Raw genomic sequence first — 55,169 nt, forward strand, 5'->3', positions numbered from 1 at the left:
TAAGATCTAAATGTATAAGTATAAAGGCAGCAGAATGAAATTAAACTAGACTGAAGACATAACTAAAGGTATGAGAAAGTCGTGTTCAATGAACAGATAGAATAATTTATACTCAGTATATAATTGACATTATGCAGAAAAGCCCTGTGCATTGTCTATAAAGTGGGATTATAAACAGAAGTTTGTTTACAAAGGTAAATCTGATATAAAATATAAATATGCTTTAGAATAAACTGTCAAATCCACTATTCAGCTGCTGTTATATTATTATATTATGTAGTTTTTTCAACCTTGGTTACTGAAGATGTTTTGCACTTTTCATAGATGCTCTTTTATATGTACATGTTATTGTTACATGTTTATTTTTTAAAGAAGTAGAATAAAATATTCCACAATATATAGCTGTGAGATTTCTAATGTACAACAAGTCTGGATTACTAATCAGGCCCAGCAGGCTTTTGTCACGGGCAGCTTCACTCTATGTAAATTGGTTTTTGGTAATTTAATTAATGGCAATTTTTTTAGGAAACTGGCACCAATAAAGTACAATATCAGTTAAGGAAGGTCCTGCATTAAGAAGTGCTGTGTCAACATCTATTGTTTTAGGAAATTTATTATTTTAGTTATATTGTATTATGTTCACATTATGCATATTCCTAATAAAGTAGTGTTTAATCAAATTGCCACCAACTAACACACGCTCATTATTATTATTCAAGCATAGGAGTAGCCTACTGGTTGGATTTGACAAGGTACACACGCAATAAACAGAGGTCAGGAGGAGTCACCTCACACATGAATCAAGCAATGATGAAGCTACCATTAAAAAATAAATTAGAGGTTTTACAGGTCAATTAGTTTTTATGAGGTTAGCGATGCAGATATATCTCATTAGATGTGGATTTACTCAAGCGCTGCTTAAGTACAAATTAGTATTTCCATTTTATACTTTATACTTCACTCCACTGCATTTATTTAACAGATATATTTACTGCTTACTTTTCAGATTAAGATTTTTCCTTAAAAGAGAAAGTAGTGTTTAGCAGTGTAGCAGTTCGACCAAAGAGAGACCTCCCCTCTAAACTACTAAGACAGTTTCATTTTAACCTTTCCTCTTCCATTAATCATTTCACGACCCCTCAGATTTATCTTGTGATTCTTGGGAGGTGCCCGACCCCTAGGTCTTCTTCTTCTTTGTTGATTTTTAGAGGCGGTTTACACCCAAAATGTTGCATTACAGCTTTCTGCTGATTTGAAAATGACACTCAATTCTCCCCTCATCCCATTCTCTAATATAACATGTAAATCTGGGCTCTGAGAGGGACTGAACGCCTCTCTCAACAGCCCCTGCACTTCCTCTCCAGTAATTTCCATGATATAAAAAAAACTTTCATGCTGCATCAACAACTATCTCTATTCTCTCGGATTTCCTTCCTGCCTAAGCGGCACAGTTAATCACCATGGCTAGAAATGCTAAGAACTTAATCTTATCCTTATAAAAAACAAATATTCATCATGCTTCCTACCTGATTCGTTCTCCTTTACTTCTTGAATCTTTCCATTTCTAGCTGCTTCCTCATGGCTTTGCCTTCTCTTGGACCTGATCCTCATGACTTCCATCTCTTTCTTTCTCTTTGGACAGTCTGCTTTCCATGCAGCCATTAGACTAAACTAGCTAACTGTTGAAAATCCTCCTTCCTGCCCAGTCTTAGATGGGCGGGACGTAGCCTCAACCAAACAGGTCACACCTGAACTGATAAAAGGCCTGAATCAGGCCATGTTCAGCCCCTTCCTTTGTCTGCTGAAGCATAATCTCTGTACGTGGAAGCAGATATTTTCTCCTGTTGACTGTACACTGGATGTATCGTTTGTGTGTTTGAGTTATGGATATTTGTTTTATTAATTGCTTTTCTTTGTAGAATTAACATAATGGCAAACTAGTGCTATTTGATATTTGATATTGTTTACCAATTATTGTTTTAGTTTGCCTTTTAGCTATAAAATCATCTGTACCAGTCAACACCTTAAGTGGAAATCCTGTGAAAATATAATAAACAGTTGAATGGATCTCCTCTCTGGTCGTCATGCTTTAACTGGTGTGCCAATGCAGAGCCTCTATAAATAAACCCAGTTACCACCAAGTCACTATTTCTACATTAACTGTACATAAAGTAATTGAAACTAGCTCCACCTCCAGCAGCTACAACAGTAACATGCTGCTCTAACACTGAAGCTTCAGTTTTATCAGTCTTATCAATCTAATAATGTCGTATATGATAATATAATATTATATAATATATAATATATTTTTCTTTGATATTTTAAGGTTCAAGGTTCATGTTAATTGTCATTATACAATGCAGGATTGTACAATGAAATTCAGTTGTACACCCTTCCCCTCCAAGGTATTTACAAATGTTAAAATATTGTCAAATTATATTAAAATAAAACAATCAATTTGGCAGAGATTGAACAAAGTGTAAAAAAGTATCAGTAAAGAAGAAATTAAAAAAGGAAAAACAAAAAATGTGCAAAAGTTTTAGGCACTTGTGAAAAATGCTGTAAATGAGGATACTTTCAAAAATAACACCATGAATAGTTTTTATTTATCAGTTGACTTAATACAAAGTTCAGTAAACAGCAGAAACCTGAATGAAATCACTATTTGCTGTGAGCAGCTTCGCCTTTAACCTTTTAACATCCACCGGGTCACCGGTGACCCACTTAAGCCAGTTGTAAGCGGTCGCATCACACAGTAATGAGTAAAAGCAATTGGCACAATTTGGCCAATTTGAGATGATTGGAGAGGTTCGGGGACACCAGTGACACCACAAACTAAAAACTCCCTAGCTCCCATAAGGTTAGGCCTAGAGGTCTGGGATTTTATACAGGTTGACAAGATGTAGAAGGTATGTGGTGATTTGCATAGTTCTGGCATAAAGCATGTCCTAATTATTGTTATTCAAATATGACTCATTATAGACGAGGACCAAAAACACTTTTTTGAGCCTTATTTGAACTGATGTAGTTTTGTTTGTCTTTTAGCCACATGCTAAACAAGCACATTTCCAGAAACTAGAAGATGTCACTTGTCAAATGAAGCCTAATACCTGCATCATGGCCTTACAGTTCTTCTGTTATAAGCTTTTCCATTTGGGTATGCCAAATAGGCGAAAATTCTATAAAAAGGGTGGACGTTAAGGGGTTAAAAGAGCAGCAGTTCTCCTTGATACACCTTCACATAGTTTTTGAGGTACTTGGCAGGTCGTTTGTTTCTGCATCTTGGAGAAGTTGCCACAGCTCTTCTGTGGATTTCGGCGTCTCAGTTGCTTCTGTCTCTTCATGTAATCCCAGACTGAGTCCATGATGCTGAGATCAGGGCTCTGTGGGGGCCAGACCATCTGTTACAGGACTCCTTGTTCCTCTTGTCACTGAAAATAGTTCTTTATGACTCTGGCTGGATGTTTGGGCTCATTGTCATGCTGCAGAATAAATTTGGGACCAATCAGACGCCTCCCTGATTGTTTTGCATTATGGATAAGAATCTAAACATCTAAAGTGCCTAAAACCTTTGCACAGTACTGTATATGCAAGGAATGTACAGTTATATTGCATGTATTATAATCATTTTATAATACTTGCTAAAAGTACACACAGACAGTACTTTTACTTAAGTAGAATCTTAAATGCAGGTTGATCTTCCACCACTGTTCATTAATCTGCCAAAAAGTTTATAACAGTTCAGAGAGGGAAGTGAAATGTTTTAGTTGCAGTTACCAACATTCTCCAGCAGATGGAGTGAAGTGAGTGGAGTGCGGTACACTGCTGAATATCTCCATTTTATGCTCGCAGGACTTTTACTTACAACTAAATATTGTACTTTTTACTCAACTACATTTATCAGACATTTAGATAATAAAATATGCATAAAACATGCATTTTTAAAGATAAGACATTTATACAAAGTTGTCAGAATAAGCCCCACCTCAACTAGCTTCAACATTAAAATACTGCTTACATGTTAATGCATCAATAATAGTTATAATCCAGTAATATATGTACATATAACACACTGAAAGGGGTCATTTTGGATTTAGTTTTAACATTTTAAGTACATTTTAGTTTAATTTATCACATTTATTTGTCAGGGACTATGTACTGTACAACATCTCACACAGGAAGAAGAATTGTACCCGATATAGCTAGTACAGTAGCTTATTTCCATCTGCAGTTCCTGCAGGTAGACACAAACAAAATACTGCTCATAATACTTTTGTAATTTTACTTAATTAAGGAGTTTCAGTGCTTCTTCCACTTCTGGGCCTCTGGGTCCAGGGTCTTTAAATCCAGGTGTTGACACCACAAAGTAGTTAATAGTTAATTATCTTTCAGCTGAAAAGACAAAATAATATTACCATATAAAACCTGAAACAAGAGGAAAAGCCATTTGCTGTGAACCTTGTGTGACATTTACTCAACCAAAAATCATGATTTTCAATCAGTTGATTGTTTAAAGGCGTTTTTTGACATTGAAATAATGAATCCCGTGTTTGCAAAATATCTTAATCACATTTCCACAGGTCTTGTGTTAATAATAAAACAATGACCAACAGGATTTGTTCACATAATAACTGAAGGAGGCTTCAATCACCAAAGCAGGGTTATGAATACACATATGTTGACATTCTTCTCATCATTTTAGTCTATTCTCTCGCTGACACTGAAACAAACAATAGTGTGTGTTGATCAGCATCATCAGCAATGAAAGCAATGTTTGGATGTGTTGGTTACGTGCGGTGGAGGTGCAAAAGGTGATTCAGGGTGGATGTCAGCTGTAGGAAGGGACAAACTCTGACTGAACTGTACCAAGGAAATCTTTGAGTACTATCTAATTATGAAAATCCAGTTTCAAAGTGACAGCCACATTTAAAATGCACATTAATTAATTTATAAGTTTTGTCATAAATCATGATATAAAGGACAGTATAGAATGAAATGAATTTTGTTCTCCACCTCACATAGATCACAATATTCACAGGTTCTTTCATCCTCAATCACACCTCTGTATCTTCCAGTTTCAATATCTAGTGGTAAAATACCACATAGTATCTGTGCACAGAGTGATCTCATATTTTATATTCATATTTGTAATCTTTCTTAAATAAACAATAAGTTCTCAAATTTGGCTTTTGCCAGATTTCTTCTGCCCGTGTTTGTATTGTGGCATGCGAAAGACACTGTTGGAGCAACACAACACGGATACAGTAGTAAGGTGCAAACACATTCCCCAGAGGGGTGCTTTATTGGAGACAAAGCTTAGGGGAAAGAGTGGTGATGGTTGCCTGGGCCAAATCTCAAGGGAGAAGGGAAGCCGGTGCAGGCAGCAGGGAAGAGAAATTGTTGTCTCGGCAGCTGTCAGGCTCGGTGAGGCAGGCGGTCAGTCTTCTGCATCTAGGAACAAAGAGTATAGGTGTGAGCTGTGGTTTGAGATGAGGTCTAAATTGACCCCCCTCTGGCTGTGAGAAGCCTCTCCTTATGTAGGTGCTGATTAGGCTTGATGAGCTCCTTGTACGGGGAATTGGGTACCAACTGTGGGTGATAATTGCCGTCCTGCCTGCTCCTCCCTGACTTGTGTTGTGCAAACATGGCTGTAGGTGCGATGCTGACCAGGTGAATCTCTGCCCTTGATACCGGAGGGCTGACAGTGCTTGTATCCCCTCATCACCATATGCATTTAGCCCAGACTTAGTATTTAAACTCCTCCACTTCCACATTAGCTTTTTGGAAATAATTTTCTTCAAGTCCACACTCTTCTAATAAATCAAATTTTTCAGATGCCCATTTACCTCCAATAGAATTTTTTTTTTACCTGTAATACCTCCCAATACCATACTCAGAATATGCTTGAACTGATGTACCGTGTAAAAATTACATACTTTAATCTATAAAGAAACCAAGGTACTTATATTTATCTGTAAACTCAAGTTGTTTCTCACCAATGCAAAACATTAATTGCTCCACAAGTTATCAGCAACTTACTTTTGTGACACCGTTTGAGATTAAACCCTCAAAACCTGACTGAGGATGCAAAAGGTGTCTTGGGTTTGTTTGATTGTTCCTATGCCTAGCAGTTACCATCAGTTTAAAGACAAAACTTCCATCTGCTTTAAAGGGAACCCATCATGAACATTTCCAGGTCTATATTGATATTCTGGGGTGCTGCTTGAATATCTTTGCTTGATTTACAGTTCAAAAGGTTTATCTTATACTGGCTCTTTATGCAGCCCCTCAGTTCAGCCTCTGTGTGAAACAGGCCGTTTTAGCTCCTGTCCCTTTAAGACCCGCCTCCTCATGAGTCCACTCTGTTCTGATTGGTCAGCTTCAGGAAACTGCCCCTCGGCCGACTTCTGGCAGCTCAGGAGGTTACGTAAAACAACAATAGTAGGAATATATTTCTTTTTCTCATTCTTTACTCAAATTGTCAAGTTCTCAAACACATCCGTACATGTGTCATGCAAAATCCAGTGGACAAGGGAAACAACCTATGGAACCACCTTAGCAACAACCATACCCTGAGTTTCTTGAGTTATAGATTAGTTTTGATTGTAACTTACCATATACCCACCATGTTCTCAGGAGACAAAGGGGGACCACTTCCTGCTTTTAAGCTCTTGCTGATATCACAAGTGATGTCATGGGTTAGTCCAAGTATGGGGGGATTTATTTTATTTTGTTTGGTTTGGTAATGTTTGGTTTTGTATTTATGTTATTTCTAATTATTTTGGTTTATGGTGAGGACTATGTTGCTATTGATGTGTCTATAAACAATGTTAACCGATACAAGTGACATTGTCATATAACAGCTGTTGGTATAAGGGAAAGGACAGCCCTGCTAGAAATATGGTTCTGCCTGGATAGATTGGAGGGCCCGTTTAAAGGACCAGTGTGTAAGATTTAGGGGGATCTATTGGCAGAAATGGAATATAATATTCATAAGGATGTTTCATTTAGTGTATACTAGCCTGAAAATAAGAATTGTTGTTTTTGGTACCTTAGAACGAGCCCTTTATATTTACATAGGGAGCGTGTCCTTTTCCATGGAGCCCACCATGTTGCACCGACATGTCTCTACAGTAGCCCAGAACAGACAAGGCTACTGTAAGTTCTCCTATAAGCTTGGAAGGGGGGTATTCAGTTGGTTGTAATCTGCAACTTCACTGCTAGATGTCACTAAACTGGTGCTTTAAGGGGAGAGTTGTTAGTTTGAGAAAGAGCAGAAATGAAAGAGGATGTCAGCATTTTTGTCTGCATGTGAGTATGCCTAAGGTTGAGTTTGCTTGAGTTAAGCCAGTTAAGGCAAGTTTGATTTGCTTGATTTCACTTTTTTGATTTTCATTTTTTTGGAGAAACTTGTTTTTTCGTTTCACTGGTCTGTAGTAATGATGGTGGAAACGAAGCTTTCTGGAGCACTGAATCATGCATTTGTTCCACTATCACTCAGACTGTGTGTGTGTGAGAGAGAGAGAGAAAAAGAGAGCGAGAGAGAGAGAGAGAGAGAGAGAGAGAGAGAGAGAGAGAGAGAGAGAGAGAGAGAGAATGTGTGTGTGCAACAATTTGTTGCAATAGTCTGCATTTTTGTGACCAATGTTTAGCATTTCATCCAATTCTACCCACAGTCGGCAATACAGCAACAATATAACATATTTCTACAATTGTCTTGTCTTTAATAAAAAAGAAACTTGGTACACAAGTTCTCCATAAGAATATGGAGGACATATTGAAACATGGCACCAATAGTCCCACCTTTTGGCCATTAATAGAATAGCAACATATCACTTATTAACTGCTATATCTCTTAAATTTAATATTCCATGATAACCAAATTCAGCAAAGTTGTACAGATGGGGATGCCAAACAAGTCTGTAGCATTTGATACAATTTCACCTGTAGATGGTTTTTGAAAAAACATTGCTGCTTGGGCTTCAGCTGGCAGCAGCTCTATACCACAGCAGAGAGCTGGCACACATCTGCCTGGACAGTAGAGGATGATTTTTCACTCATCTTCATCCAGCAGATCAGTAGCTGAGTTCCTTTTTGCTTTGCTTGAGGCAAAATACATAACATTTCCAATCAGTCTGGATTGTGCTGTAAACCCTAACTTCTGTCATGTTAATGATTTGGTACCATGCCATCTGATCGCAGCATCAAACAAAATAAGCTGTTTTACTAGAATATCCTTCTTTTGTTAGGCCTGAGATCTATTCTTTGAGATTCTTTTTGACTTATTAACCAATCTTGATTGATCTTGAATTTTATTCCCATTTAACGTGAAAAGCACTGGATTGAGAGAATTAAGTGAATTGAATTGAGGTTTGAAATCAGAGTCATGGCAACTGGCTTCATCTGTACTGTTGCTAAAATAATCTCTCGTTACAGCGGCAAGTCAACATTTCTGTGAGTGGAGCTGGACTTGTGATTCTGATACTCCAAATTACAAGGTGAGTTTCATTTTCCTTCATTTTATATGCCGGCGTCTCCAAACGACTTAATTTTATTTAGATAATGTCCCATTGCTTTCTGTCTAGAAATTGTTTTCTTACATGCCTAAGTACTTGTGGATTTAGTACTATAGTGGCCTATATGAAACACATCAGCAATCTACAGCAACATCCCTAACTTAGTCCTTTAGAATGGATGTGCTACATAAATTAAGTATCTTTATTATCATTATTATTATTATCTTAATAAATAAGTAAAAAATTCACACTCTCTCTGAACACACTTTTTTTGTTTTTCAGGTGGTTCATAGGGAAAAACTCTGAAAGGCACCCTGGCAGGACGGGACAAAGTCCGGTCACCAAAGGCAGAAAGTCACCCAGAAAAAGACAACATTAGTCAACCTCTGTGTGTTGAGTCTACTAAAGAAACGGATAGACTCACCCACCTGCAAGATCAGTCTCTTAGTCACACTTTTCAATTACTCACTGAGTTATTCTTGGTCAGCAAATGCATTCCCATTATTCAATTAGGGGGAGCAAAGTTATGGTTTTGCAACCCTACTTTTTTGTCTTTTTAGAAATAACCTTATCATCATACAGTCCCTGCAATCAGGTGATTCTTTTTAAGCAGCCTATATGAATGATCATTTTTCTATTTTTAGCAACAAAAACAAGTAATAAAAAAATCTGATGTTCTCGGACCACCCTTTGAGTTGGTTCAGTCCAACCCGTCATGAGAGACAGACAGAGCGGAGCGTTTTCTCACAGCGTTAAAGTGTCTGAAATAACAAACGGTCAAATGTTCAGTGGTGGAAAGTAACTTGTTTAGACTTCTACAAAATATTCTGCTTTAGTTTCAGTTTTAGTCAGACTTTGAACGGAATTATTTTTAAATATGATGACACATCAGTCCGTGCTCTGTGCTGTGCTTTCATTATTGTGATTATTCTCTCATTTTCTCATACAAGTTCACTCTAAGGAGAAGTAAGGTCTATTCCTCAACTAAAATGGCCCTTTTAAGTCTTGAGGAGCAAAAATGCCCTTCTGAGTTGTGCATTAAAATAGTCCTTGATTTGAGATAATGTAGGTTAAAATAATCTGCTTTTGAAGTTCTGATTATTTATTCCTGTATGACATTACAACTACATCATCTAGTGGTGCCAATAGCTACCACTAGAACCTGTGTGTGGGATTAGAATTAGATAGTTGTTGTGAGACCATTTCATTCATCCAAATTGTTTTTACTATGTTGTAGTTGTTAGACTTTGAAGATGCCTTTTGAGTATTAGGGATGTGCAGAGGGCCCAGTATTTCTATTTATATCTGTATTTGACAGACAGTAGAAATCTGACACCTTGTGTTACTCTAATAGCTTATCCACTAACACAGTACCTGTCTGTAATACATAACTGAGTGCAAACTATAAACTTTATTGATAAAGTGCACATTTTTTATTTCATTTCATTTCAGTAAAAAACTCTATCTTCATGGAATCTACCCAAGCAATGATAAATAATGACTTTACTGAAAATGAGTAAAATTATCATGTAGTCCTGCACTATAGAACTTCTGCTGACTACATGATACAGAAATAATTTCAATATGTAGTGTGAAACTTTGTGCAGTCACTAGTAAAAACTGCAGCCTTTCTGATATAAAGTGGTGAAATGTAATGTGCTTACCATTTCCAACTAACTTTTTCAGGTTTAAGTAAAGATAGGGGAGGATAAATTGATATTTGAATATAATTGTTGATCAGGGTTGAAGAGAAATGAAATTATAGCTATTTTCTAATTAATGAATTTAAATATTTAATGCCCTCATGTTAGAAATGGTGCCACACACATAGGCTACTAAACTAGGGTTAAACTTCAGTTTTCATTTATCAAAAGGTATTGTCAGAGGAGTCACAAAAATAAAGACAGAGAAGTACATATTAGCTTGTCATTGTAATCTAAGATGTGACTTGGTGTGAGCATTTACTCTCTTTCTATTTTCAGTTTTAATAAAAATATCCAACAAGTCAACCAATGTAATTTTTAGGGTCCATTTCCTGTAAACTCGCAAATGCAGAAACACATATCTAATATTCAGAAGCCAAGGCTTAAAACAGGACGTCTTTTCTGAACTGCTGAACTGTTACTCTGTTTCACACACTCACCGAGGGAAGGAATTACACTAACAATGAATAACACAACTTGTCAAAGTATCAACTTTGACTTTACAAGCAGATTCCTGCCTCCTGTTTTCATCTTAGTATTCATCGTTGGTCTGGTGGCTAATGGATGGGGACTGAAGTCTTTGCTGCACAACTGGAAGAAACTTAAGATCATCAATGTTTTTGTTCTGAACCTTGGTCTTGCAGATATTTTGTATCTGCTCACACTCCCATTTCTGATGTTTTACTATTTTATGAGGAGTAAATGGATCTTTGGAGATACATTCTGCAAGATAACAAGATTCTGCTTCAACTTAAATTTATATGGCAGCATTGGATTCCTTACTTGTATAAGTGTGTACAGGTACCTGGCCATTGTCCATCCAGTGAGAATGATGGGAAGATTTACTGTCACCCACTCTGTGGCTATTTCAGTCATGGTTTGGCTGTTGGTGAGTGTTCAAAGTCTTCCGGACATGTTCTACACCAAGACATCTGGAAACAAACCTGGGAAATGCTACGATACCACCAATGATACATACGTCGAGGATTACCTGAAATACAGCCTCGGAAGGACACTCACTGGGTTTTGTCTCCCATTCCTCATCACACTGGGCTGCTATGGACATGTGATTGTCATTCTCTGCTGCAAAAATACCATTGACAAGGTACAGAAACAGAGAAGTTTGAAGTTGTTGCTCATCTTGATTGTTCTCTTCTCTGTTTGTTACATCCCCTATCATGTATTCAAGAACCTCATCGTCTGGTCAAGAGTTTTATCAAAACAGCAGGTATGCTATGAGTGGTTTAATGAAGTCTACATTGCTAGTCAGATAAGTCGTGGACTTGTATGTCTGAACAGTGCTCTAAACCCTCTGATTTATCTTCATGGAAATGAAGATATTCGTTCTCAGCTCAGACAGCTGCTCCAGCGAGCTCGTCAGATGTTCAGACATCCACCTCCAGCAGACTCTGGTAGTGTGCCCATGAATCAAATCACAGATGAAGTTTAATACATGAAAAATAAGTTTTTCCAGTAACATATTAGACATTAGTATATATTTGTAAATGTTTCTCAAAAATAATAATGTTTTTAATTTCATATTTGTCCCTTTAATTTTCATTGTCTCAGCAGTAGTAGTGTACTTTGAATTTCTTTGTTGCTGAAATGTGCTACATAAATAAACTTGCCTTGCCTAGTAGTTCTGTGTTTGCAATACGCAGCTTATGTAACCACCAAACCTTTGAATTTGCAACAGATTGCAAGAAAGATTTCATTCATGCTAATATTTAAATTTGTGTGATTATACTGAATGTTTAGCATAAAAGACAGTTAACAATGACTAAAATAACAAAAGGTTAATCAAATTAGAATACTGTTTAAGTTTATATATGACCATGCTGTTGTTGTCATCTGAGCATAATTCAGACTTGTATATGTGGAAAATTGTGTTTATATATGCAGAAAAAAAAATTAAAACTCACTTAAACAAAAAATTCTCTAAATCTTCAAGTCTCAATAAGTTATTATGATTGTTCAAAAAGGCTTGCAGTGTTTTATCTGAAGTAGGAACCACCAGAGGGAGACTCTTACTTTCTCATTTGTGTGGGTGAAAAACTGGATCACCCAAACTGTTTGCACACTTATGAATAACATCTTACATGATATGCATAACATCATACAACTGTACTTTAAGTGCTAAGACCGCACTCCAAAAACTCTATTTCCAAAAAAGTGAGATAATCTTCTATTTTGATTTAAAATCTTGTCTGACTTGTTTTGAGTTCAAATTATATTATACTGACTATGCAGGGATGCACATCTTGTCCTCGTGTCATCCTTGTCTTTGAACACAGATTTCTGCCTCTTGTTTTTATCTCAGTATTCATCGTTGCTCTGGTAGCTAATGGATGGGGATTGAAGTCTTTGTTGCAGAAATGGAAAAAACTGGGACATGTCAATGTTTTTGTTCTGAACCTTAGTCTTGCAGATATTTTGTATGGTTTTAAAGAAACACCTTAAAGTTGTATGATGTGTCTTAACATTTGAAGTCACAAATTAAATGGCTGATTATTCACTGTTATAATTACTGTGAATGAAGTTTTCTCCATCTGCAGAGAGCAGAGTCGTAGCAGCACGCTGCACTGGGCCCTCTGGAAGGATGGCAGGTTAGTCTGATGGACTGACTGACTGACTGACTGACTGACTGACTTCAGTGCTACCAGATTTTCCTCTGTTGAAATGTGGCTGGAACAGATTGCCGCCCTGATGCTGCTGGAGAAGTTGACTTTGTCTGGGTCATTTGTCTTTTGCTATTGTGTGATTGGTGAGAGCAGACCCCATTCAAACTTTAAAACATTCACAAAACTTTAATTTTCAAAGTTGTATTCTGTGTTGTGAAATACCACTGACAAGGTCAAGCACATGCACAGAGGGACCTCAAAGGGGGCTTGAGCACCTGCCTGTTTGGTCTCTTAGAGACAAAGTGTCCCTTTACTGGGGTGATTTTTTTAAATAAATAAATATATTCCTGTTGATCCTGCTACATCCAGCATGACACAACAATATACTCAGTACCTCATGTTGTTTCTGAATGTAGCTGACAGAGAATTCATATTGGTATATGTCAGTGTTAATAGTTTACTGTGAGGTAAAGTGATTGTAGGTGACAGAACTCAGTAGCACTAAGGTTCAAGGGGACTATTATTGTCATTGCACATCCCATGCAAAGCAGGTATGGATCAAGTGTGTGCATGTTAAATAAAAAATAACAATGTATGACATCCATACATTCTTGTCACATTATGCCACGTTGTGATTAGAATTAAAGGTTCTGTCAGAAATTCCTTCTCATTAGTGACATCTGTGGCCATTAAATGAGCTGCAGTCAACACCCTGGTGCTCGCAGTACGAGACTGTTGCAGGTGATGTCTTTTTCCTCACTTACACTTCTTATACTTACATAAAAGATCTCTAATATTGTGTTTTGCACCATGTTTGAGCAAAGCATCTCTCATTCCCAATCAGTCAACCCCACCGCCATCCCCTGCTGTATGTACGTGCGCTTGCTCACATACAAACACATACAGAGGTTCCTGCTGCATTGTGGCTGCTAGCCAGTGAGAGCTATGCTGCTAGTGTGGTTAGAAATCTACAGAGAAACAATCTCAACTCTCAAGATCTTAGACCATTATTTTTAAAAGATGTATTCTGTAACTCTCTTTATTCATGCTAAAGACATTATTTATAATTGCTATAGATTTGAAGTAGGCCATTTCCAATTAGTACAATATTTGGTTTGTCAATTTTTGAACAACGTTTTTGGTTGGAGTGTATCCAAAATAAACACTGTTATTATTAAAAGGCTTATTACTGATTTACAAAGCTAAATGATTTGATCACCAGAAAAAAAAGGTATTAACGACAACATTTGAGATAATCAGAGGTACACTTCCATACAAATCAAACATTTCTTGTTATATTACTGTATATTGAAAACATATCAGAATAATACAATCAACTCACAGCTTAAATAGAAACATGCTTTACCAAAGGAAGCGGTAAACCATACAAAACCCAACCAGACAGTAGAAACCTGACACCTCGTGTTACTCTAATAGCTTATCAACTAACACAGTACCTGTCTTAGTTATGTTAAATAATGACTTTGCTGAAAGTGAGTAAAACTATCATGTAGTCCTGCACTATAGAACTTCTGCTGACTACATGATACAGAAATAATTTCCAATATGTAGTGTGAAACTTTGTGTGGTCACCAGTAAGAACTGCAGCCTTTCTGATATAAAGTGGTGAAATGTAATGTACTAAACATTTCCAAATAACTTTCTCAGGTTTAAGTAAAGATAGGGGAGGATAAATTGATATTTGCCTGGAATCGTTGAATGTTCTAATTGATTAATTTAAATATTTAATGCCATCATGTTAGAAATGGTGCCACACACACAGGCTACTAAACTAGAGTTAAACTTCAGTTTTCATTTATCAAAAGGTATTGTCAGAGGAGTCACAAAAATAAAGACAGACAAGTACATATTAGCCTCTCATTGCAGTCTAAGCTGTGACTTGGTTTGAGCATTGATTCACTTTCTATTTTCAGTTTTAATAAAAAATAACCAACAAGTCAACCAATGAAATTTTAAGTGTCCATTTCCTGTAAACTCGCAGGTGCAGAAACACATACCTAGTATTCAGAGGCCAAGGCTTAAAACAGGACGTCTTTTCTGAACAGCTGAACTGTTATTCTGTTTCACACATCCACAGAGGGAAGGAATTACACCAACAATGAATAACACAACTTGTCAACGTGTCAGCCTTGAATTTACACACAGGTTCCTGCCTCCTGTTTTCATCTTAGTATTCATCGTTGGTCTGGTGGCTAATGGATGGGGACTGAAGTATTTGCTGCACAACTGGAAGAAACTGGGGATCATCAATGTTTTTCTTCTGAACCTTGGTCTTGCAGATATTTTGTATCTGCTCACACTCCCATTTCTGATGGTGTACTATTTTAAGGACAGTACTTGGATCTTTGGAGATACATTCTGCAAGATAACAAGATTCTGCTTCAACCTGAATTTATATGGCAGCATTGGATTCCTTACTTGCATAAGTGTGTACAGGTACCTGGCCATTGTCCATCCAATGAGAGCGAGGGGAAGATTAACTGTCACCCATTCTGTGGCTATTTCAGTCATGGTTTGGCTGTTGGTGAGTGTTCAAAGTCTTCCAGACATGTTCTACACCAAGACATTTGAAAACAAGACTGCATGCTATGATACCACCCATAAGACATACGTTGAGGATTACCTGAAATACAGCCTCGGATGGACACTCACTGGGTTTTGTCTCCCATTCCTCATCACATTGGGCTGCTATGGACAAGTGATTGTCATTCTCTGCCGCAGAAATACCATTGACAAGGTACAAAGACAGAGAAGTTTGAAATTATTACTAATCTTGATTGTTCTCTTCTCTGTTTGTTACATCCCCTATCATGTATTCAAGAACCTCAGCCTCTGGTCAAGAGTTTTGTCAAAACATCAGGTATGCTATGATTGGTCTAATGGAGTCTACATTGCTCGTCAGATAAGTCGTGGACTCGTGTGTCTGAACAGTGGTTGAACCCTCTGGTTTATCTTCATGGAAATGAAGATATTCGTTCTCAGCTCAGACAGCTGCTCCAGCGAGCTCGTCAGATGTTCAGACGTCCACCTCCAACAGACTCTGGTAGTGTGCCCATGAATCAAATCACAGATTAGGTATAATACATGAAAAATATGTTTTTCCAGTAACATGTTAAATATTAGTATATATTTGTAAATGTTTCTCAAAAATAATGATTCTGTTTCTAATTTCATTTTCATTGTCTCAGCAGTAGTAGTGTACTTTGAATTGCTTTGTTGCTGAAATGTGCTACATAAATAAACTTGCCTTGCCTAGTAGTTCTGTGTTTGCAATATGCAGCTTCTGTAACCACCAAACCTTTGACTTTGCAACAGATTGCAAGTAAGATTTCATTCATGCTAATATTTAAATTTGTGTGATTATACTGAATGTTTAGCATGAAAGACAGTTAACAATGAATAAAATAACAAAAGGTTAATCAAATTAGAATACTGTTTAAGTTTATATATGACCATGCTGTTGTTGTCATCTGAGCATAATTCAGACTTGTATATGTGGAAAATTGTGTTTATATATGCAGAAAAAAAACTTTAAAAATCACTGAAGTAATAAATTCTCTGAATCTTCAAGTCTCAATATGTTATTATGATTTTTCAGAGAGGCTTGCAGTGTTTCCTTTGAAGTAGGAACCACCAGAGGGAGACTCTTACTTTGTCATTTGTGTGGGTGAAAAACTGGATCACCCAAACTGTTTGCACACTTATGAATAACATCTTACATGATATGCATAACATCATACAACTGTACTTTAAGTGCTAAAACTGCACTCCAAAAACTCTATTTCCAAGAAAGTGAGATAATCTTCTATTTTGATTTAAAATCTTGTCTGACTTGTTTTGAGTTCAAATTATATTATACTGACTATGCAGGGATGCACATCTTGTCCTCGTGTCAGCTTTGATGACAAGATTTGAGATAATCGGAGGTACACTGTCATACAAATCAAACATTTCTTGTTATATTACTGTATATTGATAACATGTAGGAACAATACAATCAACTCACAGCTAAAATAGGAACATTCTTTACTGCAGGAAGCGGTAAACCATACAAAACCCAACCAGACAGTGGAAACCTGACACCTCGTTTAACTCTAATAGCTTAGTGCAAACTATGAAGTTTATTCATCAAGTGCTTTTTTCTTTTTTCTTTTATTTCATTTCCGTAAAAATCTCTATCTTGGTGGAATCTACCCAAGTAATGGTAAATAATGACTTTACAGAAAGTGAGTAAAATTATCATGTAGCCCTGCACTATAGAACTTCTGCTGACTACATGATACAGAAATAATTTCCAATATGTAGTGTGAAACTTTGTGTGGTCACCAGTAAGAACTGCAGCCTTTCTGATATAAAGTGGTGAAATGTAATGTACTAAACATTTCCAAATAACTTTCTCAGGTTTAAGTAAAGATAGGGGACGATAAATTGATATTTGCCTGGAATCGTTGAATGTTCTAATTGATAAATTTAAATATTTAATGCCATCATGTTAGAAATGGTGCCACACACACAGGCTACTAAACTAGAGTTAAACTTCAGTTTCCATTTATCAAAAGGTATTGTCAGAGGAGTCACAAAAATAAAGACAGACAAGTACATATTAGCCTGTTATTGTAGTCTAAGCTGTGACTTGGTTTGAGCATGGACTCACTATAAAAATAACCAACGAGTCAACCAATGAAATTTTACGAGTCCATTTCCTGTAAACTCGCAAGTGCAGAAACACATATCTAGTATTCAGAGGCCAAGGCTTAGAACAGGACGTCTTTTCTGAACTGCTGAACTGTTATTCTGTTTCATACATTCACCGAGGGAAGGAATTTCACTAATAAAGAATAACACAACTTGTCAACGTGTCGACTTTGACTTTTCAAGCAGATTCCTGCCTCCTGTTTTCATCTTAGTATTCATCGTTGGTCTGGTAGCTAATGGATGGGGACTGAAGTCTTTGCTGCACAACTAGAAGAAACTTAAGATCATCAATGTTTTTGTTCTGAACCTTGGTCTTGCAGATATTTTGTATCTGCTCACACTCCCATTTCTGATGGTGTACTATTTTAAGGACAGTACTTGGATCTTTGGAGACGCATTCTGCAAGATAACAAGATTCTGCTTCAACTTAAATTTATATGGCAGCATTGGATTCCTTACTTGTATAAGTGTGTACAGGTACCTGGCCATTGTCCATCCAATGAGAGCGAGGGGAAGATTAACTGTCACCCACTCTGTGGCTATTTCAATCATGGTTTGGCTATTGGTGAGTGTTCAAAGTCTTCCAGACATGTTCTACACCAAGACATCTGGAAACAAACCTGGGAAATGCTATGATACCACCAATGATACATACGTTGAGGATTACCTGAAATATAGCCTCAGATGGACACTCACTGGGTTTTGTCTCCCATTCCTCATCACACTGGGCTGCTATGGACATGTGATTGTCATTCTCTGCCGCAAAAATACCATTGACAAGGTACAGAAACAGAGAAGTTTGAAATTATTGCTCATCTTGATTGTTCTCTTCTCTGTTTGTTACATCCCCTATCATGTATTCAAGAACCTCATCCTCTGGTCAAGAGTTTTATCAAAACAGCAGATATGCCGTGATTGGTCTAATAGAGTCTACATTGCTCATCAGATAAGTCGTGGACTTGTGTGTCTGAACAGTGCTCTAAACCCTCTGGTTTATCTTCATGGAAATGAAGATATTCATTCTCAACTCAGACAGCTGCTCCAGCAAGCTCGTCAGATGTTCAGACATCCACCTCCAACAGACTCTGGTAGTGTGCCCATAACAGAACTCACAGACGATGTTTAATACATGAAAAATATGTTTTTCCAGTAACATGTTAAATATTAGTATATATTTGTAAATGTTTCTCAGAAATAATGATTCTGTGTCTAATTTCATTTTCATTGTCTCAGCAGTAGTAGTGTACTTTGAATTGCTTTGTTGCTGAAATGTGCTACATAAATAAACTTGCCTTGCCTAGTAGTTCTGTGTTTGCAATATGCAGCTTATGTAACCACCAAACCTTTGAGTTTACAACAGATTGGAAGTAAGATTTCATTCATGCTAATATTTAAATTTGCACCATGTTTCAGCAAAACATCTCTCACTCCCAGTCAGTCAACCCCACCGCCATCCTCCGCTGTATGTACGTGCACTTGCTCACATACAAACACACACAGAGGTTCCTGCTGCATTGTGGCTGCTGGCCAGTGAGAGCTATGCTGCTAGTGTGGTTAGAAATCTACAAAGAAACAGTCTCAACTCTCAAGATCTTAGACCATTATTTTTAAAAGATGTATTCTGTAACTCTCTTTATTCATGCTAAAGACATAATTTATAATTGCTATAGATTGGAAATAAGCCATTTCCAATTAGTACAATATTTGGGTTGTCAAATTTTTGAACATTTTTGATTGGAGTGTATCCAAACCAAATACTGTTATTATTAAAAGGCTTATTACTGATTTACAAAGCTAAATGATTTTATCACCAGAAAATAAAGCTATTAATAACAACATTTGAGATAATCAGAGGTACACTGCCATACAAATCAAACATTTCTTGTTATATTACTGTATATTGATAACATATCAGAATAATACAATCAACTCACAGCTGAAATAGAAACATGTTTTACTGCAGGAAGCGGTAAACCATACAAAACCCAACCAGACAGTAGAAACCTGACACATCGTGTTACTCTAATAGTTTATCGACTAACACAGTACTTGTCTTAGTTATGTTAAATTATGACTTTACTGAAAGTGAGTAAAATTATCATGTAGTCCTGCACTATAGAACTTCTGCTGACTACATGATACAGAAATAATTTCCAATATGTAGTGTGAAACTTTGTGTGGTCACTAGTAAAAACTGCAGCCTTTCTGATATAAAGTGGTGAAATGTAATGTGCTAAACATTTCCAACTAACTTTCTCAGGTTTAAGTAAAGATAGGGGAGGATAAATTGATATTTGCATATAATCATTGATCAAGTTTGAATAGAAATGAAATTATAGCTATGTTCCAATTAATGAATTTAAATATTTAATGCCCTCATGTTAGAAATGGTGCCACACACATAGGCTGCTAAACTAGAGTTAAACTTCAGTTTCCATTTATCCAAAGGTATTGTCAGAGGAGTCACAAAAATAAAGACAGACAAGTACATATTAGCCTGTTATTGCAGTCTAAGCTGTGACTTGGTTTGAACGTTGATTCACTTTCTATTTTCAATTTTCAAAAAAGGCAAACGAGTCAACCAATGAAATTTTACGAGTCCATTTCCTGTAAACTTGTAGGTGCAGAAACACATACCTAGTATTCAGAAGCCAAGGCTTAAAACAGGAAGTCTTCTCTGAACTGAACTGTTATTCTGTTTCACACATTCACTGAGGGAAGGAATTACACTAACAATGAATAACACATCTTGTCAACGTGTCAGCTTTGACTTTTCAAGCAGATTCCTGCCTCCTGTTTTCATCTTAGTATTCATCGTTGGTCTGGTGGCTAATGGATGGGGACTGAAGTCTTTGCTGCATAACTGGAAGAAACTTAAGATCATCAATGTTTTTGTTCTGAACCTTGGTTTTGCAGATATTTTGTATCTGCTCACACTCCCATTTCTGATGGTGTACTATTTTATGAAGAGTACTTGGATCTTTGGAGACACATTCTGCAAGATAACAAGATTCTGCTTCAACCTGAATTTATATGGCAGCATTGGATTCCTTACTTGTATAAGTGTGTACAGGTACCTGGCCATTGTCCACCCAGTGAGAATGATGGGAAGATTAACTGTCACCCACTCTGTGGCTATTTCAGTCATGGTTTGGCTGTTGGTGAGTGTTCAAAGTCTTCCAGACATGTTCTACACCAAGACATCTGGAAACAAACCTGGGAAATGCTACAGTACGACCCATAAGACATATGTTGAGGATTACCTGAAATATAGCCTCGGATGGACACTTACTGGGTTTTGTCTCCCATTCCTCATCACACTGGGCTGCTATGGACATGTGATTGTCATTCTCTGCTGCAGAAATACCACTGACAAGGTACAAAAACAGAAAAGTTTGAAGTTGTTGTTGATCTTGATTGTTCTCTTCTCTGTTTGTTACATCCCCTATCATGTATTCAAGAACCTCAACCTCTGGTCAAGAGTTTTATTAAAACAGCATAAATGCCGTGAATGGTCTAATGGAGTCTACATTGCTTATCAGATAAGTCGTGGACTTGTGTGTCTGAACAGTGCTCTAAACCCTCTGGTTTATCTTCATGGAAATGAAGATATTCCTGCTCGGCTCAGACAGCTGCTCCAGCGAGCTCGTCAGATGTTCAGACATTTACCTCCAACAGACTCTGGTAGTGTGCCCATGAATCAAATAAAAGATGAAGTGTAATACATGATAAATATATTTTTCTAATACCATGTTAAATATTAGTATATATTTGTAAATGTTTCTCAAAAGTAACAATTATGATTTTAATTTCATATTTGTCCCTTTAATTTTCATTGTCTCAGCAGTAGTAGTGTACTTTAAATTGCTTTGTTGCTGAAATGTGCTACATAAATAAACTTGCCTTGCCTAGTAGTTCTGTGTTTGCAATATGCAGCTTATGTAACCACCAAACCTTTGACTTTGCAACAGATTGCAAGAAAGATTTCATTCATGCTAATAGTTAAATTTTCACCATGTTTGAGCAAAACATCTCTCACTCCCAGTCAGTCAGCCCCACCGCCATCCTCCGCTGTATGTACGTGCACTTGCTCACATACAAACACACAGAGGTTCCTGCTGCATTGTGGCTGCTGGCCAGTGAGAGCTATGCTGCTAGTGCGGCTAGAAATCTACAGAGAAACATGATCAACTCTCAAGATATTAGACCATTATTTTTAAAAGATGTATTCTGTAACTCTCTTTATTCATGCTAAAGACATAATTTATAATTGCTATAGGCCATTTCCAATTAGTTCAATATTTGGGTTGTCAAATTTTTGAACAACATTTTTGGTTGGAGTGTATCTAAACCAAACAACACTGTTATTAAAAGGCTTATTACTGATTTACAAAGCTAAATGATTTGATCACCAGAAAATTTGAGATAATCAGAGGTACACTTCCATACAAATCAAACATTTCTTGTTATATTACTGTATACTGATAACATATAAGAACAATACAATCAACTCACAGCTAAAATACAAACATGCTTTACTGCAGGAAGCGGTAAACCATACAAAACCCAACCAGACAGTAGAAACCTGACACATCGTGTTACTCTAATAGCTTATCGACTAACACAGTGCCTGTCTTAGTTATGTTAAATAATGACTTTACTGAAAGTGAGTAAAATTATCATGTAGTCCTGCACTATAGAACTTCTGCTGATTACATGATACAGAAATAATTTCCAATATGTAGTGTGAAACTTTGTGTGGTCACTAGTAAGAACTGCAGCCTTTCTGATATAAAGTGGTGAAATGTAATGTACTAAACATTTCCAACTAACTTTCTCAGGTTTAAGTAAAGATAGAGGAGGATAAATTGATATATGCATATGATTGTTGATCAAGTTTGAATAGAAATGAAATTATAGCTATGTTCCAATTAATGAATTTAAATATTTAATGCCCTCATGTTAGAAATGGTGCCACACATATAGGCTACTAAACTAGAGTTAAACTTCAATCTCCATTTATCAAAAGGTATTGTCAGAGGAGTCACAAAAATAAAGACAGACAAGTACATATTAGCCTGTTATTGCAGTCTAAGCTGTGACTTGGATTGACCATGTACTCACTCTCTATTTTTAGTAAAAAAAATAAAAAAAAGACAAACAAGTTAACCAATGACATTTTTAGGGTCCATTTCCTGTAAACTTGCAGGTGCAGAAACACATATCTAATATTCAGAGGCCAAGGCTTAAAACAGGAAGTCTTTTCTGAACTGCTGAACTGTTACTCTGTTTCACACACTCACCGAGGGAAGGAATTACACCAACAATGAATAACACATCTTGTCAACGTATCAACTTTGACTTTCCAAGCAGATTCCTGCCAACTGTTTTCATCTTAGTATTCATCGTTGGGCTGGTGGCTAATGGATGGGGACTGAACTATTTGCTGCATAACTGGAAGAAACTTAAGATCATCAATGTTTTTGTTCTGAACCTTGGTCTTGCAGATATTTTGTATCTGCTCACACTCCCATTTCTGATGGTGTACTATTTTATGAAGAGTACTTGGATCTTTGGAGATGCATTCTGCAAGATAACAAGATTCTGCTTCAACCTGAATTTATATGGCAGCATTGGATTCCTTACTTGTATAAGTGTGTACAGGTACCTGGCCATTGTCCATCCAGTGAGAATGATGGGAAGATTAACTGTCATCCACTCTGTGGCTATTTCAGTCATGGTTTGGCTGTTGGTGAGTGTTCAAAGTCTTCCGGACATGTTTTACATCAAGACATTTGGAAACAGGCCTGGGAAATGCTATGATACCACCAACAGGACATATGTTGAGGATTACTTGAAATACAGCCTCGGATGGACACTCACTGGGTTTTGTCTCCCATTCCTCATCACACTGGGCTGCTATGGACATGTGATTGTTGTTCTCTGCCGCAGAAATACCATCGACAAGGTACAGAAACAGAGAAGTTTGAAATTCTTGCTAATCTTGATTGTTCTCTTCTCTGTTTGTTACATCCCCTATCATGTATTGAGGAATCTCAACCTCTGGTCAAGAGTTTTATTAGAACAGAAGAAATGCCGTGAATGGTCTAATAGAGTCTACATTGCTCGTCAGATAAGTCGTGGACTTGTATGTCTGAACAGTGCTCTCAACCCTCTGGTTTATCTTCATGGAAATGAAAATATTACTGTTCAGCTCAGACAGCTGCTCCAGCGAGCTCGTCAGATGTTCAGACATCCACCTCCAACAGACTCTGGTAGTGTGCCCATGAATCAAATCAAAGATGAAGTGTAATACATGATAAATATATTTTTCCAATAACATGTTAAATATTAATATATATTTGTAATTGTTTCTCAAAAGTAACAATTATGATTTTAATTCCATATTTGTCCCTTTAATTTTAATTGTCTCAGCAGTAGTAGTGTACTTTGAATTGCTTTGTTGCTGAAATGTACTACATAAATAAACTTGCCTTGCCTAGTAGTTCTGTGTTTGCAATATGCAGCTTATGTAACCACCAAACCTTTGAATTTGCAACAGATTGCAAGTAAGATTTCATTCATGCTAATATTTTAGTTTGTGTGATTATACTGACACAATGTTTAGCATGAAAGACAGTTAACAATGAATAAAATAACAAAAGGTTAATCAAATTAGAATACTGTTTAAGTTTTTATATGACCATGCTGTTGTTGTCATCTGAGTATAATTCAGACTTGTACATGTGGAAAATTGTATTTATATATGCAGAAAAAAAAATTAAAAATCACTTAAATAATAAATTCTCTAAATCTTCAAGTCTCAATATGTTATTATGATTATTCAAAAAGGCTTGCAGTGTTTTATCTGAAGTAGGAACCACCAGAGGGAGACTCTTACTTTCTCGTTTGTGTGGGTGAAAAACTGGATCACCCAAACTGTTTGCACACTTATGAATAACATCTTACATGATATGCATATCATCATGCAACTGTACTTTAAGTGCTAAAACTGCACTCCAAAAACTCTATTTCCAAGAAAGTGAGATAATCTTGTATTTTGATTTAAAATCTTGTCTGTCTTGTTTTGAGTTCAAATTATATTATACTGACTATGCAGGGGTGTTTGACTCAATTCAACTCAATACCACTCGCCTTGTCTTAATTTGCCATTTTTATCTTATTTGGGGTTATGTTTTCACTTAGATACAAGGGACATGTCTGTTTCACGACCTGCAGTATGCTTTGACACTTATTTTAAGCTCAGCAATTTAAACCTATAGTCAGAATAATCAGTTGATTATCAGATGATCAGATGAAAATACTATAAACCAGAATAGCACATATTGTACGCCTACAGCACATGTGGGGACAAACATTACTATGAAGTAATTAATCATTATTGGTCAAAAGTTTCATGAAAGGTGATATTTTCATAATGACCAATAAACAAGACTATAAGACTTAATTAGTACAAAACACAATGTATAGCAAAAACCGAAGTATTGAAATTTTGACCTGATGATGGTGCTAGGTGAAAAGTCAGCGGTTCACTTAAGTCAATGAGAGTCATCTTCTGGGGATCATGAATGTTTGTACCAAATTTTGTTCCAATCCGTACAGCAGATGTTGAGATACTTCAATGGATAAGTGCAAACTTTGTGGTGCTAGAGGAAAAGTCAGAGGGTTACCAAAGCAATTGAGATTCTTCCTCTTGAGACCATGAATATCTGTACCAGATTTCATGGCAATCCATTCTATAGCTGGTGAAATAATTTCACTCAAAACCAAAAAGGTCAACCACATTGTGGAGGAACAGCCAGGGCATCACCAAAGTCAATGGGAGACATCATAAGGGGAACGTGAATTTATGTACAAAATTTCATGGCAATCCAACAGTTGATAAGATATGTCAGTTTGGACCAAAGTTGTTGGTCCACTGCACCAGTAGTCAGTTGACATGTTGGCTCAGTGCTTAGTGTGCATGACTCTATACCGGTATTCCCTGTGTGATGTTTTGTTGTTTTACCTTTTTTAACACTTCTGGTAATTGGACATTCTGACTTATTTTAAGAAAACTATCAAGTGAAAATCACTGACTGCACTGGCAGCCAAATTTGCTTATTTCAAGCCAAAGAAAGCTCATATCCAGAATATTTTCATTTAAATTTGACAGGGCATTTTTGCTGCATGCTGTCAAATAAGGAGCTACATATGGAAATTCTGACTGTAATGTTCAACCTTAAAATGTTGTTATATCATGGCACTAACTATATAAAACCATGTTTTACACTTAAGCAGGTCATGTGAACGTCCACTGTCTGTTCACTCCGGTGTAAAGACTTTTTAAAAAATATGTCTACTTTTAGAAATCACCACAGTTTCCAAGAACCTAGAGACCACATCCACTGTGGTATGTCGTAAACATTTTTCTATTGTGCTTTTCAAATGATATGATAATGAGCAGTGGTTGTGAACAAGCAAATGGACAAAGCATGCACGCATGTCTTTTTTACCCACAGATTTATCTGTGATCTCAAATCTGCATGTGAAACAGCAATGCTTCAAACAGGAACATGGTTGGTCACGTTCCCTTCCACCTCTTACACTGAAAGGGTTTGAACTAATTTCTTTCCAGAAGACAGAATCAATAACACATCTTGTCCTCGTGTCAGTTTTGTCTTTGAACACAGATTCCTGCCTCCTGTTTTCATCTCAGTATTCATCGTTGGTCTGGTAGCGAATGGATGAGGATTGAAGTCTTTGCTGCAGGAAAAAAAACTGGGACATGTCAATATTTTTGTTCTGAACCTTAGTCTTACAGATATTTTGTATTGTTTTAAAGAAACACGTTGAAGTTGTATCGTGTAACTTAACATTTGAAGTCACAAATTAAAATGCTGATTTTTCACCGTTGGAAAGTACTTTGAATGAAGTTTTCTCCATCTGCAGAGAGCAGAGTCGTAGCAGCACGCTGTACTGGGCCCTGTGGAAGGATGGCAGGTTAGTTTGACTGACTGACTGACTGACTGACTGACTGACTGACTGACTGACTGACTTCAGTGCTGCCATCGGCCTGAAAATTGTTATATTTCCCTCTGTTGAAATGTGGCTGGAACAGATTGCCGCCCTGATGCTGCTGGAGAAGTTGACTTTGTCGCGATCTTTTGTCTTTTGCTATTGTGTGATTGGTGAAAGTAGACCCCATTCAAACTTTAAAACCTTCACAAAACTTTGATTTTTCAAAGTTGTCATTCTGTGTTGTGAAATACCACTGACAAGGTCAGGCACATGCACAGAGGGACCTCAAAGGGGGCTTGAGCACCTGCCCGTTTGGCTTATTTGAGACAAAGTGTCCCTTTACTGGGGTGATTTTTTAAAATAAATAAATATATTCCTGTTGATCCTGCTACATCCAGCATGACACAACAATATACTCAGTACCTCATGTTGTTTCTGAATGTAGCTGACAGAGAATTTATATTGGTATATGTCAGTGTTGATAGTTTACTGTGAGGTAAAGTGATTTTAGGTGACAGATCTCAGTAGCACTAAGGTTCAAGGGGACTATTATTGTCATCACACATCACATGCAAAGCAGGTATGGATCTGTTCGCATGTTAAATAAAAAATAACAATGTATGACATCCATACATCTTTGTCACATTATGCCATGTTGTGATTAGAATTAAAGGTTCTGTCAGAAATTCCCTCTCACTAGTGACATTTGTGGCCATTAAATGAGCTGCAGTCAACACACTGGTGCTCGGGGCACAAGATTACTACAGGTGATGTCTTTATCCTCACTTACACTTCTTATAACTACATAAAAGATCTCTAATATTGTGTTTTGCACCATGTTTGAGCAAAGCATCTCTCACTTCCAATCAATCAACCCCACCGCCATCCTCCGCTGTATGTACGTGCACTTGCTCACATACAAACACACACAGAGGTTCCTGCTGCATTGTGGCTGCTGGCCAGTGAGAGCTATGCTGCTAGTGTGGCTAGAAATCTACAGAGAAACAGTCTCAACTCTCAAGATCTTAGACCATTATTTTTAAAAGATGTATTCTGTAACTCTCTTTATTCATGCTAAAGACATAATTTATAATTGCTATAGATCTGAATAATTAGTACAATATTTGGGTTGTCAAATTTTTGAACATTTTTGGTTGGAGTGTATCCAAACCAAACACTGTTATTATTAAAAGGCTTATTACTGATTTACAAAGCTAAATGATTCGATCACCAGAAAATAAAGCTATTAATGACAACATTTGAGATAATCACATATCTTTTTATATTACCTTATATTGATAACATATCAAAATAATACAATCAACTCACAGCTTAAATAGAAACATGCTTTACCAAAGGAAGCGGTGAACCATACAAAACCCAACCAGACAGTAGAAACCTGACACATCGTGTTACTCTAATAGCTTATCGACTAACACAGTACCTGTCTTAGTTATGTTAAATAATGACTTTACTGAAAGTGAGTAAAACTATCATGTAGTCCTGCACTATAGAACTTCTGCTGACTACATGATACAGAAATAATTTCCAATATGTAGTGTGAAACTTTGTGTGGTCACTAGTAAGAACTGCAGCCTTTCTGATATAAAGTGGTGAAATGTAATGTACTAAACATTTCCAACTAACTTTCTCAGGTTTAAGTAAAGATAGGGGAGGATAAATTGATATTTGCATATAATTGTTGATCAGATTTGAAGAGAAATGAAACTATAGCTATGTTCTAATTAATTATTTTAAATATTTAATGCCCTCATGTTAGAAATGGTGCCACACACATAGGCTACTAAACTAGAGTTAAACTTCAGTTTTCATTTATCAAAAGGTATTGTCAGAAGAGTCACAAAAATAAAGACAGACAAGTACATATTAGCCTGTCATTGCAGTCTAAGCTGTGACTTGGTTTGAGCATGGACACACTTTCTATTTTCAGTTCTCAAAAAAGGCAAACGAGTCAACCAATGAAATTTTACGAGTCCATTTCCTGTAAACTCACAGCTGCAGAAACACATATCTAATATTCAGAGGCCAAGGCTTAAAACAGGACGTCTTTTCTGAACTGCTGAACTGTTATTCTGTTTCACACACTCACCGAGGGAAGGAATTACACTAACAATGAATAACATAAAATGTGTCAGCTTTGACTTTACACACAGATTCCTGCCTCCTGTTTACACCTTAGTATTCATCGTTGGTCTGGTGGCTAATGGATGGGGACTGAAGTATTTGCTGCTCAACTGGAAGAAACCGGGGGACATCAATGTTTTTCTTCTGAACCTTAGTCTTGCAGATATTTTGTATCTGCTCACTCTCCCATTTCTGATGGTGTACTATTTTAAGGACAGAAGATGGATCTTTGGAGATGCATTCTGCAAGATAACAAGATTCTGCTTCAACCTGAATTTACATGGCAGCATTGGATTCCTTACTTGTATAAGTGTGTATAGGTACCTTGCCATTGTCCATCCATTGAGAGTGAGGGGAAGATTAACTGTCACCCACTCTGTGGCTATTTCAGTCATGGTTTGGCTGTTGGTGAGTGTTCAAAGTCTTCCAGACATGTTCTACACCAAGACATCTGAAAACGTGACTGAATGCCACGAAACCACGAATGATACATATGTTGAGGATTACCTGAAATACAGCCTCGGATGTACACTTACTGGGTTTTGTATCCCATTCCTCATCACACTGGGCTGCTATGGACATGTGATTGTTGTTCTCTGCCGCAGAAATACCACTGACAAGGTACTGAAACAGAGAAGTTTGAAGTTGTTGTTCATCTTGATTGTTCTCTTCTCTGTTTGTTACATCCCCGATCATGTATTCAGGAACCTCAACCTCTGGTCAAGAGTTCTATACAAACAGCATATATGCCATGAATGGTCTAATGGAGTCTACATTGTTCATCAGATAAGTCGTGGACTTGTGTGTCTGAACAGTGCTCTCAACCCTCTGGTTTATCTTCATGGAAATGAACATATTACTGCTCAGCTCAGACAGCTGCTCCAGCGAGCTTGTCATATGTTCAGACGTCCACCTCCAACAGACTCTGGTAGTGTGCCCATGAATCGAATCAAAGATGAAGTGTAATACATGATAAATATATTTTTCCAATAACATGTTAAATATTAATATATATTTGTAAATGTTTCTCAAAAGTAACAATTATGATTTTAATTCCATATTTGACCCTTTAATTTTCATTGTCTCAGCAGTACTAATGTACTTTGAATTGCTTTGTTGCTGAAATGTGCTACATAAATAAACTTGCCTTGCCTAGTAGTTCTGTGTTTGCAATATGCAGCTTATGTAACCACCAAACCATTGACTTTGCAACAGATTGCAAGAAAGATTTCATTCTACTAATATTTAAATTTGCACCATGTTTGAGCAAAGCATCTCTCACTCCCAGTCAATCAACCCCACCGCCATACTCCGCTGAATGTACGTGCACTTGCTCACATACAAACACACAGAGGTTCCTGCTGCATTGTGGCTGCTGGCTAGTGAGAGCTATGCTGCTAGTGTGGCTAGAAATCTACAGAGAAACAGTCTCAACTCTCAAGATTTTAGACCATTATTTTTAAAAGATGTACTCTGTAACTGTCTTTATTCATGCTAAAGACATAATTTATAATTGCTATAGATTTGAAATAGGCCATTTCCAATTAGTACAATATTTGGGTTGTCAAATTTGAACAATGTTTTTGGTTGGAGTGTATCTAAACCAAACACTGTTATTATTAAAAGGCTTATTACTGATTTACAAAGCTAAAGATTTGATCACCAGAAAAATTGAGATAATCAGAGGTACAGCGCCATAAAATTCAAACATTTCTTATTATATTACTGTATACTGATAACATATAAGAACAATACAATCAACTCACAGCTAAAATACAAACATGCTTTACTGCAGGAAGCGGTAAACCTTACAAAACCCAACCAGACAGTAGAAACCTGACACATCGTGTTACTCTAACTCTACACTAACACAGTGCCTGTCTTAGTTATGTTAAATAATGACTTTACTGAAAGTGAGTAAAATTATCATGTAGTCCTGCACTATAGAACTTCTGCTGACTACATGATACAGAAATAATTTCCAATGTGTAGTGTGAAACTTTGTGTGGTCACTAGTAAGAACTGCAGCCTTTCTGATATAAAGTGGTGAAATGTAATGTGCTAAACATTTCCAACTAACTTTCTCAGGTTTAAGTAAAGATAGAGGAGGATAAATTGATATTTGAATATAATTGTTGATCAGGTTTGAAGAGAAATGAAATTATAGCTATGTTCCAATTAATGAATATAAATATTTAATGCCCTCATGTTAGAAATGGTGCCACACACATAGGCTACTAAACTAGAGTTAAACTTCAATTTCCATTTATCAAAAGATATTGTTAGAGGAGTCACAAAAATAAAGACAGACAAGTACATATTAGCCTGTTATTGCAGTCTAAGCTGTGACTTGGTTTGACCATGTACTCACTTTCTATTTTTAGTTTAAAAAAAAAAGACAAACAAGTCAACCAATGACATTTTTAGGGTCCACTTCCTGTAAACTTGCAGGTGCAGAGACACATATCTAGTATTCAGAAGCCAAGGCTTAAAACAGGAAGTCTTCTCTGAACTGCTGAACTGTTATTCTGTTTCACACACTCACCGAAGGAAGGAATCACACTAACAATAAATAACACATCTTGTCAACGTATCAACTTTGACTTTCCAAGCAGATTCCTGCCAACTGTTTTCATCTTAGTATTCATCGTTGGTCTGGTGGCTAATGGATGGGGATTTAACTATTTGCTGCATAACTGGAAGAAATTTAAGATCATCAATGTTTTTGTTCTGAACCTTGGTCTTGCAGATATTTTGTATCTGCTCACACTCCCATTTCTGATGGTGTACTATTTTATGAAGAGTAAATGGATCTTTGGAGATGCATTCTGCAAAATAACAAGATTCTGCTTCAACCTGAATTTATATGGCAGCATTGGATTCCTTACTTGTATAAGTGTGTACAGGTACCTGGCCATTGTCCATCCAGTGAGAATGATGGGAAGATTAACTGTCACCTACTCTGTGGCTATCTCAGTCATGGTTTGGCTGTTGGTGAGCGTTCAAAGTCTTCCGGACATGCTCTACACCAAAACATCTGGAAACAAACCTGGGAAATGCTATGATACCACCCATAAGACATATGTTGAGGATTACCTGAAATACAGCCTCGGATGGACACTCACTGGGTTTTGTCTCCCATTACTCATCACACTGGGCTGCTATGGACATGTGATTGTCATTCTCTGCCGCCAAAATACCACTGATAAGGTACTGAAAAAGAGATGCTTGAGATTATTGCTCATCTTGATTGTTCTCTTCTCTGTTTGTTACATCCCCTATCATGTATTCAGGAACCTCAACCTCTGGTCAAGAGTTTTATTAGAACAGAAGAAATGCCGTGAATGGTCTAATAGAGTCTACATTGCTCGTCAGATAAGTCGTGGACTTGTGTGTCTGAACAGTGCTCTCAACCCTCTGGTTTATCTTCATGGAAATGAAAATATTACTGCTCAGCTCAGACAGCTACTCCAGCGAGCTCGTCAGATGTTCAGACATCCACCTCCAACAGACTCTGGTAGTGTGCCCATGAATCAAATCACAGATTAGGTATAATACATGAAAAATATGTTTTTTGTTATATTACTGTATACTGATAACATATAAGAACAATACAATCAACTCACAGCTTTTCCAGGAACATGTTAAATATTAATATATATTTGTAATTGTTTCTCAAAAGTAACAATTATGATTTTAATTCCATATTTGTCCCTTTATTTTTCATTGTCTCAGCAGTAGTAGTGTACTTTGAATTGCTTTGTTGCTGAAATGTGCTACATAAATAAACTTACCTTGCCTAGTAGTTCTGTGTTTGCAATATGCACCTTCTGTAACCACCAAACCTTTGACGTTGCAACAGATTGCAAGTAAGATTTCATTCATGCTAATATTAAAATTTGTGTGATTATACTGACACAATGTTTAGCATAAAAGACAGTTAACAATGAATAAAATAACAAAAGGTTAATCAAATTAGAATACTGTTTAAGTTTATATAAATTACTTAAATAAAAACTTCTCTAAATCTTCAAGTCTCAATATGTTATTATGATTATTCAAAAAGGCTTGCAGTGTTTTCTCTGAAGTAGGAACCACCAGAGGGAGACTCTTACTTTCTCATTTCTGTGGGTGAAAAACTGGATCACCCAAACTGTTTGCACACTTATGAATAACATCATGATATGCATATCATCATGCAACTGTACTTTAAGTGCTAAAGCTGCACTCCAAAAACTCTATTTTCAAGAAAGTGAGATAATCTTGTATTTTGATTTAAAATCTTGTCTGTCTTTTTTTGAGTTCAAATTATATTGTACTGACTATGCAGGGGTGTTTGACTCAATTCAACTCAGTGCCACTTGCCTTGTCTTAATTTGCCATTTTTATCTTATTTGGGGTTATGTTTTCACTTAGATACAAGGGGCATGTCTGTTTCATGACCTGCAGTATGCTTTGACACTTATTTTAAGCTCAGCAATTTAAACCTATAGTCAGAATAATCAGTTGATTATCAGATGATCAGATGAAAATACTATAAACCAGAATAGTACATATTGTACACCTACAGCACATGTGGGGACAAACATTACTATGAAGTAATTAATCATTATTGGTCAAAAGTTTCATCAAAGGTGATATTTTCATAATGACCAATAAACAAGACTATAAGACTTAATTAGTACAAAACACAATGTATAGCAAAAGGTGATGGGAATGTTATTATTTTTGCAAGTATTTGCAGGTAAATCGAAGTATTGAAATTTTGACCTGATGATGGTGCTAGGTGAAAAGTCAGAGGATCACTAAAGTCAATGAGAGTCATCCTCTGGGGATCATGAATGTTTGTACCAAATTTTGTTCCAATCCGTACAGCAGATATTGAGATACTTCAATGGATAAGTGCATACTTTGTGGTGCTAGAGGAAAAGTCAGAGGGTTACCAAAGTAATTGAGATTCTTCCTCTTGAGACCATGAATATCTGTACCAGATTTCATGGCAATCCATTCTATAGCTGGCAAAATAATTTCACTCAAAACCAAAAAGGTCAACCACATTGTGGAGGAACAGCCAGGGCATCACCAAAGTCAATGGGAGACATCATAAGGGGAACGTGAATGTCTGTACAAAATTTCATGGCAATCCAACAGTTGATAAGATATGTCAGTTTGGACCAAAGTTGTTGGTCCACTGCACCAGTAGTCAGTTGACATGTTGGCTCAGTGCTTAGTGTGCATGACTCTATACCGGTATTCCCTGTGTGATGTTTTGTTGTTTTACCTTTTTTAACACTTCTGGTAATTGGACATTCTGACTTATTTTAAGAAAACTATCAAGTGAAAATCACTGACTGCACTGGCAGCCAAATTTGCTTATTTCAAGCCAAAGAAAGCTCATATCCAGAATATTTTCATTTAAATTTGACAGGGCATTTTTTGCTGCATGCTGTCAAATAAGGAGCTACATATGGAAATTCTGACTGTAATGTTCAACCTTAAAATGTTGTTATATCATGGCACTAACTATATAAAACCATGTTTTACACTTAAGCAGGTCATGTGAACGTCCACTGTCTGTTCACTCCGGTGTAAAGACTTTTTAAAAAATATGTCTACTTTTAGAAATCACCACAGTTTCCAAGAACCTAGAGACCACATCCACTGTGGTATGTCGTAAACATTTTTCTATTGTGCTTTTCAAATGATATGATAATGAGCAGTGATTGTGAACAAGCAAATGGACAAAGCATGCACGCATGTCTTTTTTACCCACAGATTTATCTGTGATCTCGAATCTGCATGTGAAACAGCAATGCTTCAAACAGGAACATGGTTGGTCACGTTCCCTTCCACCTCTTACACTGAAAGGGTTTGAACTAATTTCTTTCCAGAAGACAGAATCAATAACACATCTTGTCCTCGTGTCAGTTTTGTCTTTGAACACAGATTCCTGCCTCCTGTTTTCATCTCAGTATTCATCGTTGGTCTGGTAGCGAATGGATGAGGATTGAAGTCTTTGCTGCAGGAAAAAAAACTGGGACACTTCAATGTTTTTGTTCTGAACCTTAGTCTTACAGATATTTTGTATTGTTTTAAAGAAACACGTTGAAGTTGTATCGTGTAACTTCACATTTGAAGTCACAAATTAAATGGCTGATTATTCACTGTTGGAAAGTACTTTGAATGAAGTTTTCTCCATCTGCAGAGAGCAGAGTCGCAGCAGCACGCTGTACTGGGCCCTGTGGAAAGATGGCAGGTTAGTCTGACTGACTGACTGACTGACAGACTGACTGACTGATTGACTTCAGTGCTGCCATCGGCCTGAAAATTGTTAGATTTCCCTCTGTTGAAATGTGGCTGGAACAGATTGTCGCCCTGATTCTGCAGGAGAAGTTGACTTTGTCGCGATCTTTTGTCTTTTGCTATTGTGTGATTGGTGAAAGCAGACCCCATTCAAACTTTAAAACCTTCACAAAACTTTGATTTTTCAAAGTTGTCATTCTGTGTTGTGAAATACCACTGACAAGGTCAGGCACATGCACAGAGGGACCTCAAAGGGGGCTTGAGCACCTGCCCGTTTGGCCTATTTGAGACAAAGTGTCCCTTTACTGGGGTGATTTTTTAAAATAAATAAATATATTCCTGTTGATCCTGCTACATCCAGCATGACACAACAACATACTCAGTACCTCATGTTGTTTCTGAATGTAGCTGACAGAGAATTTATATTGGTATATGTCAGTGTTGATAGTTTACTGTGAGGTAAAGTGATTTTAGGTGACAGATCTCAGTAGCACTAAGGTTCAAGGGGACTATTATTTTCATCGCACATCACATGCAAAGCAGGTATGGATCTGTGTGCATGTTAAATAAAAAATAACAATGTATGACATCCATACATCTTTGTCACATTATGCCATGTTGTGATTAGAATTAAAGGTTCTGTCAGAAATTCCTTCTCACTAGTGACATCTGTGGCCATTAAATGAGCTGCAGTCAACACACTGGTGCTCGGGGCACGAGATTACTACAGGTGATGACTTTTTCCTCACTTACACTTCTTATACTTACATAAAAGATCTCTAATATTGTGTTTTGCACCATGTTTGAGCAAAGCATCTCTCACTCCCAATCAGTCAGCCCCACCGCCATCCCCTTCTGTATGTACGTGCACTTGCTCACATACAAACACACACAGAGGTTCCTGCTGCATTGTGGCTGCTGGCCAGTGAGAGCTATGCTGCTAGTGTGGCTAGAAATCTACAGAGAAACAGTCTCAACTCTCAAGATCTTAGACCATTATTTTTAAAAGATGTCTTCTGTAACTCTCTTTATTACTCTCTTAATTTATAATTGCTTATAATAGATTGGGAATAAGCCATTTCCAATTAGTACAATATTTGGGTTGTCAAATTTTTGAACATTTTTGGTTGGAGTGTATCCAAACCAAACACTGTTATTATTGAAAAGGCTTATTACTGATCTACAAAGCTAAATGATTTGATCACTAGAAAATAAAGCTCTTAATGACAACATTGAGATAATCACATATCTTTTTATATTACTGTATATTGATAACATATCAGAATAATACAATCAACTCACAGCTTAAATAGAAACATGCTTTACCAAAGGAAGCGGTAAACCATACAAAACCCAACCAGACAGTAGAAACCTGACACCTCGTGTTACTCTAATAGTTTATCAACTAACACAGTACCTGTCTTAGTTATGTTAAATAATGACTTTACTGAAAGTGAGTAAAATTATCATGTAGTCCTGCACTATAGAACTTCTGCTGACTACATGATACAGAAATAATTTCCAATATGTAGTGTGAAACTTTGTGTGGTCACTAGTAAGAACTGCAGCCTTTCTGATATAAAGTGGTGAAATGTAATGTGCTAAACATTTCCAACTAACTTTCTCAGGTTTAAGTAAAGATAGGGGAGGATAAATTGATATTTGCATATAATCATTGATCAGGTTTGAAGAGAAATGAAATTATAGCTATTTTCTAATTAATAAATTTAAATATTTAATGCCCTCATGTTAGAAATGGTGCCACACACATAGGCTACTAAACTAGAGTTAAACTTAGCCTGTCATTGCAGTCTAAGCTGTGACTTGGTTTGAGCATGGACTCACTTTCTATTTTTAGTTTTAATAAAAATAACCAACGAGTCAACCAATGAAATTTTACGGGTCCATTTCCTGTAAACTCGCAGGTGCAGAAACACATATCTAATATTCAAAAGCCAAGGCTTAAAACAGGAAGTCTTCTCAGTACTGTTGTACTATTATTCTGTTTCACACATTCACCGAGGGAAGGAATTACACTAACAATGAATAACACATCTTGTCAACATGTCAGCTTTGACTTTACAAGCAGATTCCTGCCTCCTGTTTTCATCTTAGTATTCATTGTTGGTCTGGTGGCTAATGGATGGGGACTGAAGTCTTTGCTGCACAACTGGAAGAAACTTAAGATCATCAATGTTTTTGTTCTGAACCTTGGTCTTGCAGATATTTTGTATCTGCTCACACTCCCATTTCTGATGGTGTACTATTTTATGAAGAGTACTTGGATCTTTGGAGATGCATTCTGCAAGATAACAAGATTCTGCTTCAACCTGAATTTATATGGCAGCATTGGATTCCTTACTTGTATAAGTGTGTACAGGTACCTGGCCATTGTCCATCCAGTGAGAATGATGGGAAGATTAACTATTACCCATTCTGTGGCTATTTCAATCATGGTTTGGCTATTGGTGAGCATTCAAAGTCTTCCAGACATGTTCTACACCAAAACATCTGGAAACAAACCTGGGAAATGCTATGATACCACCCATAGCAGATATGTTGAGGATTACCTGAAATACAGCCTCGGATGGACACTCACTGGGTTTTGTCTCCCATTCCTCATCACACTGGGCTGCTATGGACATGTGATTGTCATTCTCTGCCGCAAAAATACCATTGACAAGGTACAAAAACAGAGAAGTTTGAAGTTGTTGTTGATCTTGATTGTTCTCTTCTCTGTTTGTTACATCCCCTATCATGTATTGAAGAACCTCATCCTCTGGTCAAGAGTTTTATCAAAACATCATAAATGCCGTGAATGGTCTAATGGAGTCTACATTGCTCATCAGATAAGTCGTGGACTTGTGTGTCTGAACAGTGCTCTAAACCCTCTGGTTTATCTTCATGGAAATGAAGATATTCGTTCTCAGCTCAGACAGCTGCTCCAGCGAGCTCGTCAGATGTTCAGACATCCACCTCCAACAGACTCTGGTAGTGTGCCCATGACAGAACTCACAGATGAAGTTTAATACATGAAAAATGTATTTTTCCAATAGCATGTTAAATATTAGTATATATTTGTAAATGTCCCTCAAAAGTAATAATGATTTTAATTTCATATTTGTCCCTTTAATTTTCATTGTCTCAGCAGTAGTAGTGTACTTTGAATTGCTTTGTTGCTGAAATGTGCTACATAAATACTACAAAACTTGCCTTGCCTAGTAGTTCTGTGTTTGCAATATGCAGCTTATGTAACCACCAAACCATTGACTTTGCAACAGATTGCAAGAAAGATTTCATTCATGCTAATATTTAAATTTGCACCATGTTTGAGCAAAACATCTCTCACTCCCAGTCAGTCAGCCCCACCGCCATCCCCTGCTGTATGTACGTGCACTTGCTCACATACAAACACACACAGAGGTTCCTGCTGCATTGTGGCTGCTGGCCAGTGAGAGCTATGCTGCTAGTGCGGCTAGAAATCTACCGAGAAACAGTCTCAAGTCTCAAGATCTTAGACCATTATTTTTAAAAGATGTCTTCTGTAACTCTCTTTATTCATGCTAAAGACATAATTTATAATTACTATAGATTTGAAATAGGCCATTACCAATTAGTACAATATTTGGGTTTTCAAATTTTGAACAACATTTTTGGTTGGAGTGTATCTAAACCAAACAACACTGTTACTATTAAAAGGCTTATTACTGATTTACAAAGCTAAATGATTTGATAACCAGAAAATTTGAGATAATCAGAGGTACACTGCCATACAAATCAAACATTTCTTGTTATATTACTGTATACTGATAACATATAAGAACAATACAATCAATTCACAGCTAAAATACAAACATGCTTTACTGCAGGAAGCGGTAAACCATACAAAACCCAACCAGACAGTGGAAACCTGACACATCGTGTTACTCTAATAGTTTATTGACTAACACAGTACCTGTCTTAGTTATGTTAAATAATGACTTTACTGAAAGTGAGTAAAATTATCATGTAGTCCTGCACTATAGAACTTCTGCTGACTACATGATACAGAAATAATTTCCAATATGTAGTGTGAAACTTTGTGTGGTCACTAGTAAGAACTGCAGCCTTTCTGATATAAAGTGGTTAAATGTAATGTGCTAAACATTTCCAACTAACTTTCTCAGGTTTAAGTAAAGATAGAGGAGGATAAATTGATATTTGCAAATAATCATTGATCAAGTTTGAATATAAATGAAATGAAATGAAATTATAGCTATGTTCCATTTAATGAATTTAAATATTTAATGCCCTCATGTTAGAAATGGTGCCACACACATAGGCTACTAAACTAGAGTTAAACTTCAGTTTTCATTTATCAAAAGGTATTGTTAGAGGAGTCACAAAAATAAAGACAGACAAGTACATATTAGCTTGTTATTGCAGTCTAAGCTGTGACTTGGTTTGAGCATTGATTCACTTTCTATTTTTAGTTTAAAAAAAAAAGACAAACAAGTCAACCAATGACATTTTAAGGTCCATTTCCTGTAAACTTGTAGGTGCAGAAACACATATCTAATATTCAGAGGCCAAGGCTTAAAACAGGAAGTCTTTTCTGAACTGCTGAACTGTTATTCTGTTTCACACACTCACCGAGGGAAGGAATTACACCAACAATGAATAACACAACTTGTCAACGTGTCAACTTCGACTTTCCAAGCAGATTCCTGCCTCCTGTTTTCATCTTAGTATTCATCGTTGGTCTGGTGGCTAATGGATGGGGACTGAAGTCTTTGCTGCACAACTGGAAGAAACTGGGGGACATCAATGTTTTTGTTCTGAACCTTGGTCTTGCAGATATTTTGTATCTGCTCACACTCCCATTTCTGATGGTGTACTATTTTATGGAGACAAAATGGATCTTTGGAGATGCATTCTGCAAGATAACAAGATTCTGCTTCAACCTGAATTTACATGGCAGCATTGGATTCCTTACTTGTATATGTGTGTACAGGTACCTGGCCATTGTCCATCCAATGAGAGCGAGGGGAAGATTAACTGTCACCCACTCTGTGGCTATTTCAGTCATGATTTGGCTGGTGGTGAGTGTCCAAAGTCTTCCAGACATGTTCTACATCAAGACATCTGAAAACAAGACTGAATGTGACGAAACCACCAATGATACATATGTTGAGGATTACCTGAAATACAGCCTCGGATGTACACTTACTGGGTTTTGTATCCCATTCCTCATCACACTGGGCTGCTATGGACATGTGATTGTTGTTCTCTGCCGCAGAAATACCACTGACGAGGTACTGAAAAGGAGAAGTTTGAAGTTGTTGTTCATCTTGATTGTTCTCTTCTCTGTTTGTTACATCCCCGATCATGTATTCAAGAACCTCAACCTCTGGTCGAGAGTTCTTAACAATCAGGGGATATGCCATGAATGGTCTAATGGAGTCTACATTGTTCATCAGATAAGTCGTGGACTTGTGTGTCTGAACAGTGCTCTAAACCCTCTGGTTTATCTTCATGGAAATGAACATATTACTGCTCAGCTCAGACAGCTGCTCCAGCGAGCTCGTCAGATGTTCAGACGTCGGCCTCCAACAGACTCTGGTAGTGTGCCCATGAATAAAATCACAGATGAAGTTTAATACATGATAAATATATTTTTCCAATAACATGTTAAGTATTGATATATATTTGTAAATGTTTCTAAAAGTAACAATAATGTTTTTAATTCCATATTTGTCCCTTTAATTTTCATTGTCTCAGCAGTAGTAGTGTACTTTGAATTGCTTTGTTGCTGAAATGTGCTACATAAATAAACTTGCCTTGCCTAGTAGTTCTGTGTTTGCAATATGCAGCTTATGTAACCACCAAACCATTGACTTTGCAACAGATTGCAAGAAAGATTTCATTCATGCTAATAGTTAAATTTGCACCATGTTTGAGCAAAACATCTCTCACTCCCAGTCAGTCAGCCCCACCGCCATTCTCCGCTGTATGTACATGTACTTGCTCACATACAAACACACGCAGAGGTTCCTGCTGCATTGTGGCTGCTGGCTAGTGAGAGCTATGCTGCTAGTGTGGCTAGAAATCTACGGAGAAACATTATCAACTCTCAAGATATTAGACCATTATTTTTAAAAGATGTATTCTGTAACTCTCTTTATTCATGCTAAAGACATAATTTATAATTGCTATAGATTTGAAATAGGCCATTACCAATTAGTACAATATTTGGGTTTTCAAATTTGAACAACATTTTTGGTTGGAGTGTAACCAAACCAAACACTGTTATTATTAAAAGGCTTATTACTGATTTCCAAAGCTAAATGATTTGATCACCAGAAAATTTGAGATAATCAGAGGTACACTGCCATACAAATCAAACATTTCTTGTTATATTACTGTATACTGATAACATATAAGAACAATACAATCAACTCACATCTAAAATAGGAACATGCTTTACTGCAGGAAGTGGTAAACCTTACAAAACCCTACCAGACAGTAGAAACCTGACACATCGTGTTACTCTAATAGCTTATCAACTAACACAGTACCTGTCTTAGTTATGTTAAATAATGACTTTGCTGAAAGTGAGTAAAATTATCATGTAGTCCTGCACTAAAGAACTTCTGCTGACTACATGATACAGAAATAATTTCCAATATGTAGTGTGAAACTTTGTGTGGTCACTAGTAAAAACTGTAGCCTTTCTGATATAAAGTGGTGAAATGTAATGTGCTAAACATTTCCAACTAACTTTCTCAGGTTTAAGTAAAGATAGGGGAGGATAAATTGATATTTGCATATAATTGTTGATCAGGGTTGAAGAGAAATGAAATTGTAGCTATTTTCTAATTAATGAATTTAAATATTTAATGCCCTCATGTTAGAAATGGTGCTACACACATAGGCTACTAAACTAGAGTTAAACTTCAGTTTTCATTTACCTAAAGGTATTGTTAGAGGAGTCATAAAAATAAAGACAGACAAGTACATATTAGCCTGTCATTGCAGTCTAAGCTGTGACTTGGTTTGAGCATGGACTCACTCTCTATTTTCAGTTCTCAAAAAAGGCAAACGAGTCAACCAATGAAATTTTGCAGGTGCAGAAACACATATCTAATATTCAGAGGCCAAGGCTTAAAACAGGAAGTCTTCTCTGAACTGCTGAACTGTTATTCTGTTTCACACACTTACCAAGGGAAGGAATTACACCAACAATGAATAACACATCTTGTCAACGAATCAACTTTGACTTTCCAAGCAGATTTCTGCCAACTGTTTTCATCTTAGTATTCATTGTTGGTCTGGGGGCTAATGGATGGGGACTGAACTATTTGCTGCATAACTGGAAGAAACTTAAGATTATCAATGTTTTTGTTCTGAACCTTGGTCTTGCAGATATTTTGTATCTGCTCACACTCCCGTTTCTGATGGTGTACTATTTTATGAAGAGTACTTGGATCTTTGGAGATACATTCTGCAAGATAACAAGATTCTGCTTCAACCTGAATTTATATGGCAGCATTGGATTCCTTACTTGTATAAGTGTGTACAGGTACCTGGCCATTGTCCATCCAGTGAGAATGATGGGAAGATTAACTGTCACCCACTCTGTGGCTATTTCAGTCATGGTTTGGCTGTTGGTGAGCGTTCAAAGTCTTCCAGACATGTTCTACATCAAGACATTTGGAAACAGGCCTGGGAAATGCTACGATACCACCGATAAGACATATGTTGAGGATTACCTGAAATACAGCCTCGGATGGACACTCACTGGGTTTTGTATCCCATTCCTCATCACACTGGGCTGCTATGGACATGTGATTGTCATTCTCTGCCGCAAAAATACCATTGACAAGGTACAGAAACAGAGAAGTTTGAAGTTGTTGTTGATCTTGATTGTTCTCTTCTCTGTTTGTTACATCCCCTATCATGTATTGAGAAACCTCAACCTCTGGTCAAGAGCTTTATTAGAACAGAAGAAATGCCATGAGTGGTCTAATAGAGTCTACATTGCTCGTCAGATAAGTCGTGGACTTGTGTGTCTGAACAGTGCCCTCAACCCTCTGGTTTATCTTCATGGAAATGAAGATATTACTGCTCAGCTCAGACAGCTGCTCCAGCAAGCTCGTCAGATGTTCAGACATCCACCTCCAACAGACTCTGGTAGTGTGCCCATGAATCAAATCACAGATTAGGTATAATATATGAAAAATATGTTTTTCCAGGAACATGTTAAATATTAGTATATATTTGTAAATGTTTCTCAAAAGTAACAATTATGATTTTAATTCCATATTTGTCCCTTTAATTTTCATTGTCTCATCAGTCGTAATGTACTTTGAATTGCTTTGTTGCTGAAATGTGCTACATAAATAAACTTGCCTTGCCTAGTAGTTCTGTGTTTGCAATATGCAGCTTATGTAACCACCAAACCTTTGACTTTGCAACAGATTGCAAGTAAGATTTCATTCATGCTAATATATAAATTTGTGTGATTATACTGACACAATGTTTAGCATGAAAGACAGTTAACAATGAATAAAATAACAAAAGGTTAATCAAATTAGAATACTGTTTATATATGACCATGCTGTTGTTGTCATCTGAGTATAATTCAGACTTGTATATGTGGAAAATTGTGTTTATATATGCAGAAAAAAAAAATTAAAAATCACTGAAATAATAAATTCTCTAAATCTTCAAGTCTCAATATGTTATTATGATTATTCAAAAAGGCTTGCAGTGTTTTCTCTGAAGTAGGAACCACCAGAGGGAGACTCTTACTTTCTCATTTGTGTGGGTGAAAAACTGGATCACCCAAACTGTTTGCACACTCATGAATAACATCTTGCATAACATCATACAACTGTACTTTAAGTGCTAAAACTGCACTCCAAAAACTCTATTTCCAAGAAAGTGAGATAATCTTGTATTTTGATTTAAAATCTTGTCTGTCTTGTTTTGAGTTCAAATTATATTATACTGACTATGCAGGGGTGTTTGACTCAATTCAACTCAGTACCACTTGCCTTGTCTTAATTTGCCATTTTTATCTTATTTGGGGTTATGTTTTTACTTAGATACAAGGGACATGTCTGTTTCATGACCTGCAGTATGCTTTGACACTTATTTTAAGCTCAGCAATTTAAACCTATAGTCAGAATAATCAGTTGATTATCAGATGATCAGATGAAAATACTATAAACCAGAATAGCACATGTTGTACACCTACAGCACATGTGGGGACAAACATTACTATGAAGTAATTAATCATTATTGGTCAAAAGTTTCATCAAAGGTGATATTTTCATAATGACCAATAAACAAGACTATAAGACTTAATTAGTACAAAACACAATGTATAGCAAAAGGTGATGGGAATGTTATTATTTTTGCAAGTATTTGCAGGTAAATCGAAGTATTGAAATTTTGACCTGATGATGGTGCTAGGTGAAAAGTCAGAGGATCACTAAAGTCAATGAGAGTCATCTTCTGGGGATCATGAATGTTTGTACCAAATTTTGTTCCAATCCGTACAGCAGATGTTGAGATACTTCAATGGATAAGTGCAAACTTTGTGGTTCTGTAGGAAAAGTCAGAGGGTTACCAAAGTGATTGAGATTCTTCCTCTTGAGACCATGAATATCTAAACAGGTTTCATGGCAATCCATCCTATAGCTGGCAAAGTAATTTCACTCAAAACCAAAAAGGTCAACCACATTGTGGAGGAACAGTCAAACAAAAAAAAACAAAAAAACAAAGTCAAAGTCAAATTGAAAACAAAATTGAATTTAGAAAAAAAAAGAAGTCAGTACAATTTAACAAATTAAACTAAAGCACAAGAAATAAGATAAGCAAAAGAAAATAAAGAGAAAATAAATTAAACATAAGGAAGAAAATGACCCTGGTACAGGGTCCTGAACCCAACCCAGAAGGAAGTCAATAGGAAGTCTGGGTTGGCGACCAAACATCAGAAAGAAGGGACACTTCCCGGTGACCTGGTGTGAGGTAGCATTATAGCAGAAAAGCACCTGTGGGAGGCAGGAAGCCCCGTCCCGTTTCCTTGATGACGGCAGAGTGCACAGCAGATTGTGGAGGGTCCGATTAAACCGCTCACATTGCCTATTCCCCGCAGGGTGGTAGGGGGTAGTGCGGGATTTCTCCACACCATACAGGCTACAGAGCTGGTGGATTAGCGCACTCTCAAAACTTCGGCCCTGGTCAGAGTGGACACGACCAGGAACACCAAATTTGAAAAACCACTCATTCAGCAAGACTTGTGCCACAGTAGCAGCCCGCTGATCTCGAGTTGGGACAGCTACAGTGTACTTGCTGAAGACGTCAGTCATCACCAAAATGTTTTCAAGCCCATTTTGGGATGGCTCCAACAGGGTGAAATCTAGCACCACAATTTCATTTGGCCTAGATGATAGTAGATGGCCCATATAGCTGTGTGACGCTGGCCCTGAATCTTTTGCAATCTGACAGCGCTTACATTCCTGGACCCACTGTTTAATGTCCGAGCACATTCCTGGCCAGTAGTAATGCTGTCGCACCAGCTCAGAGGTGCAATCGATGCCCTGGTGGAGCTGGTTAAGGGTCTCCTGCTTCAAGGTGGCAGGCAAGAGAAGATGGAGGGTTTCTTCCCCCCCCATCTGAACGAAAGACACAACGATAAAGAACCCCCCCTCGTTCAACCAAATGACCCCATTGGCGCAGAAGCGCCAAGGTGGGATGGGAGAGTTGTCTCCTCTCCTCTGGGGTTGGGAGAGCCCGCTATCTCCAAAAACCCAAGACTTCCTTCAGAAGGGGATCAGCCTCCTGCAAGGCATGGATGTCTGAAGGTGAGTGGAATGGGAGGGCGGACACCACAGATTGTGTTACAGGCACCAGTGACTCTGAAAAAATGGCTTGCTGGAGATGAGACGGGACGGGAGTACCAGGCAAAGCCTGCTCAGCTATGCTGGAACCTGATACGTACTGCTGGGAGAGTGCATCGGCATTACCATTGCTACGGCCAGTCCTGTGCTTAAGTTCAAAGTCGAAAGCAGCAAGTTGGGCAGCCCACCGATGCTCAGTGGCCCTCAGTTTGGCAGATTGGAGATGACTCAGTGGATTGTTGTCAGTAAATACAACACATTTATGCCCCAACAGATACACTCGAAATTTCTCGGTCATTGCTCACCTGAGGGCCAGAAATTTCAGTTTCATGGAACTGTAGTTGTTCATGTTGCGCTCAGAAGGCCGTAGACCACGGCTGGCATAAGCAATGGGCCTGACAACACCTTCTGTCTCCTGAGACAAGATCACCCCAAGACCACTGCGACTAGCATCAGAAGTCTGCATAGACCAACACGGGGGCTGACACCAACTTGGCTTTCAAGGCCTCAAAGCTTTCCTCACACTGGGGGGTCCATGCAGAACCAAGGTCCTGCTTTTGCCTGCATTTGGACGGGCTGCCTGCCAGCTGTGCCACCAACTTATGCAGAGGGCCTGCCAGCTTGGCAAAGCCCTCCACAAAGCTCCTATAATAGCTGGCAAATCCCAAAAAGGTACGCAGCTCAGTCACTTGCCGAGGGCGCTGCCACTTAGCCACCGCCTCAATCTTGGCAGGATCGGTGGACACGCCCTCACCTGCAATGATGTGGCCAAGGTAATTTACCTTTTTCTGAAGGAAAGCACACTTTTCCAGTTTTGCCTTCCAGCCCTCGTTCTGTAGTTGAGCAAGAACCACTTCTAGTCTCTGCAAGTGCTGTGAGATGGAAGAGGAAAACACGATGATGTCATCAAGGTATAATAGCAAAGATTGGCACTGCTGATCCACAAACTTCCTCTGCATTGACCGCTGAAAGGTGCTTGGGGCATTGCACAACCCGAATGGCATCCGGTTCCACTTGAAGAGACTAAAAGGGGTGCAGAAAGTGGTTTCTGGCTTGTCCTGCCCGGCCACTGGAACCTGGTTATACCCGCTGGCCAAAGCCAGAGTGGAAAAGCAGCAGGCATCAGAAAGAGCATCAAGGCTTTCTTCGAGCCGAGGTAAGGGAAAGGCATCCTACCTCGTCTTGCTATTCAGAAGTCAAAAGTCTACGCACATGTGTAGACTGCCATCCTTCTTCCGAACCAGCACAATCGGGGAGGCATGGGGACTACTGCTATTCCTGATGATCTGTGCCTCCAGAAGCACCAAAGAGCTCCTGGTAGCAACGTCGGATGACGTTCATCCCCAGGATTCCAGGGACAGCAGAGGAGGACCCAGGTGGGTCCCTCACCACCAGAACGCCGCAACGACGAAACACCTTGCTGCACAGGCCACATCCAGCTCGAGATAACCAATGTAGGGGATGGCAAGACCATTAGCTGCCCGAAGCTGCAGCCAGTGACATGACTGGAGGTGATCATGGCCCCAGGGAGCAAAGTGCTCCAAAAAGAAGCTCAAGTTACAGTAGACACCATGTAACATCTCCCATCGAAACATCGAGGTGTGGGCAGGATGACATCAACCTATCAATAGTCCCTTCCTGTGAGCCTGTCGACTCCCCATCTAAGCTGTGGCTCAACAGCTCAGTGGGCATCAGTTTTCCGACTGACGAGAAGGTCAAGCCACATTAGGAGCGAAACCAGGACCAGAGCCAGATGAGGAGAACTCTGCACCCCACACTGCAGACCATACATAGACGGAAGAGAATGACTACGCTCCCTAGCACCCCCAGGTAGCCCCTCTCGCTCCCACCTAATTGCTTCAGCTCTAACCTCCAGTAAGGTAGCAGTGGGCTGACGACGCACCAACTGCTTTAGCTCTCTAAACTAAACTAAACTAAAAAAAGCACAAGAAATACGATAAGCAAAAGAAAAAAAAGAGAAATTAATTAAACATAAGGAAAAGTTAAAGAAAATGAACAAAAAGCTTAACCAAATTAATAAAGCAACAAACTATACACTCCTCTGGTCGCTATGACACCAGTGGTCGATACATCATAAATGATGTGCAGTAGACCAGGTTACAGCGTAGCAGCAGCAGAGATTGCGTCGTAACAGCAGTGAAATGGAGGAGAACAGCAGCAACACCAGAACAGCAGCCCAGGCTGGAGGGCAGCAGGATGCCGCGGGATGCAGCCTGGACAGTAAATACCCACATAATGTTAATAGTTACTAACTATATCATGCAGAAAATGCAGAATAAAACACTCACCAGCAAGCAGAGGTGCAGCCTCTCAGGTACCAGGAGGAGAGTTTCTGTGACTGCCGCAGCCCAAACACGCTGACAGCAGCGATAAATTGCCCACACTTCCCCACACACCAGTTCGGAGCACAACAATCCCGCTGTGAGCTTCCAGCAGGCCAAGAGACAGGCTCCACTACAGCACAACAACAAGCAGAAATTAAGCTACCTATACAAGGCACGCTCCTACCAGAAAGCTGGGCAAAAGCTCACCTTACAGACACCGGAGGGAGGCCAAAGTCCAGCACAGCCCCGCTGCAAATACTAATGGCCCTCGTTCAGCCAGCAGCTCGTCACACAAAGACAGCAGCAAGGGAATGACAGTGCAGTGACTTAATCCCAACACCAGGCCGCAATTAGTTGAGTGCCTACAGGTATCAGTGGGCGGTACCGGGTGGAGAAGGAGGCAAGAGAAAAAAAAAACTCCCAACCAACTGTGGAGGGATCACTCTGCCGCATATATAAAACCATGTTTTACACTTAAGCAGGTCATGTGAACGTCCACTGTCTCTTCAAACCTGTGTAAAGACTTTTAAAAAAATAAGTCTACTTTTAGAAATCACCACAGTTTCCAAGAATCTAGAGACCACATCCACTGTGGTGTGTCGTAAATATTTTTCTATTGTGCTTTTCAAATGATATGATAATGAGCAGTGGTTGTGAACAAGCAAGCAAATGGACAAAGCATGCACGCACATCTTTTTTATCCACAGATTTATCTGTGATCTCAAATCTGCATGTGAAACAGCAATGCTTCAAAGAGGAACATGGTTGGTCACATTCTCTTCCACCTCTTATAAGGAAAGGGTTTGAGCTAATTTCTTTCCAGAAGACAGAATGAATAACACATCTTGTCCTCGTGTCAATTTTGTCTTTGAACACAGATTTCTGCCTCTTGTTTTTATCTCAGTATTCATCGTTGGTCTGGTAGCTAATGGATGAGGATTGAAGTCTTTGCTGCAGAAATGGAAAAAACTGGGACATGTCAATGTTTTTGTTCTGAACCTTAGTCTTGCTGATATTTTGTATTGTTTTAAAGAAACACCTTGAAGTTGTATCATGTGTCTTAACATTTGAAGTCGCAAATTGGGCCCTGTGGAAGGATGGCAGGTTAGTCTGACTGACTGACTGACTGACTGACTGACTTCAGTGCTACCATTGGCCTGAAAATTGCAAGATTTCCCTCTGTTGAAATGTGGCTGGAACAGATTGCCGCCCTGATGCTGCTGGAGAAGTTGACTGTTGGGATTGTTTGTCTTTTGCTATTGTGTGATTGGTGAAAGCAGACCCCATTCAAACTTTAAAACGTTCACAAAACTTTAATTTTCAAAGTTGTATTCTGTGTTGTGAAATACCACTGACAAGGTCAGGCACATGCACAGAGGGACCTCGAAGGGGGCTTGAGCACCTGCCCGTTTGGCCTCTTAGAGACAAAGTGTCCCTTTACTGGGGTGATTTTTTAAAATAAATAAATATATTCCTGTTGATCCTGCTACATCCAGTGTGACACAACAATATACTCAGTACCTCATGTTGTCTCTGAATGTCGCTGACAGAGAATTTATATTAGTATATGTTAGTGTTAATAGTTTACTGTGAGGTAAAGTGATTGTAGGTGACAGATCTCAGTAGCACTAAAGTTCAGGGGGACTATTATTGTCATCGCACATCCCATGCAAAGCAGGTATGGATCAAGTATGTGCATGTTAAATAAAAAATAACAATGTATGACATCCATACATCCTTGTCACATTATGCCATGTTGTGATTAGAATTAAAGGTTCTGTCAGAAATTCCCTCTCACTAGTGACATCTGTGGCCATTAAATGAGCTGCAGTCAACACCCTGGTGCTCGCGGTACAAGACTATTGCAGGTGATGTCTTTTTCTTCACTTACACTTCTTATAATTATATAAAAGATCTCTAACATTGTGTTTTGTACCATGTTTGTACTATCTCTCACTCCCAATCAGTCAACCCCACCGCCATCCTCCGCTGTATGTACGTGCACTTGCTCACATACAAACACACACAGAGGTTCCTGCTGCATTGCGGCTGCTGGCCAGTGAGAGCTATGCTACTAGTGTGGCTAGAAATCTACAGAGAAACAGTTTCAACTCTCAAGATCTTAGACCATTATTTTTAAAAGATGTATTTTGTAACTCTCTTTATTCATGCCAAAGACATAATTTATAATTGCTATAGATCTGAAATAGGCCATTTCCAAATAGTACAATATTTGGGTTGTCAATTTTTGAACAATGTTTTTGGTTGGAGTGTATCTAAACCAAATACTGTTATTATTAAAAGGCTTATTACTGATTTACAAAGCTAAATGATTTGATCACCAGAAAATAAAGCTATTAATGACAACATTTGAGATAATCAGAGGTACACTTCCATACAAATCAAACGTTTCTTGTTATATTACTGTATACTGATAACATATAAGAACAATACAATCAACTCACAGCTAAAATACAAACATGCTTTACTGCAGGAAGCGGTAAACCATACAAAACCCAACCAGACAGTAGAAACCTGTAACCTCATGTTACTCTTATAGCTTATCGACTAACACAGTACCTGTCTTTGTTTTAAAAAAAACCAACGAGTCAACCAATGAAATTTTTAGGGTCCATTTCCTGTAAACTCACAGGTGCAGAAACACATATCTAATATTCAGAGGCCAAGGCTTAAAACAGGACGTCTTTTCTGAACTGCTGTATTGTTATTCTGTTTCACACACTCACCGAGGGAAGGAATTACACCAACAATGAATAACACAACTTGTCAACGTATCAGCTTTGACTTTACAAGCAGATTCCTGCCTCCTGTTTTCATCTTAGTATTCATCGTTGGTCTGGTGGCTAATGGATGGGGATTGAAGTCTTTGTTGCACAACTGGAAGAAACTTAAGATCATCAATGTTTTTGTTCTGAACCTTGGTCTTGCAGATATTTTGTATCTGCTCACTCTCCCATTTCTGATGGTGTACTATTTTAAGGAGGAGATTTGGATCTTTGGAGATACTTTCTGCAAGATAACAAGATTCTGCTTCAACTTGAATTCATATGGCAGCATTGGGTTCCTTACTTGTATAAGTGTGTACAGGTACCTGGCCATTGTCCACCCTGTGAGAATGATAGGAAGATTATCTGTCACCCACTCTGTGGCTATTTCAGTCATGGTTTGGCTGTTGGTGAGCGTTCAAAGTCTTCCGGACATCTTCTACACCAAGACATCTGAAAACAAGCCTAAATGCTACGATACCACCCATAAGACATATGTTGAGGATTACCTGAAATACAGCTTTGGATGGACACTTACTGGGTTTTGTCTCCCATTCCTCATCACACTGGGCTGCTATGGACATGTGATTGTCATTCTCTGCTGCAAAAATACCATTGACAAGGTACTGAAAAAGAGATGCTTGAGATTATTGCTCATCTTGATTGTTCTCTTCTCTGTTTGTTACATCCCCTATCATGTGTTGAAGAACCTCAACCTCTGGTCAAGAGTTTTATTAGAACAGAAGAAATGCCGTGAATGGTCTAATGGAGTCTACTTTGCTCATCAGATAAGTCGTGGACTTGTGTGTCTGAACAGTGCTCTAAACCCTCTGGTTTATCTGCATGGAAATGAAGATATCCGTTCTCAGCTCAGACAGCTGCTCCAGCGAGCTCGTCAGATATTCAGACGTCCACCTCCAACAGACTCTGGTAGTGTGCCCATGAATCAAATCACAGATGAAGTTTAATACATGAAAAATGTGTTTTTCCAGTAACATATCAGACATTAGTATATATTTGTAAATGTTTCTTAAAAATAATAATGTTTTTAATTTCATATTTGACCCTTTAATTTTCATTGTCTCAGCAGTAGTAGTGTACTTTGAATTGCTTTGTTGCTGAAATGTGCTACATAAATAAACTTGCCTTGCCTAGTAGTTCTGTGTTTGCAATATGCAGCTTATGTAACCACCAAACCTTTGACTTTGCAACAGATTGCAAGTAAGATTTCATTCATGCTAATATTTAAATTTGTGTGATTATACTGAATGTTTAGCATGAAAGACAGTTAACAATGAATAAAATAACAAAAGGTTAATCGAATTAGAATATTGTTCAAGTTTATATATGACCATGCTGTTGTGTCATCTGAGCATAATTCAGACTTGTATATGTGGAAAATTGTGTTTATAAATGCAGAAAAAAAAATTAAAAATCACTTAAATAATAAATTCTCTGAATCTTCAAGTCTCAATATGTTATTATGATTGTTCAGAAAGGCTTGCAGCGTTTTCTCTGAAGTAGGAACCACCAGAGGGAGACTCTTACTTTCTAATTTGTGTGGGTGAAAAACTGAATCACCCAAACTGTTTGCACACTTATGAATAACATCTTACATGATATGCATAACATCATACAACTGTACTTTAAGTGCTAGACCTGCACTCCAAAAACTCTATTTCCAAGAAAGTGAGATAATCTTGTTTTTTGATTTAAAACGTTCAACCTTAAAATATTGTTATATCATGGCACTAACTATATAAAACAATGTTTTACACTTAAGCAGGTCATGTGAACGTCCACTGTCTGTTCACTCCTGTGTAAAGATTTTCAAAAGATATGTCTACTTTTAGAAATCACCACAGTTTCCAAGAACCTAGAGACCACATCCACTGTGGTATGTTGTAAAAAAAATTCTATTGTGCTTTTCAAATGATATGATAATGAGCAGTGGTTGTGAACAAGCAAGCAAATAGACAAAGCATGCACACATGTCTTGTGAAATTTTGCCCACAGATTTATCTGTGACCTCAAATCTGCATGTGAAACAGCAATGCTTCAAACAGGAACATGGTTGGTCACGTTCTCTTCCCCTTCTTATAAGGAAAGGGTTTGAACTCATTTCTTTTCAGAAGACAAAATGAATAACACATCTTGTCCTTGTGTCAATTTTGTCCTGTTTTCATCTCAGTATTCATTGTTGGTCTGGTAGCTAATGGATGAGGATTGAAGTCTTTGCTGCATAAATGGAAAAAACTGGGACATGTCAATGTTTTTGTTCTGAACCTTAGTCTTGCTGATATTTTGTATCTGCTCACACTCCCGTTTCTGATGGTGTAGTGTTTTATGAAGAGTAAACGGATGGGGATGATGAGCTCCATGCTTTGTTTTTCTTATGACTTTCTGATTTCGTACAAATGTTTAGCATCTTCATTTAAAATGTTAATAAAGTGATGTGACATGGTTTGAAAGAAACACCTTGAAGTTGTATCATGTGTCTTAACTTTTACAATTGAAATGGCCGATTATTCACTGTTGTAAATACTGTGAATGAGGTTTTTCACGTCTGTAGAGAGAAGAGTCACAGCAACACGCTGCACTGGGCCCTGTGGAAGGATGGAAGGTTAGTCTGACTGACTGACTGTCTGACTGACGGAGTCACTGTCTGATTGACTCACTGTCTGACTGACTGAAAATTGCAAGATTTCCCTCTGCTGAAATGTGGCTGGAACAGATTGCTGCCCTGATGCCGCTGGAGAAGTTGACTTGGGATTTGGGAACCATTACGCTTATTTTATTTTTGCTGTACCCTCACAAAACTTCAAATTTTCAAAGTTGCATTCTGTGTTGTGATGACTTTTGTACTTCTGGAGCAATTTCAGTCCAAAGTAAGTGCATTTGCAGCAGTTTTCAGCTCTCACCAGTGTGTCATGTGATCAGGCAGAGGGGGGAGCATGGGTGCTCCATGAAAATTGCAAGATTTCCCTCTGCTGAAATGTGGCTGGAACAGATTGCCGCCCTGATGCCATTACGCTTATTTTATTTTTGCAAAGACTCTGAACTGAACCCTCTTTTTTAATTTTTATTGCATTTATTGTTTGTGTGTTTGTCTTTTGTTATTGTAACCCCGTTCAAACTTTAAAACATTCACAAAACTTTTAATTTTCAAAGTTGTATTCTGTGTCGTGACATCTTTTTTACTTTTGGAGCAATTTAAGCCCAAAGTGGGGGCTTTTACAGCAGTTTTCAGCTCTCACCAGTGTGTCATGTGATCAGGCAGAGGGGGAAGCAGAGATTTTTTTTTTAGACCAGAAAAAATTCTAAACATGTCTCAGTCCAACAGTTTTAACTCTCCAAACATATCACACCTTAAAATGTTGCCACAAGCCTCCTCTCTCTCAAAATGTAAATATATTTCCCATAGGAATTATAGTTTTGAGATCTAAACCTTAATTGATAGTGAGAGCACTGTCACGCTCTCATTGACTGCAATACAATCTGCAGACTCTCAGTCTGCTCACTCTCCCATTTCTTAAACTTACAGATTCTCTCTCCCTTCAAACACTTTGTGCACATATTATACATCCTCATGCTCAGCAAGTCCTGCTGCCACTAATAATGTAGCCTACAAATCTCTGAGCTGGATGCTTCGTTTTAAGCAATTAAATTTCTCCTCAACAAAATGTGAATTTGTGCTCAGCGTTTCAGTGATCTTTGCTGGCTCAGTGGTTTAAGCCCCGTACACGGTCAGTTTCCCAGTTAGGTTACAAGGTTCTGAGTTTGATACCTGCTCATTGCAGCGTTCCTCATAACATCGCTCTTATGAATTAATATATCTTTATTATGTGTCAGAGCTGTAACCCTTTTTTTTTTTTTTGCAATTAAAAGTCCAAGTATGAAAATCTGATCTTGCTTACAGTTTGCTGTATTATGTGCTATCACAGAATTTCAATGCAATTCAGCTTCTAGCAATGAAGCAAAATCAATGTCAGCTTTCAGGTATCACAGCAATCTAGTTTAGAACTAGATTGCTGTGATTAGAACTTGACTCAAATTGCTTGATTTAGAACTAGTAGTATTTATAAAAAAATATTTTGATTTATAAATCAACTTTTACAGAAAAA

General features: G+C 37.8%; 9 protein-coding genes and 2 pseudogenes across 9 annotated transcripts; all 11 read left to right on the forward strand.

Moving 5' to 3' along the window:
• The first annotated feature begins 10,573 nt into the window (after positions 1-10,573).
• LOC137185391 (P2Y purinoceptor 1-like) lies at positions 10,574-12,115 on the forward strand. Its single transcript, XM_067593724.1, has one exon. The coding sequence runs from the start codon at positions 10,683-10,685 to the stop codon at positions 11,667-11,669; it is 987 nt and encodes a 328-aa protein (XP_067449825.1). The 5' UTR covers positions 10,574-10,682; the 3' UTR covers positions 11,670-12,115.
• A 2,808-nt stretch (positions 12,116-14,923) lies between these two features.
• On the forward strand, positions 14,924-16,703 carry LOC137185392 (P2Y purinoceptor 1-like; annotated as a pseudogene).
• Positions 16,704-17,638: 935 nt separating this feature from the next.
• On the forward strand, positions 17,639-19,267 carry LOC137185393 (P2Y purinoceptor 1-like; annotated as a pseudogene).
• A 950-nt stretch (positions 19,268-20,217) lies between these two features.
• LOC137185395 (P2Y purinoceptor 1-like) lies at positions 20,218-21,736 on the forward strand. The gene has a single exon (XM_067593725.1). The coding sequence runs from the start codon at positions 20,292-20,294 to the stop codon at positions 21,276-21,278; it is 987 nt and encodes a 328-aa protein (XP_067449826.1). The 5' UTR covers positions 20,218-20,291; the 3' UTR covers positions 21,279-21,736.
• Positions 21,737-21,951: 215 nt separating this feature from the next.
• Positions 21,952-24,337, forward strand: LOC137185396 (P2Y purinoceptor 1-like). Its single transcript, XM_067593726.1, has one exon. The coding sequence runs from the start codon at positions 22,883-22,885 to the stop codon at positions 23,867-23,869; it is 987 nt and encodes a 328-aa protein (XP_067449827.1). The 5' UTR covers positions 21,952-22,882; the 3' UTR covers positions 23,870-24,337.
• Positions 24,338-28,592: 4,255 nt separating this feature from the next.
• On the forward strand, positions 28,593-31,244 carry LOC137185036 (P2Y purinoceptor 1-like). The gene has a single exon (XM_067593252.1). It carries the CDS (start codon positions 28,711-28,713, stop codon positions 29,686-29,688), a length of 978 nt encoding a protein of 325 aa, XP_067449353.1. The 5' UTR covers positions 28,593-28,710; the 3' UTR covers positions 29,689-31,244.
• Positions 31,234-32,715, forward strand: LOC137185037 (P2Y purinoceptor 1-like; the record flags this gene model as incomplete). The annotated part of the gene is made up of 1 exon (XM_067593253.1): positions 31,234-32,715. A coding segment is annotated over one exon (1,038 nt), but the record flags the coding sequence as incomplete, so codon positions are not given.
• A 4,130-nt stretch (positions 32,716-36,845) lies between these two features.
• LOC137185038 (P2Y purinoceptor 1-like) lies at positions 36,846-38,991 on the forward strand. The gene has a single exon (XM_067593254.1). The coding sequence runs from the start codon at positions 37,068-37,070 to the stop codon at positions 38,052-38,054; it is 987 nt and encodes a 328-aa protein (XP_067449355.1). The 5' UTR covers positions 36,846-37,067; the 3' UTR covers positions 38,055-38,991.
• Positions 38,992-39,126: 135 nt separating this feature from the next.
• Positions 39,127-40,946, forward strand: LOC137185039 (P2Y purinoceptor 1-like). The gene has a single exon (XM_067593255.1). The coding sequence runs from the start codon at positions 39,681-39,683 to the stop codon at positions 40,662-40,664; it is 984 nt and encodes a 327-aa protein (XP_067449356.1). The 5' UTR covers positions 39,127-39,680; the 3' UTR covers positions 40,665-40,946.
• A 1,088-nt stretch (positions 40,947-42,034) lies between these two features.
• On the forward strand, positions 42,035-43,674 carry LOC137185040 (P2Y purinoceptor 1-like). The gene has a single exon (XM_067593256.1). The coding sequence runs from the start codon at positions 42,249-42,251 to the stop codon at positions 43,227-43,229; it is 981 nt and encodes a 326-aa protein (XP_067449357.1). The 5' UTR covers positions 42,035-42,248; the 3' UTR covers positions 43,230-43,674.
• Positions 43,675-50,856: 7,182 nt separating this feature from the next.
• On the forward strand, positions 50,857-52,683 carry LOC137185044 (P2Y purinoceptor 1-like). The gene has a single exon (XM_067593259.1). It carries the CDS (start codon positions 51,030-51,032, stop codon positions 52,011-52,013), a length of 984 nt encoding a protein of 327 aa, XP_067449360.1. The 5' UTR covers positions 50,857-51,029; the 3' UTR covers positions 52,014-52,683.
• The last annotated feature ends 2,486 nt before the right edge of the window (positions 52,684-55,169 follow it).

This window comes from Thunnus thynnus, chromosome 6 (assembly GCF_963924715.1).
Source record: "Thunnus thynnus chromosome 6, fThuThy2.1, whole genome shotgun sequence".
Classification (NCBI taxonomy): domain Eukaryota; kingdom Metazoa; phylum Chordata; class Actinopteri; order Scombriformes; family Scombridae; genus Thunnus; species Thunnus thynnus.

Bases quoted from the DNA above. Each gene is read 5' to 3' on its own strand.
- LOC137185391 (XM_067593724.1), top strand. From the start codon at position 10,683: ATGAATAACACAACTTGTCAAAGTATCAACTTTGACTTTACAAGCAGA.
- LOC137185395 (XM_067593725.1), top strand. From the start codon at position 20,292: ATGAATAACACATCTTGTCAACGTGTCAGCTTTGACTTTTCAAGCAGA.
- LOC137185039 (XM_067593255.1), top strand. From the start codon at position 39,681: ATGAATAACACAACTTGTCAACGTGTCAACTTCGACTTTCCAAGCAGA.
- LOC137185036 (XM_067593252.1), top strand. From the start codon at position 28,711: ATGAATAACATAAAATGTGTCAGCTTTGACTTTACACACAGATTCCTG.
- LOC137185038 (XM_067593254.1), top strand. From the start codon at position 37,068: ATGAATAACACATCTTGTCAACATGTCAGCTTTGACTTTACAAGCAGA.
- LOC137185040 (XM_067593256.1), top strand. From the start codon at position 42,249: ATGAATAACACATCTTGTCAACGAATCAACTTTGACTTTCCAAGCAGA.
- LOC137185396 (XM_067593726.1), top strand. From the start codon at position 22,883: ATGAATAACACATCTTGTCAACGTATCAACTTTGACTTTCCAAGCAGA.
- LOC137185044 (XM_067593259.1), top strand. From the start codon at position 51,030: ATGAATAACACAACTTGTCAACGTATCAGCTTTGACTTTACAAGCAGA.